The 72089-nt window shown below is 35.5% G+C and overlaps 1 protein-coding gene across 6 annotated transcripts; it reads right to left on the bottom strand.

Moving 5' to 3' along the window:
- Positions 1–24775: 24775 nt before the first annotated feature.
- LOC131072199 (probable protein phosphatase 2C 8) lies at positions 24776–52956 on the bottom strand. Of its 6 annotated transcripts, none has more exons than XM_058008295.2 (7): positions 51095–52956; positions 50153–50497; positions 49845–49950; positions 48394–48941; positions 47854–48244; positions 47581–47670; positions 24776–25416 (listed from the first exon to the last, which is right to left on the bottom strand). In XM_058008295.2, the coding sequence occupies exons 1-4, from the start codon at positions 52094–52096 to the stop codon at positions 48631–48633; spliced, it is 1764 nt and encodes a 587-aa protein (XP_057864278.2). In that variant the 5' UTR covers positions 52097–52956; the 3' UTR covers positions 24776–25416; positions 47581–47670; positions 47854–48244; positions 48394–48630. The 6 variants fall into 6 exon arrangements, with proteins under 6 accessions (XP_057864278.2, XP_057864269.2, XP_057864260.2 ...); XM_058008286.2 differs by having other exon boundaries at positions 47581–47667; XM_058008277.2 differs by lacking the exon at positions 47581–47670.
- Positions 52957–72089: the final 19133 nt, after the last annotated feature.

The raw sequence follows: 72089 nt of genomic DNA, 5'->3' as shown, positions 1-72089 counted from the left end.
TTCTTATTTATGTGTAGGCTTGGAATGGTGAGAAAGCTATTACCTTGCGGCAGGCTTCAATTGTGGACCAACCGTAAGTTTCCTTTTATTCTCATTCATTCTCATTCATCTTATTTTATCACTTCGTATTCCCCAATATTCCACTTATTTCATTTTCCGCATTGTTTATTTAGTAGTTTAGTTATTCTTTAAGACTTTTCATACAGCATTTGTACCTCATCTGTATAGGACAACAACCTGTCGCACTGGTGTCCCAAGCCTACGCACTCGTCCTCAGGACAAAGGCTTAGCAGATTGCCCAAGAGTCTCAGTTTGTAGTCTATTAGCTTAATCTGTCATTTTCATCCCCTGGCTCACCCTTAGCACTAGTATAAGAAAGGTACTAGAGGGTCAATTTGTTCTCTTGGGTTTATCACCCTTGAGGTAGTAAATTTCCTCCACTACATCTAGTAGTAAAGCATTTTCAAATTTTACATCAAGAAACAATTTTCGGGGTGTGGAGTCATATAAATTCTCCTAGCTTTCTGAAACCCTTATCACAAGATTCCAATAGAACATTGTGTGATTCCCTTTGTTTATACATCAAAATACAATGAACCACTAAGATATTTACGATTACCTTTGTGTATACAATGAAATACAATGAACCACTAAGATATCCAAGGAGTCGAAATTTGACTAAAGACACCTTTAGGTAGTCAATTTTTGTTTTAAGATTTACTTCCTTTGATGAAAGGTGAGACACCTGGTATTTCATTTAAATCGAGACATGTAAACAAAACTCATCAATAGATAGTACTTATTCTATTACTTAGGCATAAAGGCCCTAAGGGAATCATGCAAGATAATGATATAACTCTTTTCAGTTTGATATTTAGTAGATCCTTTCCTATTTTATTACGTAGTTAGTGCTCAATGCTGATTGAATGCGATGGTGTGCCAACTCATTGCTTTGATTTTGGTGGTTGTTTCCATGTCTTGTGTGTTAATGGTTGGAGGCCATAACCGATGTATTATATTATGTAATTAATTTATAATATGAATGTTTTTAGTATCTATGATACCATGATTTGTATCATACCCCATACTTCATTGTGTTGATTGTTAGTTCAACCCTCTCTAAGTTCAAAGGGGTGTGTCTGAGGGTTCCACATGATTGGGTGACCTTGTTCTAACATTTGGGCTAACAAGACTTGCAAATATGCTTAAAGAGCAAGCTAAGTTCTTTATTGCTTGTGAGAGAGTAGACCTTCTTATACCTTTATTATGAAATGTACAATAAAGATGTTTGTCATTGATTGACTCAACTTGTATTAGAATCATACTGGAACTAATAATCTAAGGTAAATCATCCACTCCTTGGATAGAGTTGCCTTTGAAGTCTTTCAATTATGTTTATGCTATATTAAATATTATGTTGAAACAAAATCTTATGTGATGCGCATTCTGATATGTTGTGTAGACTTATTTTACTTTCCATGCTTTGATGATGATGATATCATGTTGTACATAAGAAACATGAGTTATGTTTCGCCTAATTCCTAGGCAACTATGCCCATTTAGGGGTCCATGTTCAACCAATACAAAATCCATAGTTGATCAAAATTTTGAGTTAAGTATTCTCCTCTCAGCACAAAAAACAAGGAAGTTATGCATTGTTAATCACAAAAATAAAGCTTTTGGTTTTTAGACTTGTTAATTCTCAATGTTGCAATTGCAAATTAGAATTTAAAGATTGGAGCTGTCTGAACACTTTGCACATTCCAAAATGTAATTTGGATTCTAATCCAAATCTCTTATTGGTCAAAATTTAGCCCTAGTTTGGGTTTTGACATGGTGTCAAATGCATTTGAAATCACAAAATCTAAGATGCATCTTGTTGTCTAACCACCAAAGTCTAAGGAAAGATTTGATGAACTAAAACTTGGCAATAAATAAGAAGTGCAAATTGGACCCGAACTCTAAAGTGTACAATGCAAATCAAATCTTAAGTCTAAATCAACGATCTTAGAGTTAGCATGTATTTATGTCCTAGTTTATTATTTGGAGCCTAGAGCTCAAAGTGTCGATTTGCCAAGGCTAGATGTCGCGGACGTGTTTTGTAGTTTGCATTCTACAACATGAACTCCAATGTTTGAGGTGTTGCAAAATGCAACACACTCAAGAAAGCTCAAAGTCTTAGCCATGTTAAATTAGACCATGCAATCCAAATTTACAATTTAGACCCTAAAGCCTGACAAAGTGTGAGATTTCCCTATTTGTCCCATTTTCCAAGATGTCATAGGAGTGTCTTGGTAGGCAAATTGTGGAGGTTTGTAAGTTGGCTTGATAACATGACTCCCCACCATGTTTCAATATTTGACTAATGATGGTATTTGTCCCATTGTGTTTTTAATGTTTCATTTGTTTCACCTAATGGTGTGCATTGGTGTGTATGTCAAGGGTATCATTGCATGGTTCAATAATATAGTGTGCACGAAGGAGTGCATTATGACTTGTTGCATGTTGATCTTGTATCACAAAAAAAAGCTCATGTTTTTAGCTATTAATGATTTGTACATAAGATTGGGGCATTATACCATACCTTATGTTTTATCTAGATGTACCTAAAGTCCATGGATTTTGCATAAGTAAGGTAAAATGTCTAGTTAATTGTGCAGTCTTGTCTCTAAGAGAGATATCACAATGATGTTTACTTAAAAACGACAAAAATACAACATCATTGTGAAATCTAAGTTTTATTTTGGTATAAATACAACACAAAAATTAATTAGGGCTTGGTGCTTCTACATGTGTTCCCCCATTTACTTGCTAACATTGGTTCCATTGTCAAGGCCTTGGTTAAGTTGTATGGAAGAAAACTAAGGACAAAATCCAAAATTCAAAATTCCAATAGAAACAACAAAATTAGAAGGGATGAAATTTTTCTCATAATTTGTGACACTATCTCCTTGTTTTTTATTAAAAAAAGCAATAAAACAAGGGTGTTAGCCCTATTTACAAACAACCCATAGGTCAGTAAAGAAACAAACTCGGGTCAAGCAGTCATTAACAGCAAGACAAAATTGCTATAAAGGGCAAACAAGACTAGTAATAACCCAAAAGGACTCAACTCAAGAATGAGGAGAAACACCCAAGACTCAATCCAGAGGAGGTTTTGTTTGGGGGAAAGACTTCCCTTTCCACCTACAACAAACAATAGTCCAGGCAATACTTTCATTCGAAACATCAAAAGAATGATCAAGTTGGGTGGTCCCCACAACCAAACAATTTGCAACAAGAGCATACTACTGTTGTAGAACAACAACATGAGCAGACCATTATTGAAAGAAAGCAACAGCAGGAGACGTAGCCTCAAGGCTAGAAGGGGCTCCACTAGAAGCAACTAGGGGGCCAGCAAAGGCCACATTGGCAGTCAGAGGCGCAATCTCAACCCGAAGGGGTTCCTCCTCCGCATTTGAGGAGACATCATCGTCAGAATCAAAAGTCATGATAGTCAAATGATCAACAGTAGTGTCCTTCCACCAAGTAGTAGCACCTTTATGGCGAGAGAGAAAATAATTCAAAGGTAGATGACCCATTTAGAAGCATCTCTGACAATGAAAGGGGAGGTCCTCATAGTCCAAAGATTGAGTCCATGGCCCATCCCAACCATGAGAACCACATCCCCCGAGAGTGGCATAGAGATGTCAATGTCGACTAGAATTTGAGCAAAGGTAGAATGACCCATGGAGGATGTGGCATCATCCACCTTCAATAATTTGCCAATAGTGTAACCAGTGGCCTCATAACAAGAAAGCTCCTAGAAATGAAGGGGGAGGCTGGGAAGACGCACCCAAATCAAACGCACATTGAGTGGTTCAGTGAGAGGGTTAAAAGAAGGTTTCCATAGCTTGATCGAGAGACAGTTGAATCCCCAAGCCCACAGCATACCCAGCACCAAGTCACAATCATTGGGAGAAGCAAAGGAAGCAACGAAAAAACCCCTAGCAGAGGTAAAGCTCAATGCTGCCAGCAACCATAGGCTTCTAAGAATCACTCACCCAATGATGGAGGTCAAGAAGAGGAGGCCATAACCCCTAGAACACCAAGAAAAACAAGAGGAAGTACAAAATGGAATCATCAATCAATCTTTTAGTATTCAAAAAGAATACTACAGAAGTTGTGAAGCACATTTCTTCCCAAAGTCGTTATAGAAGAGGAAGGACATTAAAGAAAACAAATTTAAACTACTAGATTTTGTGTCACCTTGAGGAAGGACACATTACATTGTTAAAAGGTGTACCCTAAACATAACAAAGATTGGGAAAAGTGAAGAAATATTGGCCAACTTTTACATTTCATAAATTCCAACAGAAACTACGAATAAAAGGAGTTAGTACATAGGAGAGGAGAACCAGTTAAAGATTATGATAAAAGATTCAAGTATCCTGCAAGTCAAAAGAACCACTTAGCTTGCTTCCTTTCTTTCTTTTGGAGCCAGCAGTCAAGATCCTGTTTCCCGGAGTGAAAAACAAAAAGTAGAATGGTTCATTTTGGGATTACAAAAAGATATCAGAGCAACATTAGATGGAAGAATATTTGACACATATCTAGATGTGGTGACAATGGATTATCACATTGAAGCACAACAATGGAGAAAGGAGGATAAAGGAGAAACGGAAAACATAGAAAAGTTACAATTGGCAATTGAACAAATTACTTTGCTCCAAGACATCATGGCTAAAGAGGAGGCCAATAAACCAAAACAAAACATTTGGTGCGAATATTATTCAAGAGAGGGCCACCTAAAAAATGATTGTCTGAAGACACCTAGAGAGAAAAAGGCAACAACAATCAAAGTAGAACTCCAAACAATACAACCAAAGTTGAATTCATTATATTGGGTAGTATGTTAAAAAAGGAATAGCCATGAGATAAAAAAAATTGTCCATCTCAAGCATTTCATATCAAAAATGCAAAAGATCATTCGGACCCTAGATGTAGATTTGAATATGGTCTATGTTAAGGGACTTGCGAAGCAACCCAACTCATGATGCAGGGTACAGACAACCCCCGTGGAAGAATAATAGGAACACCACTGCATTACAAAACACCCCTCCACAAAAATATCAAGAGTACAATAGACAATTTAATAACAAAGGAGGTAGAGGATGCAGAAGAGGTAACCACAATATAGATGATGCTACTTGCTACAAATGTGGTAAGACTGGCTAGTATGGCACAAAAAATTGGTCTGAAAAGAGAAAGACTTGTGCATTCTGTAGTAGTGAAAAACATAAATTATATAATTGTGAGAGGGCACAACAGTAATTCCATAATACCCCACCACAATCTAGGAGTGATGAACTGCAAAAGACAAACAAGGGAGCAAGGATCATTAGGAGAATCCCTCTGCAAGGTGCTAGAGGATGTTAGAGAATAGATATTTGGCCATTGAACACATCTAATGGGAAACATTCTAGAGAAGATTATCAACAAGAGATAAGACCCTAGAAAAAAGAGGACAAAATAATTAGAAGGATAAAGTTGTGATACTAATCAGCTAAAGGACTGATACCAAGAGATAAGAAAAAAATAAACAAATAAGTCAAGAATTAGCTCCAAAAGAATATGACTATGGGTAATTCCAACCTATAGGGCATCAACACATGATAAGGTGGTAAAGAATGCTAAGCAAACTATTATACAACAAAGAATGAAGAAATAGCCTACTTTTACAAAAGAAGAGGTGCTCATGAAGAAGAAATTGACTTATATCACCTAACAAAAAAATTTATTAGTCAAATTGAAGTAGGCAAATATTGGAATAAACATACTCCTAAGCAATTGCAAATCCACAGAATAACAAAAGGCAAGGATTAGAAGATCGGGGCTCTACTAATAACTACACATTTGAACAATCACAAAGTCAAACATGTTGTGGATTTTAGTGTAGAGATAAATAGCATACTAGAAACTATTTGGGAGAGAGTGGTAAGACCTAAATTGGTAAAAACCCCATTCAATATCAACTTAGCATATGGATCAGGCATGCAAACAATGGGGACATGGAAGAATGTTGAAGTTAATATCTAAGGCCTGAAACAAACAACGGATTTTGAAAAGGTGGAGATAAAAGAGCCTTCTAATGCATTCCGGACATAACTAGGTCTAAAATGGTTTGTAAATGCAAATGGCATTGTAGAATCCAAGAAAGAGGAGATTTCATTTGCAAATGATAATAAGATGATACACATTCCTCTTTGTGATAATGAGGATAGCTCATATATATGAAAAATTGTCCAAGAATGAAACAATGAAGAAAATTCAAGATTAATCTATTCAATCTCTAAATTGCCTATCTTAGAAGAAGACCCAAATAATGGAGAGATTGAATACAAAAGTTGCAATACTAATACAAACAGTGATGAGGTACTAGATGCATGGATGTAAGAAGAACAAGAATTAACATCATGGAATGTATATGAATTTCTGAAAGCCTTCATGATACTTAATCAATCTATAAATGCTCCACATATTACTAAAAAAGAAGGTAGGTACCGCAGAAAACATAAACCAATAGGAAATCTCAAATACTTCAATATTTGAGAGTTTAAAACAATAAAAGCAATCTTGCACAAAGTACTCATGTACTCCTACGGTATAGAAGCAAGGAAAAAACAGTAAAACCACACATTATCAAACTTAAAGAGGAATAAGGGAACAACACAAAGATGGCCATGACGAACTCTGCCATATCTAAAATTAGGTGATTACTTCTAAAAGAAATTGATAATGAGAGTTAGGACTGAGTTTGAAGATCTATTTCCTCGACCTAACTTAAACCCAAAACACATCAAACAAGGTATTAGAAAAACAATGTACGGTGAACCTATAGGTTAACATCTCTTAATATGTTAAATTGTTTCTATTATAACTGTATCATAATAAATTAGATTGTTTGTATTATAATTGTATCATAGTACATTGATCTAACATAGTAAAACAAAGTCGTAAAAAAGTTAATAGGCAAATAGATGCAAGAAGATGAGAAAACGGCTACACCATTAATGCATTCACTAGCTCAACGTCTACAACATTTATTGCATTCACTAGCTCAACGTCTACAAATATAGCAAGGAGTCATCACAAAAGGCTACTTCGTTCTCCTGCATAAACATGCTACATCTACACTCTTATATGCTTCCACTGCGAAACCCTAGCAACAATATTACCGTCATAAACATTCTCGGTTGTCACACAACAATGGTCACTCTCACACTCGTAGACATTTCCCAGGAGCCCCGGCCCAAGTACAAGAAATCCCCTACAAAGCAATGGAGACAGACCTAGAGGGAGCATTCTCTAAAGTTCCCATAGACGTAATCTATACAGAAGATGTACACTAACTAAAATAGATCATACCAAGTTTGAGGCCCTAAGATTGACTCTTGCAACCAAGAATGCAAAGCTACTTTCTGTAGCACAAACGCATAGTAGAGAAGACGCTAGACATCTAGAAGGAGTTCCTAGACTTCACACAAAAGGAGGCACGGGTTCAGATCATCCTAAGCTAGATCCACGATGGGTATTTGTATTTGGGCCAGCCATAAAGGATAACAAAGGAAGCCATTCAAGCTATCGCTAGCCTGTACGTGCAAGGGGAAGGTCCACCAAAGAAGACAATCAAAAACTCTAAAGTGACCAACTTGACAGGAGTCACATATGAAGGTCTTATCCTAGATGCAACCGAAATTACAAACCTTGTAGTGAGGTATGCCACCATAGGCACAGCTTATGAACTATATTACACTGACAGAAAGGACTCTACAACCACAACTTCAATTCGTGCAGCATACCAGATGGTGGTCAAGGGCAAGGATATATTTGCGAGGTATTGCGAAAAACACTCCTAAAAAATGTGGAGTGCACAAAGCAGTCACACTATCCATTCCAATAAAGCACTCTTATCATATGTTTAACATTCTACTTCACAAATGAGCTATCAATATTTGTAAGGATAATTTGGGATGCAACCAGACTGGTAACTGCACAAATTCAAGTTCATCTGAAACATTTTGAAGATACCAACTCCTACGCAGTACATACTAGGGTTTCTTTCAATCCCTCCAATAGATGCTACAATATGGGGAATGTATCTCTTATGATATTGTCCACAAATACATCAGCAATATTGTCTTCCCGCTTGACAAAGAATTCACATTAATGGAGGCAATTGAACCTCAAGCATCCTCTACCCCCAAGTTGCCATATGAAGACACATATGTGAAGATTGAGTCATTGTAACCCTGATTACCCTTCTTAAAGATCCGCAAGAAGTGGCCAAGAAGAAATCTAAGAAGCACGTGGACAAGAACAAGGAAAACCTCAAGGAAAAATGGGGTAGCCCTAAGAAGGAACCAGAGGAACAAAGCACATCCACTTTGTGAAGGATCAAGAGACTACATGTGGGAGCCTCACCAACAAAATCTACTCAATTTCAAAGAAGCTCAAAAAGGGCTAAAAGGAAATTGCCAACCATGCAACCGCAAAGGAAGCCATGAGTGGGAGAGGCCTCAAAGGCTCTCCTGCATATGAGTGTAGAGAAGGCACACAAGGAAATATCTCTCGTAGAATAAGAGAGTGAGGAAGAGGAACCATCAGGTAAAGCACAAATGCAACCAATAATGAATGAAAACCAATTGTACAATGGGTTCTTTTGAAAAGAGGTTTTGGAGAAAACTTTTGAACTTTATAAAGACATGACACAACCTAATAAGGTAATCATTGAAAGGGCACTAGTCGGATAAATGGTGGCTTCCAACACCATGTTGGAAGATCTGATGGATACTCTTAGCTCAATTAGTTGTTGTACAAGAAGAGAAGCTGAAAAAGGCATCCCCATTACGGATGTAGTTCCATCGACCACTCTAGACCAAAAGAAGATAATGCAAATACAAACCAAGGAGATGCAGTCAAAAAAAAGATAAGATAAACTGATGGTTTGAAAACTGAAGATCAACAAACAAATTCAATAAAAGATCACAAAAGCCATCGCAAAAGTGTACAAGGCAATTTGAGAGGAAGAAGCAAAATATGAAAAGGTAAAATCTTCAAAATCCGACATCACAAACCATCGAGTCCCCTCCCCTCCGCACACCTTTGATAGATCTTTTCCTCTACCTCTTTCCCTATGCAATCCACCAAGGATTTTTTGGCCAAACAAAAGCAAATCCAACTACTAGCATCACTGCAACTGCTCCAATTATCACTACTTGGCTCCCAAGTAGACCTCAGCAATATATCTCCTATCTAAAAATTTCAATTAGGTAACCTATTACACCAAACAAGGGAATAAATTTTAAAGCAATATGTAGATAGTTCAGAGCAATTAGAAGGCATTGTGAAGGATATCCAGAATAAATGCCCTTACCTACAAGGGAATTCTTCCTAACCCCTTTGTGGCACAAAGTACGCTATTGGTAGATGGGGTATTGCAGGGACACAACTACAGAAGACCACCAAGCAACAAAATATACTTGCAGAACTACCAAAAACAAAAATAGATGAAGGAAGAAGTGTGCCACTATCCACTCCACTTTGGAAGCCCACATCAACACAAAAGGAGATATCAATGCTCTATATTAATTTTGTCTTCAATGGCCATTGTCACAACACAAATAAGACTCAGCTGGATCAAATTGAGTTGCATATCCTTCATGTGGCAACTTCTTATGATGCCTTACAAGATTCTGATGGGTGAATCAGGTGTGGATGGAAGCATTACATGTGCAATTTCAACAGTTGCAAGATCAAAGAGAAGAGACAAGGCATAAGTTCCAACAATTGCGAGAAGTGGTCAGCTTGCGGCTAGCACACACCATCGGGCTTCTCAAGGATGCACAAAAGCTAGCACGACAAATTCAAATCCCCACCACTATTCCAAAAGCATAATGTCTTTTGATACATATAATGTGCAGGACCAACTATTGCAGCAAGTCGAGGCACAATGAGATACTAATCTCAAGGAGATCTACAAAGCTATTCTTCCAATACAGTAGGAGTAGGGTTGTCTTGAGGACAAGACAATATTTTGAAAGGTAGGTGTGATGTTAGCAAGAAAAAGGCAGAGCCAAAGTAGTCACGTAGATCCTACTGCAAACCCCACTGCAAGGAGGTTGTGGATCTCCTAGTTGAGAAAAAATCATCCATGATAGTATTCGAAAGTAGGAGAAACGTCCCACCAACTAGATATTTGTGTACAAGAAAAGATACCATGTAATAGAGAGGAGGTAGGCAGGCAACAAGAAAGAATAGAAGGAAAATATAAGGATATACAGAAGATAGACATATATTGTAAGAAGGGTAAATCCCTGAACTTATGTACATGGATGACAAATAATAAGAATATCTGGAGTTACATCTATTATGCATTATGATTGATGACGATATGCTTTGTTTATGTCCAAACTAACTCCTTACCCCTCTCATATTATTGAGTCCGAGGTATAAATACAACACAGAAATTACTTTAGGCACAATACTTCGATCTATGTTAGCCCAGTTTCTTGCTAACATACATAACAACCCAGCAACTCCAAATCCAATGTCAAATACTTATAACATAACCAATTTCTAATAAATGTAAAAAATATATAATTATGAAGCTGTAGTGTTTGCTTCTCGACCAATATTTTAACAGTACAATTGAAAAAAAAAAAAAAAAAACGAGGAGGAGGTAGCTCGTTGTTCATAACATTATGCTACATTTTGTAAAACTAGCTTATTTCAATACTAACTGACATTATCATATCATTTTGGCTTGTTAATCTAGAGAATTACCACATATATGTGGGTTGCTATGCCTCACCTTAACCCCGCTGATCTGATGTGTTCATTGGCACTATGGAAATATATATCCTTACTTGGAACATCTTTGTAGGTAGATAAGTGATATTGAACATGGCTGCAATTGCCCCTAATATTACAAATTAAGAAGTTTAATTGACACAACAGGGATTTCTGTCCAGAGGATTCTATTAAAGAACAACAAAATCCAAATAAATAAATTTACGTTGGTAGCATTTTTTTCATTTTTTTAGGGATCTGAATTTATTGCTTTCTCTTAGGCGGCACCGTCTACCAGTACGATCACCTTTTTCCATTTTATTTTAAATTTATAAAATAATATTCTTTTTATTAATTTTTATTTTATATGAAAATATGGTTACATTTTTTATTTTAAACAATAAATTAATATTCTTTTAATTAATTCTAATCATATTAAAATATTATTATAGGTATTTTTTATTTTAAACAAAAAGTTAATATATTTACTTTATTTTTAAATAAAGTAACATATTTATTTTATTTTATTTAATCATATTTGTTTTATTCGTTTAAAATATGAAATATAAATTATAAAATGTAATTTAAAATACAATTTAATATTAAATATTAATATTAAATTTAATTTAAAATATAAAGTTAAATGTAAATATTAAATATAGTGTTAATATGAAATGCAAAAAATAATATAGAACTTGAAACTTAGAATAAAATAAAAATAAAATAAAGATTATAAATTTTGATGTAAAATTTGAAATGAAAAAGTTTAGTATAAAATAGAAAACATATAATTCAATGCTCAATATTAAATCAAAAAATATAAATTTAAAGTTTAAGAAAATTGGGGATAAGCCATGGGCTCAACCGCTGGATTATGAGCGCCTCCCCTTTCACTGTTGAAGGTGCTTCTCAATGGAACACTTAGCTTCAGATTACTCTCTCTGCTACTTGGTGGAAGGACGCTACTGAATATCACTTGACAGTTAATGCTTCTGACTCTGTCTTGGTTGAATCCTCTCAAGATGAGGTGCCCCTTACTGTTGATGATGCCTTTGCTGAGGTTACTACTCTTGTAGACTCTTCCGTCCCCTTGGCTCCTACACCCATTGCTCCTAATCCTCAGCTTCGCTCTTCTCCTGGCAATTATGTTCTTCTTCAGCAGTAGTCTGTTGTGTTTTTGTAGCATCAGTCTGCTGGTGTATTGTTGCAGCAGTCTAGCAGAGACACGTGTCTCTACGGGGTCTCCCCCGCCTGATTTGTCCTTGAATATTCCTAATGATAGTGTTGCCTGAACGGTTGTTTGTCGTGGGCGGAAAGGAAAATCTACTCTTGTGCCCCAACCCCCCCTTCGTCAAGGTGTGGATTCTCCCCACTCTTGAGTTGGGTTGGTTTGTTGATGGTTTGATAGGTGGGTTTGTTTGCCCTATCTAACTTTGTTTGTTTGGGGTTTACACCCTTGCTTGGTCCGTTTATTTCAGTTAGCCGTTTAGCTTTGTAAAGGGTCAGCGCCCGTTTTATCGCTACTTTATTTATCAAAAACATATAATTTTTTAAAATGACAAATAGTTTAAATATATATAAAAAAGTTCAACAAACATAAATTTAATTTAATATAAATATAATGTAATTTAATTTAAGTGTCGATCATGATCCTCCATTACAATATCATCAAGTCTTGTAAATTACACAATTTAGTTAATAAATTAATTTGAAAAGTAATCATTGAAAATTGTTGGAAAATAATTTTATATTTTTATTACCATCTCAACTTGCCTTACATCCACTGTTCTTGGTATCTGGTTAAGATCAATAGAATATGGTACATTTTTTATCATTAAATATAATTGTATTTACATTAAAGTTTATAGCTTCTACAAAAAGATCTTCTTACACTTATTATAATCAGTTTCCCTCCTAGATATTGAATGTATTAATAACATTTACAAACATACACTATGATTATGAATGTAAGTAGACATCAAAAAATAAAGTCATTTCTATTCGTGAAGTCATCTTAGTAGGACATAGAATAATGCAAACGTTGAATAAATTAACAATTAATAATACAATAATATAACAATTCCTAAGGTGGCTGGGGCGGATTCCATGGGAAAATTCAGTCCAATAAGTCTATGTAACTCCTTTTATAAGATCATTTCTAAAGTTATGACTTCCAAACTTTTGGTTGTCCTCCCCTTTATCATCTCAGAGGAGAAAAAAGGATTTGTCCCTGGTAAGCAGATTTTGGATTCTATCATCCTTGTGCATGAGAATATTCATTCTCTTAATACTGCCAATAAAGAAGGCTTTCTGATAAAGTTGGATCTGGCTAAAGCAAATGACAGAGTGGAATGGCAAGCTCTTTTCAGAATTATGGAGGCCTTTTGATTTGATGAGAAGATAATCAAAATTACCAGAGATTTGATCTCCACCCCAATGTTTTCAATTCTCATCAATGGGTCTCCATCTAGTTCTTTAAATCTTCTAGGGGGCTCAGACAAGGAGATCCCATATCTCATATCCTATTTACCATCTTGGCGGAGAGCATGAGCAGACTGATCCAAAAAATGAAAGTGAATAAAACTATCAAAGGTCTTCAACCTTCCTTTGCTAATGTGTCTTGTACCCACCAACAATTTGTTGATGATACAATTTTAATGGGATATTCCTCTGTTAGGGAGGCTATTGTCTTTAAAGGTGCTCTTAGCTCATATTCATTAGCGACAAGCCAGCAAGTCAATTGGGACAAGTCTGCTATCTATTTCATGAATACTCCTATCATAAGACAACAGAGAATTGCTAATATCATTGGGTGCAAGGTGGAAATGCTCCCCTCCACTTATTTGGGTCTCCCTTTGGGATTAGTTCCCCCAAACTCATTCTGGAATTTGTTAATTGACAAACTCAACAAAAAACTGGCTGGTTGGAAAGGATTCATGTTATCTCAAGCAGGAAAGTTGCATCTCGTTCAAACTACTCTTCAGAACCTCCATGTCTATGCTCTCAGTCTATTTGGTATTCTGGCTAAATTTGTTGAAGCTTTAGAGAGGATTCAGAAAAGATTTATTTGATCAGGGGTAGAAGAAAAAAAAATGATTGCCTTGGTTGCCTGGGACAAAGTGTGTAAGCCAAAGAGCAAGGGAGGTCTAGGTATTAAAGCTCTCAAAACTTTTAATAAAGTTATGCTTGCTAAACAAATATGGAGGGCTTATGGCATTAAGAAAGATTGGAACCGGGTTTGGTTTGATAAATATATTCATGATCAACCTCTCTAGTCTCTCCTCTACTCTGAAGAAATCCCTATTGGGTCTTTCATATGGAATAGTATTATCAAATCCACAAAAATTGTCAAAGCTGGAGTTGGATGGGTCTTTGGCAAAGGTGACAAAATTAGGTTCTGGGAGGATCCTTGGATTAAAGATGAACCTCTCTTTAGTCAAGACTGCAGTCAATTCATTAATGAATGTAAAAGAAGGTTTGGGTCTATGGTTTGTAACTACTGGAAGGAGAATTGATGGGTAAGGCTTGGTGCTATTTATGTTGGGTTTTCACTGCTTCAGCAGGATGTGTTGTCATTTTCTATTAATAAAGATTTTGATGATGTGTTCCTCTGGAAGAGTAATCCTAGGGGCAACTTCATTGTTGCCTCGGCCTATAAAAACACATTTACCCAGATCAGCAACCCAATATGGGGTAAAGTTTGGAATAAAATTCTTATTCCTAAAGTTAACATGTTTTTTTGGCTTGCTATTCATAATAGGATTCTTAATATTGATAACTTGGCCCGAAGAGGTTTTATGTTTCCTAATATGTGTGAGCTATGTCAGAAAGAGGAAGAATCAGTAGATCATCTGTTCATCCATTGCTCCTTCACTTGGGAAATCTGGAGTAAGTTTTGGGTGAAATGGAAAGTTGATTGGGTTATGCACAACAGTCTCAAGGAAACTATTTGGCAATGGACCTTTCCCACCAAATTTCCTCTTATCAAGAACCTCTGGTCCTTGATCCTTCCCATGACTTGTTGGTATATCTGGAAAGAGAGAAATAACAGAATCTTTAGGGAAGCTAAGTGTATGTCTCAGGTGGTCTTTGAAAAAATTTGCAGGGCTATAAAAGAAAACATAAATATTCCTTACAGAAACAACAAGCAATGGTTTTTTGCTGACATGAATGATATTGAGAAAGACATCCCTACTGAATGGAATTTGATTCACAAAGTTTGCAAATCTGACAATAAGACTAGGAGAGAAAATGTTGTTTGGAGATTTCCCGATTATGACTGGGTCAAGGTGAATTTTGATGGGGCTGCTAAAGGCAACCCTGGGAAGTCCGGAGGGGGAGGAGTCATCAGAAATTATCAAGGTGTCTACATTGTTGCTATTGCTTCTCCCTTAGGAGTTCAAAATAATCATGTTGTTGAAGCTCAGGCTATGCTGAAATGCCTCCAGCTTGCTCAGGGTTTCAAATTTAAAAAAATATGGTTGGAAGGTGACTCCCTCAATATCATTCAGGCTCTTAAAGGTACTGAGTTCTTCCTCTTGGAATATAACTAATACTATTGAAAGTGCTAAAAAGTTATTAAATGACTATGATAGTATTCTCATAACCCATACTCTAAGGGAAGGCAATAAGGTTGCTGACCTTTTAGCTAATGAGGGGGTCTATTTAGAGGTAGATTCTAAATATATTGGAGAAGCCCAATGTAAAAGGGATGTTCGGGAGCAATTATCATTTGATCGTATTAATGGTTCAAGTTAAAATCATGATTACCTCTTGGGGTCCGGAAATCAAAGACAGAGATTGGGGGTATGTGAAATGTTAGTTAATGATTATTTTTAGGCATCGTTTTTATGATCAATGGTGTGACGAGACTTATAATAATAAGTGGTGGATCTCTGCGGCCATTATTATTTACTTTTTTAAAATCATGGAAGGTACTCTATTTTGTGAACCCAGTATTTTGCTCAAGAGCCTGTGTTTAAGTCTTGGTCTACAATTTGTGAGATATACTATTGAAGACTTCGACCTGCTTTTCAACATGGGAGGTAACCTAAACCGAAATGAGCCCTCTAGTTGTGGGAACTAGAAAAGTGAGCAGAAAGTGTGGCGAAGGCTCCATAGACATGGATTCATAGACTACATGGAAAAGTTGCATGGAAGCAAAAAATCGGTGTCTCAAGGCTTTGCTAAGGGTTGGAACAACAACAAAGTTACTTTGTTTGGGGAGACCTGGAAGATTGATGAGGATTTGGTTGCGGAGGTCACGGGATTACAGAAGGAGGGCACAAAGTTCTACAGAGACTGAAAGTTTGTCACTGAAGCAATTAAAAATTTCTCAAAAACTGATGATGAGAAGGCTCGGCTTGCCAAGAAAGACAACGTTTCTTACTACCTCCCTCATCAGGTAAAGTCTTTTTGGCAGAAGATGCTAAGGGTTTTGATGGAATTCCTGACTGTTGATGGTAGATTTACTAAAGTTTACAATTATCATTTTGCTATACTTAATCATTTCCACCATGGGGCTAAGATTTCTCTGCCCTTTTATTTAGCATCCTCCCTGAATGAGAGCTTTGATGACCATGCCAAAAAGCCCAAATCTTACCCCATAGCCCATCAGGGGCTTATTCTGCTCATTTACGAACACTTGAAGCAAAAAGCTAGGGTTAGCAAGGATGATAATCTAGTGACAAATGCTCATATTTCAGAGAGTCGTAATGACTCTGAGTCTGAAGATGATTTGTCTAATGCTCCTATCCATAAAAAAGGGAGGGTTGGCATTGATAAAGTGGACACGGATGTGGTTGATGGTATGGAGGAGGAACAGGGGAAGGAGGCTGATATTGAAGTGGAGAGTGAGAAGAAAGAGCATGCTGAAGAAGAGGAGGAAGGGAAAAGAGATGCTTATACTGAAAACCCTGATTTTAACCCTATGGTATCGGATAGCAGGAATGTTGCCCAGAATTCCATGGAGGAAGCTAACCCTAAATCTATGAGCTCTGAGCAGGGAAGGGATACGGTGAACACCATTTTGAATGCTGCTCGAAATTGCACGTTGGAGTCTTTAAATTTTCAAAAGTGGGTTATTGAAAATATTACCAGCATACAGAGAAAACAGAGAGACCTGGAGTATAAGATTCACAATTTGATCAAGGATACTAATTTGGGGAAAAAGAGTGCAGAGGTGGAAACCAGCGAAGCAGAGGATGAAATTGAAATGCAGGACTGGTCGGAAAAAGATCTTATAAAAGGTGATTTGAAACATCTGGAAGATGTGATTAGAATTGTCAAAGATAAGACCGAGGCTGATAATGAAATCATCATCAATCGGGTTGCTAAAACTGAAAAGGCGTTGAAGAATTTTATGAATCACAGTCTTGAGGTCTTGGGGATCTCCTCTCAAAATATGAATGCCTTGGTGGATTACTTGGAGAGGAAACAACAGAATAAGGATATGGTAATCATTGATGATATGTCGACCTCCAGCTCTACTCCACAAATCTTCAGGCGAAGGACCAGGCAGACGACCAGTGATTTGGAGACAATGACGAAAGACATTCAGCTGAAGCAGGAGAACAAAGATCTGAGAGAAGCCGCTAAGGCCATGATGTTGTTGGTTAAGAATGCAGAGGAGTCCATAAAAGTTTTTATTTGATATGTTATGCTAGATTTTGGCTACCAGTATCTCGTTGGCTCTGTGCTATCCTTTTTTCCTAGCTACTGATTTTTTTGCAGCTTTTTTGTCTAGGTCTTGTCTTCTCTAGTTTCTTTCATGCTTATCCTTCATATTGTAAGCGGGTTTCGGGTCCCTTAAAACCTGATTTTCCTTAATCAAAAATTATGAACCTCAATATAATGTCATTATGTTTAATTAGGCCAATGAGCCAATTTTGTACATATACTATGTAAGTCAAGAAGTACAATATGCAAATGATCTCTCTATCTTGAATCTCTAAGGTACTCGTTCCATGCTCCATTTGTTGAAGGGGAATGTAATTGAACTTACACATTAAAATAATTCCCCTCCTTTCCAACCATCAATCTAGCATTAATTACTTAATAGGCTATCAAAAGCTAAAATTGTATTAACTTGTATTCAGTGTTCATAATAGTTTTGATCATGATTCCCCATCACAATGCCATCCAAACCTATATATTTCACAATCTAGTTAATAAATTAATTTTTTTTAAAAACATTCAAAATTGTTAGAAATCATTTAATAACATTTTTTACCATCTCCAGCTTGCATTACATCCATTGTTGTTGGTGACTCATTAAGATCAATAGAAAATGATAAGTTCCTATGTTGTTCAACATGTTGATCATCTAAAGTTGGAACAACATCTACATATAATAAATCAACAAAGTTAATACATTAAGAAAATAATGATGGTATGATGAAAGAATAAGTATCCGGTAGAATACTGAGAGGGGGGGCGAATCAATATATTGAAAAACTGATACAAAGATCCCAAACTCAAACTCAATCAAACAAAGTAAACATATCTCAGTCAAGATCAATATTCATAAGAATACTTGACATCAACCGGTATAACTGTTATGACAACTTTAACAGTAAACAACTTCAATCTTGTAAGCATCAACAATGCTTAATCATAACTCAACATATTCAACTCTCAATGCTTCTACTAAACATGCCTTATCAGAAATTAACCACATCAATAAATAAGATCACAACCACAAAAGCATTCACCACTTGACACAAATGTTTATACATGGAAAACCCAAATAGGTAAAAACCACGGTGAGATGGGACTCACAAGGATAGCTACCTAAACTCTTCTGAAGTTTGCCTTGTTAGGAGCCAAGTCTGTTAAAGCTTTACAATAAGTCATGTTAAGAACTAATTCCGGTTAGGAATCACCAGGTTAAGGGATTTACAAATATGCCTTGATAAAAAGCACAATACCCTGTTAGGAGTAACCTCACTAGAGGATTTAAGAATCCAAGCTAATGGACCACCTTGTTAGAAGATTTAATGAGTAACCAAGCTTGTTAGAGCTTACCCGGTCAAGGGATTTCACTTCTGTTGTAATTGTTAGAAAACAACAGGTTTTCTTGATCTGTCTGAGTAGCACTATATCTGTTTGATCAGATCCTTCTAAGCTTCAATCTGCCTTCACTCAAAGTGCAGATCCATTCACTGGTTGGGCAACTACACACTCAACAGTTTTCTATCAATCTTGTCAACACTCTTTACAAACAACTTCATCGACCTTAAATACAAATCAATTAGGTCGGTAACACAGCAAAAACCTAATTCTCATCATCGAGATTACAAACAAGTCAATACAATCTTGACCGTTAGAAATCATGACAATCTCTTCACATTCTTCAAGAAAATTCCAACCGCTTCATCAGACCTTGTAACTCATCACGCGTTGTGCATTAGATGCAATCCACTTTGCTTCTTCCCTAGACAAAAAACAAACACGCCAAAACAATTTGAATTTATCCTCATACAATGATCACACGTGTCTCCATCATTACCGCTCATCATTACTGCTCATCATTACCGCTCATCATTACCGCTCATCATTAGATCTTAAACCAACAAAATTGATCGGTTAGGGTTTACCGGTTATATTGCATAGAAAAGGTTTAACTTTATACATCGGTTTATTGGTTCAACTCACAAACTTAACATACCGGTTTACAACATCTTCCACAAAGCTCTTCCTACCAGTTACAAGCCAATATCAACAACAACAATATCAGCATATCATAAATACGATTATCGATTCAATTGACACCAATGACAACATATCATTAATGCAATCTCTATGCAAAATGCCAACAATCTCCCCCTTTGGCATTGATGGCAATACAAATATCAACGCCTCTGATGGTTGCTGAGATTGGTGAATAGGAATCCTAGTTTACATTGCCAAGTATTCACCTTGTTCTGTCTGTCTTCAGCATGTCGTTGATTCACCTAATCAAACACATAATTCTTATTCTTCTCCTCAATCACATAATTCTTCTCCCCCTTTGACAGCAATGCCAAAGTGAAACTAAAACATGTAATTCTGCTCTCACTGTGCATCAACATCATTCTACAACTTGATGCTCCCCCTGTGGAATATATCCACTTCTTTATCAATCCATGTAAAATTATGCAAGTGGTTCAGGGACTAATGCAATCAGCATCATGCTCAACTAACTTCATGAAGAGGGACAACCCCCAATTGACTTCTAAGATACTCGAAAGTGGTCTTAGGCAGAGGTTTGGTAAAGATATATGCAAGTTGCTCCTTGGTAGAAACATGCTCCAAGATAACATCTTTACTTTGAACTTTTTCTCTCAAGAAGTGATATTTCTATTCAATGTGCTTAATCCTTGCGTGCAAAACAGGATTTTTAGAAATGTTTATTGCACTTGTATTATCACACAAAATCTTTATTGGTTTTGAGATTTCCATCTTCAAACCTTCCAAAATGTGCCTCATCCCCATATCTTGTGTGCAATTCATATAAGTTGCTACATGCTCGACTTCAACAATAGATTGTGAAGTGCAACTCTGTTTTTTACTACTCCATGAAACTAGTCTTCCTCCTAGAAAGAATGCTCCATCGGTAGTACTCTTCTGGTCATCAATATTTCCTGTCCAATCAGCATCTATGTATGCTTTCAAATCAAAATTTCCACCATATGGATACCATAACCCATAGTCAACAGTACTTTTCAGATATCTAAAAATTCTCTTGGTTGCCATCAGATGTGCCTCCTTTGGATTCTTCTGAAATCTAGCAACAATACCAACTGCATGGGCAATATCGGGTCGACTGTGAACAACACAGTGTAATTTGCCAATCATTGACATGTATTCCTTTTCATCTACAGACTTAGATGCATCTTCCTTGGACAATTTACAACTTGTAACCATTGGGGTTCCAACTGGTTTACAGTCACTCATACCGAAAATATTCAAAACCTCTTTCACATACTTGGATTGAGTAATGAAAATACCATTCTTCATTTGATGTATCTGTAAGCCTATGAAATTTTTTATTTTCTCTACTAATGACATCTCAAATTCATTCTTCAAGAAAATTCCAACCGCTCCATGATCACCGCTTCATCGGACTTTGTAACTCATCACGTGTTGTGCATTAGATGCAATCCACTTTCCTTCTTCCCTAGACAAAAAACAAATGTGCCAAAACAATTTGAATTTATCCCCATACAATGATCACACGTGTCTCCATCATTACCACTTATCAAATAATAAACCATCAAACTTGATCGGTTAGGGTTTAACAACTGATAGGATTTACCGGTTCCATTACATAAAAAGGTTTAACCCTTTACACCGATTCACCGGTTCAACTCACAAACTTTACATAGCGGTTTACAACATCTTCCACAAAGCTCTTCTTACCGATTACTAGCCAATATCAAAAACAACAATATCAACAATAACATGAATACCATTACCCGTTCAATTTACATCAATGACAACATATCATTAATGCAATCTCTATGCAAAATGCCAACAAATAATACATGGTATAATTAATATAAATAATGCATTGAGTGAAATAGTACATAAGATACTTTATATAAATAATTTTAACTCTCTTAATTACCTGGAATGGTTTGTTGAAATTACTGAGTAGGGATAACACCGAGCATTGACAGTTGTGTTCCACAAACTGCATCTTCTATTTATTCGATGAAGTATGCAAAAAATTGTAGAAATAGCATTTTGCTAATCACATAAAGATGAAGTGATGTGCATTTAATAAATCAACATAGCTAATTTGAAATTCCTTAGCAGGGATAACATTGAGCATCGATGGTTGAGTTCCACAAATTGTGTTTTCTATTTATTTGATTGAGTAAACAAAAAAGATTAGAAGTAGTTATAAATAGCATTTTATTGATCATCTAAAGTTGAAATGATGTATGCATTTAATAAATCAACATGGATATTGCATTTAAGTGAAATAATACAAGTATACTTAACATATAATATTGACATTGTTTATTACCTAGAATGGTTTGTTGAAATTTTTGAGCAGAGATAACATCAAGCATTGATGGTTGACTTCCACAAATTGAACAATTTAATTGTTGGAAAATTACCATCTATAATTTGCATTTCATCTATTGTTGTTTGGTTTAGATCAAGGGAAAGTACATGTGAGGAGATATTGCAGAGTTACAGGTATATCTTGTAGGTGTAAGAGATGGTAATCCTATATGATGTCTACTGATAAATGCCAAAATCAGTGCTTGATAAATTCAAGCACTACAAGGTAATTTGTTTGCATAGAGTGCTTTCCTCAAAATATGTAGCTTGATAGCAGTCTATTCTTTGTATTTTTCTACTAGTTTTGTGTTTTCAAATTGTAAATCAAAGAATTAGTTACATAACTTTGTTCTTCGGAGTTCTAAGATAAAATAGATTCCTAACATTCTGTGATTACCATTACAAGTTGAAAGCTTCATGAATATTGAATTCCATGGCTCTAATATGCTATTCCCAAACACAAGAACAAGGCAGTAGGACCGCTTTTACATCTATTACAATCTTAACATTAGAAAAGGCTATTTCTCATTAAAAGTAGCTTGAGGCCAGTGACCAATATGATCAAAGTTTAAGCTTAAGTGTTTGTAGCTTTCAATTGGAAACTAAGTTATTTCTTGTATATTTGATAGATCACAGATGAAAATAATTGCCTCCAACAACACAGTAATTTTTTTTACTTAGCAAAAAAATTTACAATGAAGACAAATCTGTGAATGTAGCTATACTTACAACCTTAAAAGAAATTTCAAATATTAGTTTTTTGTTCTTTACAGATATAATTTATATAACAATATTGTTGTTTACAAATATAATTTATATAACAATTAAACCATATTTCAAAATCTGAAACAAACAAAAAAAAATGGCGATTATTATTATTTATATTGAAACTTATACTTTGAAACCAAAAAATTTGGTTTATTACTGTTGTTGGATGACTTCAAAGCCAATGTATCATGAAATAAAAAAACAAATCAGCACTATATTTTGAAGATGCAGAACATTGATCTTACGCTGGCGGAAAAGAAAGAAAATGAAAACCACTGCAGAAAAATTAGAATGCATGTAGTATTTTTCTCATTCTTCCCGCTTTTCTCTTATGAGTGGAATTTGATTTTGTTACGACCAGTAGTCGTAGTTGATACGAGTTAAGTTGGTGGACGAAAAGCAAAAAAGTGGAGTCATGGAGTTGGTAATATGTATGCGATGCATGGTATGGCGGTGCATCCTAGAGGCTGGGTAGACGGTGCCCTCTTAGGCTGCCTACACAAAAGACATCCAAAATGTCTTGACAATATTTCTGACATGTCTCTATAAGTAGTATAATCCATACCCACCATTTCGGAATTCTTCAAACAAAAGGAAGTGAGGAGAAAATGTTATTGTAAAACAAACCAGTAATGTTCAAGAGAATTTCAGCCGAAAAAAATTGCAAGATAAATAAGATCAGATATATGACAAGCTAGATATTGGAAACACTGAACAGTGGTGAGTTTTCAAAACGAAAACCATTACATTCTCCATAAAACCATTTACAAAATGCTTTTGAAACTTTCATTGCTCTCATTTCATAATGCATTGGGGTCCGCCTCTGACAAGATGCAAAAACAACAGTAAAGAAATCCATTTTTTATTTTAATCATGTATGCTGTATAAAGATGCCGAGTATGTCAACAAAGGTCACTCCAAAAAAGAAAGCTTAATATTTAAATGATTGAAAACTTTGTTTAGCAAGATTACAAAAGATTGAATGGTATAGAAGCATCCCCGTGTAGGTGAAAAAGAGAGCTTAATATTTAAATGATTGAAAACTTTGTTTAGCAAGATTACAAAAGATTGAATGGATAAAAGCATCCCCATGTAGGTGAAAAGAATCATAACTAGCATTTGAAAAATAAAAATGAATATAAGTGAATGCAACTTAATTTAAAGTGGCCAGTTGTGCAAAATGTTTTCGTAGTATAAAGTGTTTTTACAATGCACGAAAAGGATTAACTTGAGTGATCCATTACATTGAATACATTTGTTGATGACACATAAGTAAGCTTATTCATCCTTCTTTTTCTCCAAAATCTGAAGGTTAGGTTTCAATTAGTATTATGATTAGGATTAGTAATATTATTAGAGTTTTCTTTTTCTCCAAAATCTGAAGGTTAGGTTTCAATTAGTATTATGATTAGGATTAGTAATATGATTAGAGTTATTGTTATATTACAGTTAGGATGTAATTAAGGTTATGGTTTAATGTATGTTATACTAGAGTTAGGATGAAATTAAAGTTATGGTTCTAACTACAATCCTAACTATTATCACAATCCCAAACCTAACCCTAAACCTATCTCCAACCCTCAAACCTAATTCTAATCCTAAATCTAGTAACCCTGATTTAATTTCTAACCATAACCCTAAACTTAATCCTAAGAAAATCGTATCTCTAACCCTAATTGAGCCCTAATACTAACCCTAATCGAACGCTAATATTAACCCTAACCCTAACCAAAGCTTTATCTTTGAATGAAAAGCTTAATTTTAAGCAACCCTTCACTCTAACCTTAACCTAATCTTAACCCTAACCCTAACTAGATTAAAAGATAGTGGATATTTTTTAATTTTGATATATATTATTTAATATTTAAAATAGATTGAGAGTCGTAATTCAATTTATAAAAAATGGTATTCCACATATTAATATTAAAATAGTTTTATAAATTTTCTATCAATTTTTATTACAAAATATTTTTCAATTTTTCATATTTTTTTAATTTTTAATAATTCTTTTTTAAATTTATAATATTATTAAATGTAACATATAAATATAAAAAAATCGTAGACAACAAATAAAATATATATATTATTACTTCAAATATTGTAAATACGAACATTAAATAAATTTACTGAATAAAAAATAGATATTTTATTATTTATTTAAAAAAAACGTTAAGACATATACATATATATGCTTTAATGGGGGTAAAAGCATCCCGCCGTAGGTGCAAAGAATCATAATTATAAGCCTCAGGGTACCCACTCCCCATCCCACAAATCACGACTCTTATAAGTGGAACAATTCAAAAGATCACCAGAGCCATAGCCAATGACCTGGATTTTTGCATATGTTTGCTTGCGCAAGTTCTATATGCATATACAAATATGTATCTCAAAGGGAACTATCTATTTGTTTCTGTTTCTTCTTACTATAGTTACATATGCATATGTAAATATCTATCTCAAAAAGCACTATCATCTGCTTCTGTTCCATCTTAATTTCAAATCAATCAAACTACACTAATGTTATGTCCACTTCCCCATTCTACAGGCAATTTCATAGAACAGGGTATCTTCTATAATACCCTTGAAAGATGAGGTCTACAGCCACTTGGGCATTTTATAGTAACGTCACAAACGGTATCATTTCACAGAAGATCCCATAGGCAATCGCTAGCAAAAATGAGGCACTTATCTTCATGTAGACATGCTCTGTACATGTTGCTTCTGGTTCAGAAATCACATACTGTTCCAAGAATAGGTCTCCTGCAGCCAAAAGACTATCACTTAAAAACTGATCAAATGGAAATTAATCTGTGCTTCACATCTAAACACTAATTTACATCTTCTCCTAAACAATTATCCATAGTTTTACCACAGGCTTTGGTCAAGCTTTCATAAAAGATTTGCTCTTCACATAAAATTGGACCAGAATTCACCACAAAAATTTCCATTAGTCAAGCATTGTACTTTGTAACTTTGTCACACAATGCATTGACCAGCTTCATCAATAACAGAAAAAGAACTTAGAACTAAAGCCTTATTACAAATTGGTAAACTGCTTGAACTACATCTTGCTGACTACTGCAACAAAGCATTATCCTTATATGTAGAATGAAACAAAAAAGCTTGCAATTTTCCCATATCTGATAAAACCTATTAGAGAATCAATGGAAGGGCTACAGCTTAGACTTTTAGGACCATGATGGTTCAATGAACATCTTGTATACATCTAAACAGTAGGAACAGCTACAATTTAGGAAGCAAACTCCCAGCCACGGGAAAAGAGATGGAGCAGAAATTATGCAGCTACTGCATTAAATTTTTGTTGCCAGATGGCTCCAGATCTATCTTCCCTCCCAAAGTTTTTGCCAACTGGATAAAATTCCCATTTTAAAATTTCACCAAAAATTATGTGAGAATTCAAAAAGAGCGAGATATTTAAAACAAGCAACAATTAAAACAGTGTGTGAGGCCCCACTCGCAAAACCTATTAGCTTTCCATGTCTCCTTAGACAATTCATGAAGCGAAAAAAATAGTATACCATGTTTTAAAAAAACTAATTACAACTCTAGGTCAAAATTATTACACTGGTACAAAACTAGGGCCCAAGACATAGCAAGCAAGCCTCCAACGTGATATTAATTCCAAGAAATAACACAGAGCAGCAGCTTCAGTAGGGCCCATTTTATCCTCTCACTCAAACTACGATACAGTAAGCTTGAAAACCCCAATTAATGATACAAACATTTCATAGAACATTCACCTTTTTGAATGGTAAGATTAAAATCCCGATTAATGATACAAACATTTCATAAAACATTCACTTTTTTCAATGTAAGATTGAAATCCCGATTAATGCTACAAACAGTCACCCTTTGAATTAGTGTCTGGACATTGGTGTTACTGGGAAAATTGTGTATATGGGTCTGACATATTTCATATTATTTGGAAACACACAAAAAATTCAGATGCTTTCAAAATATGAACAGTGTGGTCCAGAACAGAGATCTAACCAGCTAAAGATGGGGGCACAAGATTTTGGGTGTATTTTGTGGGGATATTCCAGCCTCGATTAGAATCTGTGAACCCAAGTGGAGGTGCTGATGGTGGTGTGTGTAGAAAAACAAGTGCCCCGAAGGTATTCTATGCAATGGTGGGGAGTAGGTGTGATGGGAGAAAAGAGAGTAATGAAAATTACAGAAATTAGAAATTACTAATTAGAGAGAGGAGTTATAGGGAAAGGATCTGCAACATGAGAGAATGGTGAAGGGCTTCAGTGTGATGCCATAGCCTAAATGTTGCAGTGATGCAGATTCTCATTGGGCATGTGGGCTAGCACCCCTAGCATCCACCCATGATCAGGCAACCATGTATCCACTAGCATCCACCCATGATCAGGCAACCATGTATCCACAAGGGGGTTCGCCTGCAATGGTGTTGGGTGTGTTGGCTAGCACCCACCCATGATCAAGCAACCACACGTCCACAAGGGGGTTCACTGCAATGGTGCTCTCATAGGACAAAAACCTCAAGAAAGGCCATCACAAAAGGAAAAAAAACCTGAACTGTTACTAATGACATTAAAAGTGAAGTTTTTGTCCCACTAGAGCAACATTACAGGCAAATCCCCTCGGAACATGTGGCTGCCCAACTGTGGGTGGGTCCCAGCCTTGGGAACACACATAACAAGAGTCTGTACCACCTCAGCATTTAGGCCGAGGCTTCACAACCCACCATGCTCCACAAAGCTCAACATCTAGAACTCAGGGTTAATACCAAGTGAGGCTATTAATAAATGACACCTATTGACATTAAGGGTGAGGCTATCATCCCACCAGAGTACCACTGCAAGTGAGCCCCCTCATGGACACATGGCTGCCCAATCATAGGTGGGTACACGCCCAACAGGAATCAGCAGCTCTGCAGCCTTTAGGCTGCAACATCACATTTGGCTATGGCATCAAAGGGATAGTGAGAAAATGGGAGAAACTAAGGTTCAAGAGAGGCAATTGGAGGAGCAATGAGGATAAAAATAGAGTGGGAGGGATTCGAGGAGATCTATGGCTTTGTGGCACAATGGAGGCTTTCAATGTTCAATGTTCAGTCTTCTAGCTTGCTTCCTTCAACAAACATGGAGTCTCCTTTGACACGTACCTCCAACTACCATGTCCATCTTCATGAACCAAGTAGACATGAATTCGTTCCAATAACTGAAGTCTCTTGAAAATAAAGATGAGTCCAACTCCTCAGCAAGAGTATTGCAGTCGTCAAGGATGGTGGGGCAATAAAGGGCAGCCTTAACCTTGTAGCAAGACCACACAACAGCACTTCTGTGGACACAAGATGAGGTCTATCACTCATAAACAATCTGATCTTTTTGATGTCCTGGTATGACAACAATGTGGAGGAAAACCCTGCAAGTGTAAGCATACACACTAAAAACCCTGACAAGCTGATTTTTAAGGATGAGCAAAAACTATTATTTACTCACTAATATAAGACACAATACTCATCAAAAGACACAATTTTGTGATCTGGAATCAAAACCTATATGTTTACTCTTGCTGATTTTTAAAACAAAACAGTGACACCAACGCATAAAGGAGATTGCAAATTTTATTGATCTTTGAATAACATACTTAAATCAAGTTTCACATAAATTTTGATGGTCTCCCTTTACAAAACTCATATTCTAGGACTCCAAAACCTGTATAAACACCCAAGTGTTAACATGTTGACTGAATACAAACTAGTGACAGAAGCTCACAATCTACAATTCCATATCAATATCATCTCCACCCTGCAAAACCACAACCCCTCTCAATCTTCACTATACAGCACCAATCTCTGCAAAAACAACTTCACAGGTGATTACTTCCCAGTCTCCTCTCTTCTGGGTATTCCCCAGTTCTCTCATCCAAGCTCCTGAGGACCTGCGAAGATCTCCCCATCTCCTTCCTACACCTTATCACTCTCATGGAAGCTAACATTTTCCAATCTCAACAAAGAGAACTATGCATCTCTTTGAATGAGGAACAAAGAGTGTAAATCCCAAAGATGTAACTACTCCATGAGATGGAAAGATTCTCCAAGGGACGCAAGCAATAATCAAAGGATTCAAAAATGAAATTTAGAAAATAATAAAATATAAAACTCCAAACATAGCATTCATCTCCAAAAGGTATAAGCAATGAACAAGGGAATATTAGATGTAACTCACATAATTGTAACCCTCCCTACATGTGTTATACTTCGTTAAAGTCAACACCTTTAAGTCAGGGCACGCAAGATACTAATCAATTTGCAACTCCTCCACACAAGGGCACTCCATTCAAGGACTTTACAATGCAAATAAACGTCATTAGGTCAAACAAGCAAATTGAATAAGCAACATGCAAGTGCCAACATCTCAAGAACCCTAGAACCTCATTGTATTTGTACTCTTCAACTTCCATGGAATTGTTTTATGGGTTCATGTGTCATTATATTGTTTTTATGAAACAAGACACCATGATCATTTTGGATTTCTGTGCAAAACTCACATAAGGAAATTATGTCAAACATAGTCAAATGGGTGCACAATTCCCTGAGGTGGTAGATGACTTGAACACAGCAAAACACCGATTTTAAGGCAGATAAATTATCTCCAGTAATGGCATAGGTGTAAATATAACCGAAATGGTGGATAGTCAAATTAAGAGTTGCCTGAAATTTAAATCATATCCATGGAGGAAGAAACGTGGACAGAATAAGCTGCAAACAATAAAGACGGAAAAACAAATCAAATCGCATGATGGTCATTGAAAAGATAAGGCCAACATAGAATTTACGAGGAAAGGACTGTGCTGACAACATCTTACCCAAATTTAATACAAAATATATGATTGCTTCGAGATAAAGAAAAAAAAAATTTAAAATAGAATAAAAAGGGAAATCACTGTGCCACAACAACCTGATTTGTAAAGATTACGAAATGTGACAAAACTTATTGGGTTTGGGGTCTGCTGACTGTGCCACCCCAAAAAATTAAATAAAAAGGCATGCAAATGCTGCAATGTAAAGAGAAGGAAGCAGGGATAAAGACAAAAACAGTGCAGATGGAAGGGAGAAGAAATCCACACAGATAGACAGTGAGAAGAATAGACAGATAAAAGAGAGACAAAAGGTGGAAGTTGGGTTGCCACAGTCAGTCTAGAAAGAAATTTGTGATAGCAGCACCTGAGGTAATTTTCCTTGGAAGAAGCACAGTCAATTGTTGATCTGCATGTGAGAAACGGAAATCAAAGAAAAAATCTTCAGAAGCATGTAAGGTTTGTAAACCGTTACACATGTATGTGAATGTTTATGTTTTGTGTAGTTTGTCCTGTTGTTGCACCCATAGTGTGTGCGCATATTTCCTTGAATGAACAGAGACAGAACAAGGAGAAGTATGAAATTGCCTCAGAGTTGGTACTCTTGGAATGTTCTCAGATTTAATTGTTGCCTCAGAGTTAAAGACACTTGGGATGTTCTCCAAATTCAGGATTGCCTCTGCATGATACTTGAGAAGTTCCCAAGAAGAAAGAGACTTTCTCAATGCTTAAGTAGCAAATGAGATATTTGTTGAGACATGGACCAGCTAGGACTCGAACCTAGGACCTTCCATATGCTGCTGGAGTGCTCTACCACTGAGCTACTGGCCCCTCTTGGACCAGTCCATCGTCGGTCCAGGTGTGGCTTATTTCCAACACCAACACCCCCCCTTAAGCCACACCTCTCGTGTGCTTGGGGCTCCTAGCCTGGACTTGGCTCTGATACCATGTTAAAGTTTTGATCAGATTTATGGTATTTTAAATTTTTATTGTCACTTTAGATTTAATCCAATATTATATTTCTATATGTTTCAATTTACAGAATATAATTGTATTACTGATATTTTGATTAATCTCTGATTTTGAATTATTCACAGTAATATCTATACATATATTTCAGCATTTACTTTAATGCTGATCACACTATATATATCTGCAGAATATCGATTGCACTTTTAATAATATCAATCAATGATATTGACAGCACTTATATTGATCTTCACCTTCATATATCGACTGCACCTTATCGTAACAACTGTTGTATCCATGTCCCACCCAATGTGATAGTGTCAATATATCTCTGCTTTTGTGGACCGCATAGAGTCACGGCTCTATGTGGAACCGACATAGTTCCACATAGAGTCGTGACTCCTATGTGGAGCCATGTCAATCAATAGAGATCAATAATAAGTGACATTTAACCACAATTTGCAATCGGTATAATTAGTTAACCGATAACATGTAATGATAACAATATTAATAATAGCACATACGGATTGATATATATAAATGCAATCAGTGCAATGTATAATTAGTAATATGCTATTACTAATTATACATAGGATCGATAGCATGTATGATTCGATAGTTATATAGATGATTAAATCAATCACCATACAGTATATTGATCTATGATCAGAATGCAAGGATAGAAGAGAAAGATTAATCATGCAAATGTCTAAGGCCGTAAGGCCAGTTAGACATTTGAATAGTTAGGGTCATCCGACCGTTGCTACCTAACTTCAACAAACAACCGACCGTAAGGCCAGTTAAACATTTGAATGGTTAGGGTCATTCGCAAGTGACTGCTTAAATGCATCAGATGTATTCAGGTCCCAGGATGTTATCCAGGCGAAGGATGGCTATAATCTGTTCCTTCTTGTATATTCTGTATGAATCTGTTGCAGGTTATGTGGTAACAAAGTAAATTATTAATGTGTAAAAACTAAAAAGCCATGTGTTTGTGTCAGTATGGTTAACCATCATAATGAGAAATGAAAGAAGACAAAGTTGAGTAAGTTTGTTCCTTCTATTTTCTATGTTAATCTATTGTGGATTATGTGGAAACCTATAAAATTATTAATTTGTATAAAAAAGTGTGTTTATGTTTGTATGGTTCATCATATATATGAGAAGCGAAAGAAGACACGGCTGTGTGATAAATGGCATAGGTTAAGTAGAAGCAAATTTGAAATTATGACAAATTCACTAAAATCCACCTTGTTACCTCCCACAGAACTATGTACCCACTGTGAAGATGTCCAGAAGGAAATGCATTTGCATTTGCATTTCCTTTGCTTGGTGTGAGGATAGACCAGTAGACTATCATTTGTCGGAGCTTACAACAGATGCTTTCCTACACCTTGCCTTAAAGAGTTATTATTTTTTAGTAAAAAGGTTCTAGAATACATTGTCTATCAATTAGTATCTTAAGTATGTGATGTTTATTTGACTCAGACAAGCAGAGAAATCGCATTATATCTCTAGCCAAGAAGCTGAAGATATTATTGGAATAGGTTGCTAATGTGGTTAGAGAGATTACTTATGCTCAGATTGCTGATGACACCATCTTGTTGGGGGAAGCTACCAGGCTGAATGTCAGAAAGATAAAGAGCTGTCTTGACAATCTTTTGCTGACTTTAGAAGCTGCCACTAATGCCAACAAATGCAGATTTTACATCATTAAAGTCTCTCCTGCTGAGAGCTTAAGCTTTTCCCAAATTCTTTAATTTGTGCATGATGGCACTGGCCTCTTTTAAGTATTTGGTTGTTTCTATGAGCTTCAAACTAAAAAGTTCTGATTGCTAGCTATAACATTTAGAAAAAACTACAATTACATTCAAAGTTTCAAGAATGGGTAACTAAGTCTCACAGGCCAAATGGTTTTAAGTTCCAGCCTTCCCATCTAACAGATCATAATTTATCATGCCCCCATCTCCATTCAATGACTTCTTATGGCAAGTGATCAGCAAAACCACAAGAAAATATTTCATCTAGTAGGTAAGTATAAAGTCTCTAAAAGAAAAAACAGCAAAGAGGCATGTGAATCACATCTGCACTCATTATGAGCAATGCCCTGGGTGCTAAGCTTGTCTGGACTCAGCTCAATTCTCTTATGCCTCTTTGAAGCAGATCCTTGTTTACCAATACGATGATGGAAAAGATGGCATGTGTTTGCTCAATTTCATCCTTCAAAAGCATAGCACCTCTAAAATCCAGTCCTTAATTGTTAGAGGTGCTGATTTGATTTAAAAATAATACTTTATGGCATTATGCTATTGGGGAACTGGTCATAGCATCAGATGCTGGGAGGATCCAACTCAGAGCCACAAACCTCTATGCTCCCTCATGCCAAGTGGCCTCCTTTTGTCGAGGTTGCCAAGAGACCAGTACCAATAAGTCTATTTTTGAAAAAAAAAAGGAGATAGTGGGTACTTGGAGACACCATTTTTTTATATAACTTAATAATTTATAAATTTGCTACATTAAAACTGAAAATATCATAACACTGAACTTTCAAAACAAGAACACTGATAAAGTTTATTGTTTAACAATAACTTTAAAGTTTAAAGTTTAAACACACAAATATCATTGTGTTAAATAGTCAAAGAGTTCATACTACATATTTAATAGTAATTACTACATATTGAAATTTGAAATGTTGATTGTAGACACCTAAAAATGTCTCATTAATCATGTACTAATTATTCGTCTAAATTAGTTAAATAATTCTTTAATTATTTAATTAAGTTAATTAATCTTATTCTTCTAATTTCATATTTCCTCATCATCTTACTAATTATTCCAATTTCTATTTCTATCATCATTTAATCATTTTTTTCTAATGTTAATTAAATATTTATTTAATCATGATTATTAATGCTTAAATTTAAATAATCTTTATTATTTAAATAAATTCATTTTCAATTACTATCATCATTTAATCATTAACCTTTTTTCTAAATATTAATTAAATATTTATTATTTAATTAATTGTGATTTTCATCATTTAATTTAAATAATCTTTATTGTTTAATTAAAGTCCATTTCAAAATAGTTAAATAGTTTCTTTAAATTATTTAATTAACTAATTAATTCTTCTAATTTTATCTAATTTCATTCAATTTCTAATTCTTCCAATTTCATCTAATTTCAAATACATGTGCATGATTTCAAAAATCAAATTGAAAATCAAAGTCAAGTTCTAAATATATTCAAATTACAAATTGAATTTAAAATAAATTCAATATTTGAAATAAATCTCATGCAAAGGTTAAATTGAAAATCAAAGTCAAAGTGCAAGCACATGCTAAATTAATTAATTAAATTATTATCTTTTCAATCTCTATTTCTATCTTCCACTTTGTTTTTTTTTCCAAAAAGCTTTCAATCACTTAACTATTCCATCTATTTTAATTGGTCTTTTCAATTAATTGATTAATTACATCATTTCTTTAATTCTCTCCAATCATTATTTTTCTATCTTCTAGTTAGCTTTTTCTAAATAAAGCTTTCTTTGTCATTTCTTAATTATCCTCCAATCATTCTTTTTCATCTTTCAATCAGTTTTTTTCTCAATTAGTTAAATCATTTAATCTATTCTATTCCACCTCCAAATCAACAGTTCAACTATCAATCAGCATGTGAGCTCACCTGAGTTCCACCTCTTATTCATGTTGTTCCACCTTTCAATCAATTCTCTCCAATTATCTATAAATTGAGCATTCAATCTCCATTTTCAACAATCACAAACTTTGAATCTTTGTGTCATTTGCAAGTTGTCAACGCGATATCTGAGAGCCACCATACCACAAAGAAGAGAAGAGCAATGGAAGCTATATGCAGTCATGGAATAGGGAGAATTGATTGATAGATTTTACATTCATATTTCTTGTTTTGCATTATTCTATTGAGTTTTGTTTAAATTCTATTAGGGTAGGGATTAGTGATTTCCCTTGATTTCTAGTTGATTACATGATGAATTTTAGCATACGACATTTTTGTGAACCCGACGTGACCTAACAGCAATTTAACCGTCTTTGTTTTCTGTGTGATTTTGCAGATCGTACGGATTTTTTTCATTTTTTGCAGGTTTGTACCGATTGCATAACAGAGTCAAAATCACGCAATCGCATAGACAGGATCATGCAATCGAGCATATAGGGTCACGCATTCGTGCAGAACCCATCACGCAATCGTCTAGATACTATCACGCAATCGATCAGATTCTGTTACGCATTCGTTAGCTAGTTTATGCGTTCTGTTTTTCTGATTTTTCTCATTATCTGCATTTTGTTATGTTTGGATTCTATAATAAATTTGTTAAATCTGAATATGGTTTATATTTATTGCATGCTTTAATAATGACATCTTATGGTACGTAAGGTACAATTCAGAATTTCAGGTGCCAGGAGGACGAAGGAACAAGAAGACAAGCCACACGCTATCAGCAAATCCTAAAGGCAGAAAAGCAGATACGAGATCTAAAGGACCAACCAGCCATTGACAGATACAACAACCTAGTTCTCTAGTATAGAGTAAAATATGATTTTCTTAACATTGAGTGGATGATGAAAGATCTTGCTCGGGCATCACAATCTGTTTTGCAAGTTCCGGATCAGAATTAGCTTTGTTATTTTTATTTTTGTTGGGTATGTTTATGTATCACGCATTCGCCTAGATAGGATCACGCAGTCGCTCTGTCAGAATCACGCAATCGCTCTGTCAGAATCACGCAATCAATCATACAGAGTCACGCAATCGATCATACAGAGTCATGCAATCACTCAGATATCATTACGCATTCGTTTTGTTTTTTTTTATTGTTAATCTTCTGCTTTCTGTGAATTTTCTTGGGTTACTGATTATTTGTTTGCACCAATTTACAGAGAGGACCAGATTATTACTGAATCATAAACACTCATGCTATCACACTTCAGTTTTGGGCTTAAAATAAACCTAGTTAAAATGGACAAGCATATTATCACACTTCAGTTTTGGGCTTAAAATAAACCTGGTTAAAATTGACATGCATGCTTTCACATTTCAGTTTGGTGTTTTAAAATTGACATGAACATGCGTATCTCACACCTAAATTTGGGTTTTAAAATGAAAGTGAATTAGGCTTATCAATAGAATAACTCACATTTCAATTTTTTTGCTTAAGGGAAAGAACTTTTTATCGTGTTTGGGGTGGACAAACTATTGCATCAACTACCTTTCCACCCGCCTTCGGGGTCTTGGGAGAAAGGGAGAAGGTGATAACAACACCCAATCTTTCATTTTAGTACTGAGGGGTATCTTTGACTGGGGATTTCATCACCCCACAAAGGTATTTTGAATTAAGATGCGTTGGGGTTATCATCTCTCCCAACGTACTCTTAAGCGGGTTTTTCGAGCCGCTATATAAATATACTGGTCAAACGGCTAGAGTGTTGAGTGAATTAAATGTATGTGGGGGCCTTCCCTGCACCGATAAGCTTAACTAAAATCTTAAGTGGCTTGCTCTAAGAATCCGTCGTTGGATCGAAATCCAACTTAGTAGCCCAAATCCCACATTCAGTGATTCCGGAAGTGCGGATCGTACCCCATAGATACCCCTCATATACCTTGCATTATGAGACAGAAATCTCTCGATGATAAGATCCTCGGATCTTCGAGGTAAGAGAGATTGGTATGCCCAAGAGGTGTGCCATGGAGTGGAGCCAGTGCTGCCAGACTCTCTATCTGTTTGTTTTGTTTCGATATTTTGCTACGAGGGCCTCATTGAATGGTGTCCACCTTCCAACCTAAGATTGTATTATGTGCTTTTATGTGTATCGTTGTACCGGACCAGTATTGAGTCAGTATTTGGGCTATTTCAGGCCCTATCTTGCGTATCTCTGAATTCTCAAAGTTGGTCAAAACACAATTAAGTCAACTATACCTATCTTCAAACAACTGTTCTCAAATTTGGAAAACAAAAAACTTGTCCTACAAACAAAATTACTGGAAACAAAGTTTACCTTCAAACATCAGACGGGCCTACAAACTCAAAAATTTTACATACTTGTGACCATAGGCAGTCCTTGCATAGTCCTCATTTACGTCCTTATTATCATCCTCATATATGTCAAGTTACATAAGTCCTTGCATAGTCCTCATTTACGTTCTTATTGTCGTCCTCATATATGTCCTTAAAAGTTGCATAAGTCCTTGCATAGTCCTCATTTATATCTTTATTATCATCTTCATATATGTCCTTAAAAGTTGCATAAGTCCTTGCATAGTCCTCATTTAGGTCCTTATTATCGTCCTCATATATGTCCTTAAAAGTTGCATAAGTCCTTGCATAGTCCTCATTTACATCCTTATTATCATCCTAATATATGTCCTTAAAAGTTGCATAAGTCCTTGCATAGTCCTCATTTGCATCCTTATTATCGTCCTCATATACATCCTTAGAAGTTGCATAAGTCCATGCATAGTCCTCATTTGCGTCCTTATTATCATCCTCATTTATAGTCCTTGTCTAGACATCATATATGTATGTCTTAGTCCGTCGTCATTTGCATAATCAACCTAGAAAGTCATACCCCAAACATCCAAATCACAACCAGAGGATCAATCAAACTCAACCTCAACTCAAACAAGTTTGTCAAGTTCAACAAATCAAACATTGTCACATTCAGAGAAATGGAGAAAACATCTTACATGTTGTGATCCTAGGTCCAAACCAGTCAAGAAAACATCATGGATTGGCATTATACATTTTGTAGGGAAGGTGGAGAATTCATCCCTTCCATTCCTATTCCATCGCCATCCATAGAAACCTTAGCTCAATATATCAAGACTTTGCAACAACAAATGATAGACATGACTAGTCCTAACAACCATATGGGCTGGTTAGAAAAAATGATGAGAGAAGTTATGACCATGAGGGAATCAATATCAAGCCAACCTTCTTCTTCTTGTGAGACCATTCAAACATGTCAACCTTCATTCTTCAACAAAATCATTCCTACCTTAGTTCAACCAACATTAGAGTCATGTCAACCTTTTTTTCTTTCAACCCGCTAGATCAATCATACCAATCATATCAACCCAACAATCAAACCCCTTTCAACCAAAATCAAACCCCATTCAACCAAAGTCCAAATCAAAATTCACACCAACCCAACATTCAAACCTCTTTCAACCAAAATCAAACCCCTTTCAACCAAAGTCCAAATCAAAATTCACACCAACCCAACATTCAAACCTCTTTCAACCAAAATCAAACCCCTTTCAACCAAAGTCCAAATCAAAATTCATTCAACCCAAATCAATCTTTCACCCAATATCATACTCCTTTCAACCAAAATCAAATCCCTTTCAACCAAAGCCCAAATCAACCATATCTATCCACCATTTCATCATCCCCTGAAGTCACACAAGACCAATCCATGCCATCTCTATCCAATAACACAACCTCCCAAAGGCTATCCATCGTACAAATCCAATATGATTCAAGTCATGATTCAGAGGATCTCATTCAAAATTCGTCCTCATCAGACCAATGTGTTGAAACATTCCAAGAGTCTCCCATGCATATCCAAACTCCTTCCCCATGTCAAGAGGATGATCCTAAATCAAAAGAAATGAGTCCTGTAACAAATAAAGATCAAGAACAAACCCTTCCATCCTACCCAATTTTTTATCAAGATTGCACCGACCAAGAATCTTATGATGATCCCCTCGCTCTTTTCTATTCCATTCATAATGATACCCTTCCATCTCAAGAGAAAAGTGTCCTTTCAAGTCCCATCCAACATCCACCTCCTGAGCAAGATCAGGACATCCCTTCCATCCTTCTTAATAATCCCTTTCCAATTTAAGATCAAAGTATTCCTTCACCTTCATGTCCTAAGCAAGATCCCATTATTTCTCCAGATCCTGATCAAGATCCCTCCATCCCTTCATTTCCATGTCATAATCCTCCATTTCTCTCACAAGATTCCCTCTCAAATGAATTTACCATTTCTCCTAGTGATCCCAATCCCTCTACACAAGTTGTTCATGAACCCCTTGTCAATGAAATCACTAATCTAGATCATACTACACAGAACAACTTGTCAACAATTGTATGTGAGCCATTATCACATGTCAATGTGGTGACAGAAACAAGCATGACATCCGCTAATGAATTCAACACCCAAATTGTTCCATCATCTTCTTCAAGCACAAAAATAACACCAGCTAATGAGATCAACACCTAGTTGACTTCATCATCCTCTTCAAGTATATCAATAGAAACATGCATAGCACCTGCTCATGTCACAACTTTGAAACCAAAATCAATTTGTCTCATACACCCACACTTGATAGACTGGGCGCAAGAGAATCTACCACAGTTGGATTGCTTTAAAAATGATAAGGCTATAGCTGAATTCATGGGTGCCAGAACCAAATTTCTCTCTAATGATCCACAAAATCTAAAAACTAAGGAAATCAACATTGGAGATATTGAACATGTACACTTAGTTGAGTCCTTATATCCTATTGAAAAAGACATCTTTATCCGACTCTTCAAACAAAGACCAATGAACTACCTACACAAAACTTCCTGATCCTATGAACAACATGCACCTTAAACGATATTATATCTAAGGGCTGGTTTAGTTTAGGTTATACTGTCCGCATTGCATCTCATTTTATTCAAAGCACTGCATCACATATAGTTTCTTTTTCAAATTCATCGCATTCGCAAAAATCCCTGCAGCAGCATATAGCAGCATCAATAAAACAAGGCAACTGTCCAAGTTTATCATTTGTTTGCATTCAAGAGAAACAAGGGTCATCTCCTTTTCTTAGATATTCAAACATGAAGTTTTGAGATCCTAAGGTCATTCATTTTCAACATTACCCTGTGACGACGCTTTACTTATGGTTGGGTAGTGATTTCACTATTTGAGACTTGTTAACCCAAAATATATCAATTGATATATCTCAAACACATTAACAAAATCTCTAATTCATTCTAGACACCTAGTTGATCGTATGACTAGTGAAAAAACTAAAATTCTACTTCAACGCCGCTATAATTGTCACACTAAAGTAGGTTTCATTACTTACAAGTCAAGGCAAGAAAATAAAAAAAGAAAAAGTGTTATGCCAAATATCCACCTCAAGGCAAAAGAGCAATGATATATAACCGAAATATCACGCACACAAAGTGTGACAAAACGCTTGACTATAGGAACATGCGAGTAACTCCGTCAATGCTATGAACGTCTGTTGGCAATGGAACAATATTTGAGAGATTACAGTCTATAACCTCGTCGGAGCTCTAAAAGCTTGTTGGCAGCGAGGCTCTATTCGGGATGCTTTTGAAGTTAGGATAATCCACGTAGCAAAGTCATATAGGATGCTAAGGATCTTTAGTGAACACAAGAGCAGGAATTAACTCATTTACACACACATGGGCAAAAGAAGATCAAAGTTTCAAGAACCAATGGGGAAGTTTTTTGCGTCTCCATTTGTAAATTCTAGTCACTAAGTGTGTTAATTTGGATGTTCCAAGGGACCTGAAGGATCGATTGACCACTTATCTACTAAATGTTTTGTACCTCCAATTCAATTGGTGTATTACGAAATGCTAAACAAACACGGTCATCATTTGTCGAATAGGAAAGGCATCTTTATCATGCATATTGCATTAACATAAGTCATGTCAAAAATTCATTGTCTCCACATGCATTCTGCAGATCATCATGTCATATAGGTGTGCACACTGGGGGCATAGCTGAAAAAATCAAAACAAAATCAAATGTCCAAAAAAAACCCTTAAAAATCGACAAATAAAAAACTGAAAATCAATGCAAGAAAGCATGGACCATCCATCGAATCAAATCAACAACAGAGAATCTCTCAAAGTCTACAATCAAACTGATCACATGTCTTGTTAATCAATTTATCGATCAAACTCTATCAAACATCAACATGTCTTATACAGGGAAGGGTACAATCGAAACCAAATAGATCGAACTTACACAAGGTATTCACTCTCTCACACCAAACATTCCTATCAATCATCAAACAATCGAAACAATGACATAGACCAATATGGCTATAGGATTTTGTCCAAGTTAATCTTATCTTTATCAATTGATGACAGGTCAGGAATCATCAAATCCAAAACATTGAAAAGCAAAAAATACCAAAAATATCCATATAATAACTGAAAAAATCCTAAAAATCGTAAAAAGTCCTCAAAAAATCATAAAAAGTCCTGAAATTCAAATCCAAAAACAGTGAAAAAATATAAAATCCAAAAACATTGAGAAAATATAAAATCCAAAAACATTGAAAAAAAAAAACATTCAAATATCAATCGACAAAAATTCAAAAATCAATCAAAAAACTTGCAATAAAATGTCTCGCAAGAAACAAATACCCTAGCATATATCCAGCATACACTTCGCACGAAGTTAACAAAGGATACGACTATCCAGTCAAACATTTGCAATCAACTGATCAAACTGTCTTATCAATTGTATCATATCCACATCAAGTGATCATTATCTTGTCTTAAATAGAAGAGGGTACACTCGAAATCAAACAGGTCAGTCTAAAATGGGGTCTGCAACTTTCTGAGATCAAACATTATCAACCATCACATCAAGCAACTGAGAACGATGGCACAAGATCGTATAGCTGCTAAATTTTGTCTGGGTCAGTCTTTATCTTTTATCATTTGGCAACTGATCGTGTTCCTATGCTACTCAAGGATGTCCACAAATGACTAGAGGAGCCATGATGGGCATTATCTTTTTCTTTGTTTGTTGTTTGTGGTGTGAACCGATGAAATTCTAGGGAAATTGCTCTAGTGGGTGTCTCTGATAGGAGCATTCAACTTGTGAATGCCACACATACCTCGACCCCTAGTGTATTTCCCAAAATGGAGGGTTTCACTCCTTGTATGCTACATGTTTGTTTCCTCAATGAGATATCTTTACATCTTGGTTCCTTATACCCTGATGTGCTAAGCTCCATTGTTCAATAATAAGGCTCAATGATGAATATATATTGCACAATAAATAATGACACAGGTTCATGAATCAATCATTCTCATTTCATCTCATTTGCTTATTGCTAGTTTGTTGATTATTTTCTCATCATCTCTTTCTAAATCATTTTCTATCATCTAACATTATTCTATTTCATTCTAAGGTTCATTCTCTCATATTCTATCTCAATATCATCTTCACATCACCTATCTCTATCTCTAATCAACTAACTATTCTTCTATCTCACATTCTTCTTTTTTCGAGAGATCATTCATACTTTTAATGCATAAACAATCTCTCGAGGGGGCATATTTACACCCTAAGCGTTACCAGGGCATACTGGAGCAAAAAAAAAATCGTTTTCTTTGAAACAACGTCATTTCAACATTATCTCAAAGAAGGGCAAATGTAGACACCTAAAAATGTCTCATTAATCATGTACTAATTATTCGTCTAAATTAGTTAAATAATTCTTTAATTATTTAATTAAGTTAATTAATCTTATTATTCTAATTTCATATTTTCTCATCATCTTACTAATTATTCCAATTTCTATTTCTATCATCATTTAATCATTTAAACCATTTTCTAATGTTAATTATATATTATTATTTAATTAATTATGATTATAAATCCTTAAATTTAAATAATCTTTATTATTTAAATAAACTCATTTTCAATTTCTATCATCATTTAATCATTAACCATTTTTCTAAATATTAATTAAATATTTATTATTTAATTAATTGTAATTTTCATCCTTTAATTTAAATAATCTTTATTATTTAATTAAAATCCATTTCTAAATAATTAAATAGTTTCTTTGAATTATTTAATTAACTAATTAATTCTTCCAATTTCATTAATTCTTCTAATTTTATTTAATTTCATTTAATTTCTAATTCTTCCAATTTCATCTAATTTCAAATACATGTGCATGATTTCAAATATCAAATTGAAAATCAAAGTCAAGTTCTAAATATATTCAAATAACAAATTGAATTTAAAATAAATTCAATATTTAAATTAAATCTCATGCAAAGATTAAATTGAAAATCAAAATCAAAGTGCAAGCACGTGCTAAAATAATTAATTCAATCAATTAATTAATTAAATTATTATCTTTTCAATCTCTATTTCTATCTTCCACTTTGCTTTTTTTCCAAAAAGCTTTCAATCACTTAACTATTCCATCTATTTTAATTGATCTTTTCAATTAATTGATTAATTACATAATTTCTTTAATTCTCTCCAATCATTCTTTTTCTATCTTCTAGTTAACTTTTTCTAAATAAAGTTTTCTTTGTTTTTTCTTAATTATCCTCCAATCATTCTTTTTCATCTTTTAATCAATTTTTTTCTCAATTAATTAACTCATTTAATCTATTCAATATATTTTGTTCCACCTCCAAATTAGCAATTCAACTATCAATCAGCATGTGAGCTCACCTGAGTTCCACCTCTTAATCATTATGTTCCACCTTTCAATCAATTCTCTCCAATTATCTATAAATTGAGCATTCAATCTCCATTTTCAGCAATCACGAACTTTGAATCTTTGTGTCATTTGCAAGTTGTCAACGCGATATCTGAGAGACACCATACCACAAAGAAGAGAAAAGCAATGGAAGCTATATGCAATCATGGAATAGGGAGAATTGATTGATAGATTTTACACTCATGTTTCTTGTTTTGCATTATTCTATTGAGTTTTGTTTAAATTCTATTAGGATAGGGATTCATGATTTCCCTTGATTTCTAGTTGATTACATGATGAATTTTAGCATACGACATTGATAACCTAACAGGCTCATACGCAAACCAAAAAAAAAAAATCAGAAAATTAGAAATCTATCGTCTACACTTCTATGTCATCCATGACTAGCTCCTTAGCTATGATGCTCTCCAAATAATAATGCTCATCACTTCCAAGCTCGGGTTCCTTTGTTGGTAGTAAAATTAGGGGTAAATCATGAGGCCATCTACTTCAACCACTTCATCCACCATGGCTGCAACTTCTCCAATAGGTGACATTTGGTTGTATTTTGCTCAAGGAACCTCCTTGTACCCAAGCACTACATGAGAATGAAAGAAAAGTGAGTTATGAATGTACACTAGGTTCTCTACTTTCTTTGACCCTGATCATTTAGTGGATGTACACTAGGTTCTTCTTTAGTGAGTGAATAAAACAATAGATACTCCAATATCTCTCACAAGTTGAAGAGTTGGCTACTTGTGAGAGTAGTCTTATTGCAAATGATTGCAATTCAAAGGTTTCACCTCCATGGTTCTACTACCACTCTATAAGGTCTTTCTTTGTATGCATATCATATGAAGCTTCCATGAAAGAAAAATCACCATGCCTACATGAAAACTTATTCCATTGAACTCTCAAAATTGAAGCATCCTCACCTCAACCATAAATCTTTTTTTATTACAGCCAAAAATCCCTTCATTTAACTTTCTATCCTCATATGGAGCCCTCTTATTGATCACTTATATATCAAAACCATTTAGGATTTAAGGCATAGGCAACACAATGAAGGGTGTGTTGAGTTTGTTCCATCTTCCATGTATCTTTTTTTCTATCAAGGCATGTAGAGAAAAATCTCTTGCATCTATTATTTTCTTAACTCTTTCACACATGGAATCCATTTTTTCATTAATTTCTCCCAAAAATAGTTTGTCTCAATCTGCAAATTTGATCACCTCACATATGGGAATAATAAAGTCCACAATAAATTTAACATGAGCCCAAAAAAATGGTCACCAAGGACCCTACCTCTCACCTCAACTACAATATATGATCTAGATTGTCTCCAAGCTGCCCATGCATCACTAAGTACTATGGACAAAGCTCCTTTGACTTTACAAAGATGCTCAAGAAGAATAAAATAAGAAGCAAATTGTGTATCAACGGGTTTCAAAAGTTCCACCTTGGCAAATTTTTGATAGTTGCCTTGTGTGTGGTGATGGTTACATATGAACATATTATTATGCCCTTTTCAATGAGATTTGAAAACCACTAGAACTTGCCAATATCTTTTAGTGCATTATTCAACGAGTGCACACAACATGGTGTCCAAAAAATATGCATGTACTTTTTGCAACAACAAACCTGCTACTTTACAACCAAAAGCAGAATCTATAACCACTTGGACTACATGTTTGCCCACCCCCCCTCCTTAATGTCATCACATAGAAGGTTATGAAGAAACCCTGCATATTTTTCTTGCCCTAAACAATCTATTGCCTTCAAAAAATAATGCCCTTTGCTACATGTTGCCATGATATTAAGTAGTAGATGATTTCTAGCATTTGTCCACCCATCCATCACAATACTACATCCTTCTATAGACCACACTCTTTTCATTGGTGCAGTTTGTTGCTCTAATCAATTTTTTTCTTTATCAATTAGTGTTGTGCGAAACTTTTCATACCTAGGTAGTTTATACCCAAGTGGTCCATTATTGATAGCATGGACCATCTCTCTGTAGGTGGTTTATACCCAACTAGTCCATTATCGATAGCATGGACCATCTCTCTACAAAAAGGTGAGCGAACAACATTAAATGGTATTCCATTTGCATAATAGAAGTGTACAATCGCTCCATCAACCACATCTTAACCTTGCACATCAAATAATCTTCTAATGGGTATAAGTTGCCAATGTGTGGTCTCTTGCAAGAATATTCTACAACTACATCTTTTGTTGTCACATGAACACCTCTAGAAGACACATCCACCTCTTACTCTCTATTTTGATTTTTAGTTGCAACAATTACCCCTGTCAATGAAACATGAGAGCTCAAATTAGATACTTTCCCATCAACCCTTTCTTGATCCCTAGCAGTGTCATAGTGTTTTATCTCATTTAGACAAGGACCAATGCTTTTTCCAATGATATATGAAAGAAATGAGCCCTCACCCTCATGTAAGTACTTTGCCATGACGTTTCAAAAAGCTTACATGTGATGGTAATTGTTCCACCTGACCCCTTCAACCTTCCAACATGATCACAATACTTCCATAGTGAGTACAAGACCCTTTGTTGCATATTAAAATGATATTAAGTAGTGGACGATTTCTAGCATTTGCCCAGCCATCCATTACAATACTACATCCTTCTATAGACCACACTCTTTTCATTGGTGCAATCTGTTGCTCTAATCAATTTTTTTCTTAATTAATTAGAATTGTGCAAAACTTTTCATACCTAAGTGGTTTATATCCAAGTGGTCCATTATTGATAGCATGGACCATCTCTCTACAAAAAGGTGAGCGAAAAACATAAAATGGTATTCCATTTGCATTAAAGAAGTGTACAATCACTACATCAACCACGTCTTGACCTTGCACATCAAATAATCTTCCAATGGGATTTAAGTTGCCAATGTGTGGTCTCTTGCAAGAATATTCTACTACTACATATTTTGTTGTCACATGAACACCTCTAGAAGACACATCAATCTCTGAAAGTGCCATCTAGTACTAAACCCAATTTCCTGAGAAAAAGGAACCTTTTAGGTTTTCATTAACACCAATCCAACTGTCTGTCCCACTCCAGAAATTCATTTTAATTATCTTAGGCTATTTTTTGACAGTGCCTCAAAAGCTAATCATGGCATAGCTGCAGCTGCTGGTATGCTTTGGTCTGGTCCTAAACTATAATATTTAGATTTCTGCATGAATCTTAGAACACCACCAACAACGTTGCTGAATTTATGGGCTGCAAGTTCAGTCTTCTTGAAGCAGCCAAGAAAAATTTCAAGAGCCTTACCATTTATGGAGATTCAAAATTGATAATCCAATGCCTTTCAGACAGCATGTGATGAGATCTGTCCAGCTTCATCTTTTGCAGAGTCCCACAGGATGTTGCCAACATTCTGTATGTGCTGCAGGGCAGGGCATTGCCCAGAAATGTTGCAGGACATTTTGTATGTGCTATATGACACTGCTCAGAAATGTTGCAGGACATTCTGTATGTGCTGCAGGACATAAAACCAGAAATGTTGCAGGAAATTTTGTGTGCTGCAGAATAGCACCCACAAATGTTGCAGAACATTTTTTATATGTTGCAGAACATTTTTTATATGTTGCAAGACATTAACTAGAATGCTGCTACACATTGGACAAAGTGCTAGAGGGCATTCTGTAGATTGTTGAGAAATAAGTCGCGCAAAAAATAAAAAAATTAAAATTAAGTAATGAATTGAAATTTAATTGAAAAAATTAAAATAACATATGTGCTTAAGGAAATTAAATGACAATGTGAGTCGGATTTTATAGTTGCTATAGTAAACCCACATCAACAACTAAAAAGATTTTCATCCAAGCAGAAAAATTGGATGAAGATGATAAATATTTCAATTTAATCGGTTATGACTTACATTAGCTGATAGAATTTCAATTTAATCAGTTATGACTTATGACTTATATTAGCTGATAGAATACAAGAAACTCCTAAGATATATAAGATAAGAATGAAATTATTCGTGTCCTCAAATAATCTACACCGAAAGTGGTTGGCTGACCACATAAATGAAACTCCCAAGCTAAAGTAAGAAAAAAAATTGTATACATGTCTACAATAATCAGAAATTGGTTCAACTAACATGAACAGTTCATTTAGTTATAAATAACTAAGTGTTGGCAAATAATGGCCTACGATAAAAGATGTAAGAGAACAGTACGCACTAGACAATCAAAAATGGCTTTTATCACATTTTGATTGTTTTCCATATAATTGACTGGTATTCACTATAGAGGCTCAAATTACGGAGCAATCTGAGGTGCAGATTTATTCCAAAAAGCTTGGAGTGCATATACACTATTTGAACCTCTTTAGGGAATTTTGATTGGAATAGCCAGTGACATCAGGAATTGCTTATGTAGATTATTAATGAATATGAAGTAAACATTTCATGAATAACCAAATACAGTTAGATATTACACACCTAAGATTAGATCTCTAGTGGCATTAAAACCATAATAAAAATGTCTTATCTGTCATATTTAATCATGCATATATAAATCTAAGATGCCTGACCTGCTAGCTTGTTGGAATATATCTTCTGGCCGTTGCACCAGAAAGGCTTAGTTGTGGTACCCTACTTGACTGGGGTGGGCAAAATAACTGCTTTAAGTGCATAAAAACATGAAATCCAGCAACATAGCAGATAAGTTCTTTCCAATCCACAAAAACATATAACATGCAATTTAGCAAAGCATTTTTTAAAGAGATTGGGGGATAGTAATTTGGAAGCGTGTCCTTATTCTTAAACAGAAAAAAAGTTATTTGTTAGGGTATGGATGAGTGTACCTGCTATCCACCGAGGTCATCATAGACACCAAAAAAATGGAGAGTAGGCAGAGAAGTTGCAATTCAGTAATACCATTTTGCAACAATGCTGTGGGATCGGGAGAAAAAAGAAAAAGGGGGCAGGTGCAACAGCATCTTCTATTTCACATCTACTATTGATTGGCAAGTCCCATGGGGGAGGGGGCACAGGCCCTTCAACAGTAAACTTATACTCACTGTTGGCCTCAGCAAAGCTATGCCCTTTGAAGGCCTGCTTTGCAGGACAACTTCCTGCTGTTTAGGCTCCTCACCATTAACGCTAACACTAGTTGCAGTTACAGGACCACCAGCTTCAACACCTTTACAGGCCCTGATTCATAAGCCTCATTTCATAAAGCATTAAGGTCTGCTTCTGACCAGATACAGATACAACAACAGCAAAGAAAAAAAAAATTAATCAAGGATGCTGCACTAAAGATTCAAAGTATGTCAACAAAAGTGTTTATACATAATATTTAAATGATGATTTGTTAAGCAATATTAAAAAGCTTGAGCACGCACCTTTTGACTAGATGGTTGGCTCATTCATTAATGAACATGAACAGGGAAAGAGCATCTCTCCAGCTGGTGAATAGAATCACAATTATGCACAACTTCACCATCTCCATTTCCCCTCCTATGAATCACAACTCTTAACAATGGAACAATTCAACAGATCACCAGGGCTATAGCCAATGACCTGCATTTGTTTGCATGAGTTGTATACGTATATGTAAATATGTATCTCTAAGGGAACCATCATCTGTTTCTGCTTCTTTGTTCTTTCAAATCAATCACAACTACACTAATGTTATCTCCACTTCCCCGTCCTAAAGCCAATTTTGTAAGGAAAGCAGCCGCAGTACCAACAGGAGTATCCTCTGTAATACCCTTTGAACGGTGAGGTCTGTAGCCAGCCAGACATTTTCTAGCAACTTCGCAGACAGTATCATTTGACAGAACATCCCATAAACCATCACTAGCAAGAATGAGGCACTCATCTTCATGTGTCCGCTCTGTACATGTTACTTCAGGTTCCGAAATCACATACCGTTTCAAGAATCGGTCTCCTGCAGACAAAAAGACTTTATCACTTCAACTGCAATCCAATGAAAACTAATCTGTGGCTTACCTCTAAATAGTAAATACTAATTTACATTTTTTCCTACACGATTATCCATTATTTTACAACAAGGTTTGGCAAGCTTTTGTAACAGATTTGCTCTTTACTCAAAGTTGGACCTATAATTCACCACACTAGTTCTACGAGTCATAACATTGAACTTTTGTAATCTGTCACACCATAAACTGACCAGATAATCAATAACAAAAGAAGAACTTAGAATAAAGCTTCACTGCAAACTGGAAAAATTGCTTGAACTACATCTGGCTGAGTAAGGCAACATAAGAGAACCTTAATATGTTGAATGAAAGGAAAATCCTTGCATTTTTCCCATAAAGCCTATTAGACCATCAATGGAAGGGCTAAAGCTTCTATTTTTATGACCCTGATAGTTCTATGAACATCTTGCATACAGCCTATAGCATATTTTAGAATCTTCACCTAAAAAGTAGGAGCAGCTACAATTTAGGAAGAAAAAATTCGGCCACAGGTAAAGAGACGAAGCTGAAGTTATGCAGAAACTGCATAAACTTTTATTAAGTTCACGATTCCACATAAAATCTTACATCCCCATTTTTTTGAAAATCCGATGTAAATTACATTTTATGATTTCACCTAAAATTATGAGAGAGTTATTAAAAAAAAACATTGAGATGTTTAAAATAGCCAGCAATTGAAACAATTTGTGAGACCACTGGCTAAACAACAGCTCCTAGCATTTCTAAGAAAGGAAGCACTATTAGTTTTCTAGATGCTCTTAAACAAGTCATGAAACAAAAAAATTAATACGCTATAAATCATAAACAGACAACAGCTACATCTGGATCAAAAATTGGTCATTGATACAAACCTAGAGCCCTAGACATTGCAAGAAAGCCTGCAACACGATATCCATTCCAAAAAATAACACGTCCGCCAGCGGCTTCAATACGGCCCATTTCATCCTCTTGTTCAGGCTACAATATGGCAAATTGTGAAAGAACAAGGTAAAACACCAGTTAATGATACACACATTATCATAGAACATGCATCTTTGGAATTAGCACCACATAGACTCTCAACTTCTCAAAAACATAAAAATAAAAATATAAGAGAACCAGGAAAAGTCAAAGAAAATCCTAAATAATCATTACAAATATTCACCGGTTTGATCAATACCTTATGGTCATTAGAAAGGGCGATTGCTTTGCCTCCCCTGGATAATACTGCCCTAGAATCCCCACAATTTGCAATAACAACTTCAGATGGGCTCACAACAGCTATGACAGCCGTAGAACCCACATTTTCTGGTGCAACTGGATCTTGGCAGCAATTGCCACACGTTTGTACATCCCCAATACTGCAGCCTCCATTTGGACACATACCTCCAACTGCCATATCCATTTTCATGAAGCAAGCAGACATGACTTTACTCCAAGAACTTAAATCTCCGGAAAATGAAGATGCATCCCTCAACTCCTTAGCAAGCGCCTCATGAAAATGATTTTTACAATATGATGAAGCCTGCTCGTAAAAGTGCATAGCCAAAATCAATGAGGTTTCCATGCAAAATTCCAAGTAACAGTGTCGAGAAAAAAGAAAAAAAATAAGTATTTGCAAAATTGGATGCAGGAAACTACTGGAGCTTATGCAGACATGTTAAAGTAAAAAATATATGTATTTCTTATGAAAATTTAAGTAATCACCATAGTGTGAAAAATAGATACCCAACGTTACATCAGCAATAAGGTTCCTAGACAAAAGTCAAGGTAATCACCCTGGTGAAAACATCTCAGAAGAATGCAAAGTCAGCTGTAAAATAGGTTCTGGAAACCAACATCATCCGTTTCATAAACAAACTATTTGTAAAAAGGTTAGTCATATTTAGCATCAATAGCTATACTTAGTTATGTCTCGATTGGAATTTACTCCAAAGAAGATGATGGTTCATTTCTTCCAAGATAAAGGAGGAAAAATAAGATTTTCAGAATCACTACTAAAAGAATCCTGAAGAAATAATCTGATGCATCTAAATCACATGAGCATCGATGGAATTAGTCATGTCCTCGAATGACCTATACCAAAAGCAAATTATTTGTTACAGGATAAGAATGATTGTACCTGCGATCCGCCATGGCCATCATAGACACCAAAAAAGTGGAGAGGTGTAGGTGCAGGAGCTGCAAATCCAGTAAGACTGTTTTGCAACAGCGCCATGGACTTGGGCAGACAAAAGAATGAGGGTACAGCTGCAACGGCATCTTCCATTTCACGTCTTCTACCAATGATTGAAATTGTTCCGTGGGGGGGGCACGAATCCTTCAACAGCAAGCTTACACTCTCGCTGTTGGCCCTGGGCAAAGCTACGCTCTTTGAAGGCCTGCTTTGCGGAACAATTTCCTGCTCTTTAGTCTCCTCAGCAGCAACGTTAACACTAACATTAGCTGCAGTTGCAGTTGCAGTTTCAGGAGAAGCGACACTAACACCTTTACAGGCCCCGTTACTTTCGTCGCCATCAAAAGGACCAACGCTTGTTTGCTTTTCACTCTCTGACATATTGACTGTCATCTCCCCTTTGGAATCTTGCGGCTTGGGCTCTGAATCCGATGTAGCAACACTAGTGTCATCACCAGCAAGAGGACCAACCGTTGCTTGCGTTTTACTCTCAGGCATGTCGATTGGCATCTGCCCTTTGGAATCTTTAACCATAGGTTCTGCGTCCGATGTAACAACACTAGTATCATTAGTAGTGCTGCTGTTGGTGCTGATGTAAAATTTGCTGATATTGCAAGTGCAAAACAAGCCGCCTTTCCAGGGAGTTGGCGTAGAGACTGACCTCACAAGCCTCCTTGAGGGGTAGAGAGACTTAGAGTGGAGTTCAATTTCTATGGCATATGCAGGGTCTGCGGTGGATAGCACCTCCCCGCCGAAACAAATACTACACAAGTGAGATGTATTCCTGATGCGAGACTGCTTCTTCACACCGTCGGAAAAACTGCCGCTGGTGGAGAGCAACTTCAATCGCCTTATCTCTGACAGGTGTCGTCGCGACGGCATCCCCGCCTCGCTCTCTTCTAGAAAGCTTCGAGGAGATGGAGAAACACATGCATTCAACGCCTCCATAACCCAACTTTGTCTGTTATCTACTCAAATCCCCAACGCCCAATTCTCAGGATCACCAATAAATGTCACACCTTGGCTTTTCGTGCATCAAAATTTATTCACGAAAGCCGCCACCGTTCATCAGGTTTCCACCCCAGGTAGCTTAAAACTAAGCTGCAAAATGAACAAAATATAAAACCTAAACCTGTATATCGAGCCCCATCATGGATCCCCCTGGAGACACTTCTCACAAACCGAATTCTTTCATCATACTGACGATTTCGATTCACAAACCGCTTCAATTCCCAAAACGAACTTCCGATGGAATCCCAGTGGTCACTGTTTCGGACCCAGAAACAACCCAACACGGAAAATCTTCAGATCTAGCACTTAAGCCACATCATGGGTTCCTGCAGCTCAATCATACTTGCCGAAAGAATTTGCACAATGGATTAAACTTTAAATTAAAATAAAATTGTCCTCGATCGAATAGAGACAGATTTGACCACAGAAACAACTTTTCTATTGTTTGAAATCATTGAAAGACTTTCAAACCTTCTTCACAGTATCAGGAGGGCAAGAAAACACTTCCATCGCTCCAACACAAAACATCACATCACCACCGAAGAGATTCTTCTGTTCTTTCAGGTTGCAGAAAAAATAGTCGTGTAAGGAAACGGAAGACAGTTTAATAGGCCAATGGGTTACCTCAGATACCGCAGAAGAAATGAAACAATCTGCTAAGTCTTCCCCTGCCCACAGGTAGCAGTTTGCAATCTTTCTGTGGTTGGTATTATTTGGTTTGGCAATGTGCGTGTCCTCTTGTCAGGATGTCCGTCTACCGCCCAATTCTATGGCTGTCTTGGATTCTCCAAATGATTCTTTCATTCATCATGTGTGTATAATTTAAAGAAGGATGGGAAATGAGAAAATGTCCATTTTGGAGTAATTGGTGGTCCACATAAAATGACATTTCATCATATTAAAGTTAAAAGAGGTCTTGTGGACACATTATTAATTTGTAATAATATTTCTATTCAATATTAAAGTAATTTGAAAGTGAACAATCTGAACAATCTGAACTCTCTTATTTGAAGAAATAGGACATTGAGTTCGATCGCATAGACTATTTGATCTTATATACACCATTAAAGTCTTTTATTTTATTTCATGCATGCATTTAAGGAGACCAACTCTTGTTGATGATGATTGATGTAGTATGGGTTGGAAGTGTAAGGATAAATGTCAATGGTAGAGGTACGATTGAGAAGTAATGCAATGCATGTAGCCATTAGTTTCTCCTAGTTCCCTAAAAATGCTCTCGGCCTTGACAACCCATCTCGACCTTGACAACCCAAACATCACCAAGGATTGGCATGTAGGTGATCATCAATATTTTACTCTTCCATATTTATCTTGCAATGATATCTCACTTTATTGGTTGCACAATCACATCCTAAAATTGTATTTCTCTATTCAATCTTATTAGAGCTATGTGTCATTTTTAGGGTTGTCTCTTTTTATTGAGATTTTATACGAAGCAACACGTGTGTTGCATACTTGAAATTTGGTTGCAAAATGTTTTTTTTATCAAATTGTCACAAGTATGAGTATCATAATGTGTTCTTTATGGAAATAATTAGGTTATATAAGTATTTATATTTTTGTCCTTTTTGAATAAGTGGATTATAATATGGTGAATAAGTAAATATTTAAAATAAGAGTTGTCTTTTGTCTAAGCAAGTGATTTCATCCATAAAAGGCACCTGAAGGTCAAACCTAATCACGTGCCTAGAGGATTGAACCTTGGTGGATGGCATATATCAAGGAACATATTATCATTTTTTTAAACAAGTGAATTACAACATTGTGAATAAACATAATCTAAACCAAAAGCCATCCTTCATCTAAGTAGGGGATCTTGTACATCATGGTCATTAAAAGGTCAAAACAAGCCTACTCGTGCCTTTGGGGGGATTTGAACCTCTATGGGTGGTGTAATCAAAGAACATGTGATCATCCTCAACAATTGTACACAACCAATTAAGCTACAACCATTAAAATTTGTAACATGTTTTGTGAAAAAGAACATAGCAAGAAAGGCATAGGTACATGTTTTTAATTGAAAGTCTATAGTAGAATACATTCATTTAGCTTGACTAAAAGGTGTCATTATTTTTTCTTACTAGTTTTTGGCCAATACTACCCCTAGTTTGATTTACAATAAATATCTAGAAAGATTTGGAAAGATGAGTTTTTAAATACATTATACATTGTTTTATGTTTCTTAATTAACAAACGAATGCAATATAATTGTCATCGTTCATCATAATTATATGGAAGTGAGATCACTTTGAGTTCATGTGTCAAGATAAAAATGTTTCCTAAACTAAATATTGAAAGGGTAAACAAGCTATCATTGTCAAAAAGAGAGAGAGTAAAATCTCTTTTGCATAAGTCTAAGGTAAACAAATAAAGAAACAAGTAACATCACAAATAATCTCCCTTAGAGTAGGAAGTTGTGGAAATATGCATATAATAGTATATATATATAGAGAAAGGTGAGAAGAAACATAAACATTCACATTGATAAGAGGGTAAGAAGACGTGTGTATGTAATAACTATAAAAATATATAATATAGCATTAATCAGAGATAATAATAATAACATGATAAAAGCATTGATAATATTGTTTAATTAACAATGGTATTTAATATAATCTCATTTTTTCATGTAAATGATGATTTTATTTGAGCCTCATCTTTTTTTTTTCTAAAGATACCATAATTGACCAAAAACATGATGTACAAGATAAAACAAAATTAGTTCTATGTAAGCATAATCTCAAGTAGAAAGTTGTGGAAATATGCATATAATAATATATATTTAGTAAGGAACGAAGAAACATAAACATCATGTTATTAAGAGGGTAAGAAGAAATATATGTAGATACATGGAATAGTTATAAAAATATATATTTGTATCATTATATTTTTTTGTATTTTTGTAATACTAGTCAAAGATAATAATAAAATCATGAAAACGCTGATAATATTATCTGATTAAGAACTATCTTTAATCTAATCTATTTTTTTTTATATAAGTGGGGGTTTTATTTTAGGCCCCATATTTTAAGAAAACAAAAAGACATTAACTAACCAAAAATATGATGTATAAGATAAAACAAAAATATTATGTCACCATATTCCATATGTAGAAATATGCATATAATAATATATACTTGGGAAGGCTAAAAGAAACATAAGCACTCACATTACTAAAGGGTTATATATATATATATATATATATATATATATATATATATATATATATATATATATATATATATATATATATATATATATATATATATATATATATATAATAAAAATGTATATTATATCATTATATATATTTTTAATATAACTAATATAGGTCAGAGATAATAATAAGATCATGAAAGTATTAATAATATTATTTCATTGAGAGTGGTATTTAAACTATCTCTTGTTCTTTACATAAGTGGGATTTTTATTTGAGCCTCCATCATTTGAGAAAACAAAAAGAAACATTAAACAACCAAAACATGAAGTACAAGATAAACCAAATTTACTACAATTTTGTTCTTGTTCTAATTATTTATATTACCATAGATATTTTGATATTGTTTGGATATAAAAAGTGATATAGTTTTGTGTGACTTATTGACACAATCTGTGACACCTTAAATATCTACTCCCTCCACAACTTTTTGTTTTTGTAGCATCCTAAAATTTTACCCTTTGCAATTTTGACCGCATTTGGGGCCCTCACATTAGTGCTTGCATCTCCATGCTTGATTGGGGCCTATTTATGCCCCTGCCATGCAATAAAGCCTTATTTTCACATTTCCATCTTGTTGGACCCTTAACCCTGGCCCAATTATGGGGTAGGACCAGGGCGTGGTGCCTTGGTCCTCCCTAATTGGGGTCCTTTTAAACCCTAGGTCCTATCTTGAATTTGAGTGGGAAACCTTTCCTTGTGTCGACCTATGTCAAAAAATTAACATAATTGACAACGAGGCGAGTATGTAAGGAGGTCTTCCCCTCTCATTTTGAATAGGTGGCAAAATTGGGAGAACTACATTCAAGCAATCAAGCATTCAAGTGTTGAAGTATTCATCATCAAGCATTCCTAGATGTCTTCAAGGTTGCATATACTTCATCTATCCATTGTGGAGCGACATTACATTTATCATTTGCAAGCATGTGTACATGTTAGGGTTGTGTCATGTTCATGCCATTTTCATACAACATATGTGATTACATTTAAGAAGCAAAGCATCATCATCATTCATTGCAGATCTGAGGTATACCTTTCCATTATTTTATTTCAAGTATTTGCAATATTTCATTCAAGGTTGATTCCAAACTGGTTTTTTACTTAGGCAAACCCCTATTCCCAACCTATTTCCCTTTCTTTTTGTGTGCAGGAAACAAGTGCATAGTTGTACTTCTCAGAATAAGCTTCAGACACAAAGATAGAACAACCCTTTTCGACGTGTGGAAAATTCGGAGGACCGTGTTGCCGCGTCACAGTCCCTGCTTTTTTGGGGCATTTTGTAGGGTAGGTTTGAATCAGCTTATATTACTCAAATCTAGGTGCACGACAAAATCCCGAACCTGTAGCTCATTATTTTTCTCAGTTTTGTCTTCAATTTCAGCACTTTACCCTAAATCAGCATTTCAACTTACAAAAGAGGAAGTCACAATTAAATTTAATCCATTTAGCATTCAGTCCTTGTCTGATTTGTGGCTGAATCTAGTGGATTCCCTTCCCTCTTTTGAATGTAATGTTGCCCAAGTGGAAATTGATTTAGTGGTTTTCTCCCTTCTATGTTGCAAATCGCTAGATCAAATTTTTCACATTACAGTTTTAATTCCTCATCCCCCCCCGCAATCAATATCCTAATTCCACATTACATTTTTTAGTGATGGACAATGAACTTGGATATTTGTGGCCAATGGTATAAGTGAAGAGAACTACTTCAACTCATTTATTAAAAATGTTGGTGTAAATATTTATTCATCATGGATATTATTACACCTTACTTAAGTTTACTTAGGATAATGCATTTCATAGTAGTTTGGGTATGAGACACTTGGGTATTTGTGCCACATTGAAATAGTGTGTAGGAGAATTTCCACCTTTTATGGTGTGATCTTGTTACTACTCTATCATATCCACTTATTGTGGAGTGATAATTCCACCTTTGGTGGGTGATCCACCTCATGTGCAATATTATATTGTTTCTCCTACCTACCACATCTATTTCCTACCTACCCTTGTTTCTTATCGAGTCACATGTCATGTTTGTGTGCTCACCTATCCATATAGCCTTGCCTATATATGCAAGCTCATATTCATTGTATGAACAACTATTTTTATCTATTGATGAGAATACAGTTTATTCTTGTCCTATATTTTGTCTCTCTATTTTGTACTTTTCATTGAGCTCTTGATCTTGGCAAAATATCACATGGTATCAGAGCCATTAGAGCGTCATTGATTCATCTTTGAGAGGCATTATTGTGGCGTCAAGAGGCAGATCTGAGGAGCAACATCTTTTGGAGGCGTCCTAGACCAAATCTGACCTCACCATCACGTCTAGGTGATCGTTTCCATGAATTTTGACTATAAATTCACCTATATTGGGTGAAAGTCAAATTTGGGGCTTGGAGAAAAAAATTTAGCCAATTTGGCTATATACGGTATGGATTTTTTAATTTTTTTTTTAATTTTAAAAAATCATTTTCTATGAAATATTCTATTTCAATATTATTATTCGTAGTTTTTATTTATGAAAATTTTAATTGGGGCATTTAAAAAGGTTTTTTAAAATCAATTTTTATTATAAACTCGGAGGGGGGGGGGGGGGGGACATTACCCCACCTGGCCCAATCGTACCCTGTAGTACCTTTTTGCAGGGCCTATACACAATCTGTCGCCGGCATTGTTTCTCCCAGCGGTCACTTTGCTTCCCGCTGGTTGTACCTTCGGTCGTCGTTGTTTCTCCCACCGGCATGTCATACACTCACACCGGGGACTCCTCCATTTTCCTCGGCCTCTCGGGTCATGGCTCCAATGCCCTCCGTCGATCCGTGTCGACCTTTCTCTCACCGTCAAGCACTGTCGGCAGTCTGAGCTCTAGTCGCCTCCACCTCAATGACCCCTTCTTCCAGCGGTCTGAGCTCGTGGTCACTGACGGCTACTTTTTTTTCAACACCGCCTTGCTCCTTCCGTCAGCCCCTGAATCTTGGTCGTCTCTTTCGCTGATTTTATAGAGTGCCACGTGGCCTGCCACATAGTCGTCGAGTCAGCGACCTCCATCCACGCAAGCCCCGCGCCCAGTCAACACTATCGAGTTAGTGCCCCGTCACGTAGCCTGACAAAGACACGCAACAAATCCGTACACACAGTCAGCGTACGGTGCTGACTTCACTGCCAGCTGTCTGGTCCACGTCATTTATGTATTGCTCAGTCAGTGATCCAATCATCAATGTCCGTATGGACACGTCATTTTTTCTATCAATCAGATTGTGACACGTCAGTAGTTCGTATCGTACAGACGCACAATCAGCAGGGGAGTGAAGTTTTCTACGACGGTCATACGGACGTCAAATTTAACCTCGTGTTTTGCTGACATCATCATTTTTTTGAAAATTTATTAGCCCCCTCCCGTTGAGCTTTTCAGTTTTACAATTCAACTTTGGAAGGCCATATCGTGCTCATTTTTGCTCCTTTTTTGGTGCATTTTTTTTTTAAATGGGCTAATTTTTTGTGTACTTTCTCGTGGTGGAATTATTTTTTGATTTTGATGGTAGATTTTTTAGAAATCTCATTTTTTAGTGACTGTACGTGTCTAATCCCCATTTCTGCAACTTCCGGGACTCCGTTTGGGCTCATACAAACTCCTTTTCAAGTGTCATTTTTTTTAAAGTGCATAATTTTTCGTCTACTTTCATAATATGCTATTAGTTTGCAGTGATTTTGAGTAGAAATTGTACTTTCAGCATATGGTCATTTTTGGCCAATTTGGCACTTGTATTGCATAGATGTATCTTTCTGGTCTTTTGCATTGTAATTCTTAGCCTATTGGGGCAATTGTAAAACAAAATCAGAAGTCCACCTTGCCATTGTTTGCAAGTGGCCTATTGTACATGCACTACATATAAAGTGCCAAACTCATCATTTTATTTTTATTTTTTTTGGGGGGGGGTACTGTGATTGAGTGAATTTGGGGGGGGTGTCTCTTGTGCTTTTGTGATCTTGTGTTCTTCCTTTTTCTACTATAGGTTCTCCTAAGTTTCCTCTCTTAACTCCTCATAATTATGCTACTTGGAAAATTGATGCATGGAGTAAACTTATGGAAAAAGGACTAACTCGTTATATTAATGAAACTATTATTGCTCCCATTGATCCTAAGGCTGGTCCTATTGCTCACTTGGATTGGCTCACTAAAAATATCATGGCAATTTGTACCTTAAGAAAGTATGTATCAAAGGATCTCATTTTTCATATTAAGAAATGTACTCTAATCAAGGATGCTTGGCAAAAGTTTCAAGACTTGTATGGTCAAGTTGATGAGATTAGGGGATATCAGAAAGATAGTGATCTCACCATATTAGATCTCAAGAACTTTGATACTATACAAGATTATGTCACTAAGGCAAAAGAGTTGAGGGCACAACTCAAATATTGTGGCATTGATAAGAAGGATACTCAATTGATCTTCAATTTGATGGGCAAGCTTCCACAAGAATATGCAACATTTGTTTCTAGTTTCCAAACCCATAGGATGGTAATGGGTTCAAGCTACACAATTCCTACATTTGATGCTTTCATCAAAATGTTGATGATGGAACAAACTAAGTTGATAAGGATGGGCATTCTTAAGGCTTCTAAGTCTCAAGCATTAGTGGAAAATCAAGGGAACAAAGGAAATAAAGGAAAGGACAACTCAAAAAAGAAGAAATGGCAATCAAAGCCTAAGGACAAAGCACCACCTTCTCCACAACAAGGAGATTCATCCTCTTCCAAGAAGGACAATTCACCAAAGAAGGAGAGACACACTTTTGCCTATTGTAAAAAGGTTGGTCATGAGGAGCGTCGTTGCCATTCTAAGAAGATTGATGAGCTCACACACATCCCCAAAAAGCACAACATTGATTTGCCTAATGCCTACAAGAAGGAGGATTCATCAACTTCCACTTCCTCGCATTCAAAGGGGAAAGGGCAAGCATTCATGGCTTCTACAAGTGGGAAGACTCACTCTTTTGGGACAAGAAAAGGAAAATCTCTTTGTGCTACTACAAGTCGTGATTCAGGGAGATGGCTTCTAGATTCAGGGGCTTCTCATCATATGGCATCTTCGCAGTCTATGTTTTCTACATTTGAGCCTTGCACCACGCCGTAAATTTTGATGGGCAATCATACACACATGGATGTGAATGGGAAAGGAACTATTGCCATTGGGGATAACTCCTTCAATGATGTGTTGTGTGTACCCCATTTGACAAACAATCTCCTTTCCATCTATCAAATCACACATGGCGCAACAAAGAAAATTGTGGGGTTCACACCTGAGTCAATTTTCATTAGAGACTTGGAGACTAGAGCTATCATTGCGACTGGGGTGGTTGATCATGCATCTTGGTTATACTCCTTTTCAAATTTTGTTGATGAGGATGATTTTACATATGATGATTCTACATGTGATGGTCACACTTCTTATGATGATTTGTATTTTGAGGAGAACTTTGGGTACTTGAACTCGGGGATTCTCACATGTGACCCCGTTCTTGAGCCTTGTGTTTCATCTCCTCCTATTGATATCACATCACCTATTGCACCTGGTGATGAAACTAGTGCGACAATTTTGCCTTCTTGTGATTCAGTGCAGCAGGATATATCTTGTCTTCCAACTTCAGTTTCATGGGGTGATTACTTGATAGACATTGCGGGTTTGTTTGTGGAGTCCTACATTGTAGATTTGGGAGACATCATTGATGATATTCATCTTCTCTTTTATGAAGATGATCCTTCTTCAATTGTTGTGAGGGTACACTCTGACCCTCCTGTTCATTCTCTACATGATCATTTTTTCGAGGTTGACATGATTGTGGATTCTTATGTACAGTGATTGGAGGAGGTCTCTTTATGTTTAGAGGAGACATGTGAGTCTTTGAATATTATTCTACATTCATCTCCACTAGATCTTGGAGTGTCTTTTTCAGTAGTGTGGAGCAGTTTACCATCGTTGGAGGGGGTATCTTTCAGCATCGACATGGGGACATTTGAGCAGCTTTCAGAGACTTCATTCATCATGAGTTTTTTTCCTACATCTTCCCTTCATGATTGGGGAGACTTCATGGATACACCTTTGGTTTTGTTTCTTCCTAAGGGGAGGAATGTTGTTCGACGTTCATGGAGCAGTTTCTTCATTCATTCTCGCGCTTCTATCATTGGTGCATATTCTAGATTGAGGGGGGGCTACCTAGCTTCTCTTCTTCTCTCATATGGGGGGGACTTTTTCCTCACATGGGGTTTTGTTCCTCACATGCTTCTATGAGAGTTCTCTTGTATTGTTTTCATCTCTCTTTTGGGGGGGGGGATTTTTTTCCCATTGGGTTTTTCTCTCTTTCCCCGCTTTGTGAGAGATATCATTGCATTGGTTTGCATGCATTTGCATATGTACATGGGTACCTAACATGGCCTAGTAGTCGGGACCCATCTTGCATTGCTTAGTTGCATTGTAGACTTAAGTGCATTCCCCTAAGTTACACTTAAGGGGGGGGCGGGGGGGTGTTGGTGTAAATATTTATTTATCATGGATATTATTACACCTTACTTAGGTTTACTTAGGATAATGCATTTCATAGTAGTTTGGGTATGAGACACTTGGGTGTTTGTGCCACATTGGGATAGTGTGTGTAGGAGAATTTCCACCTTTTATGGTGTGATCTTGTTACTACTCTATCATATCCACTTATTGTGGAGTGATAATTCCACCTTCGGTGGGTGATCCACCTCGTGTGGAATATTATATTGTTTCTCCTACCTACCACACTTATTTCCTACCTACCCTTATTTCTTATTGAGCCACATGTCATGTTTGTATGCTCACCTATCCATATAGCCTTGCCTATATATGCAAGCTCATATTCATTGTATGAGCAACTATTTTTATCTATTAATGAGAATACAGTTTATTCTTGTCCTATATTTTGTCTCTCCATTTTGTACTTTTCATTGAACTCTTGATCTTGGCAAAATATCACAAAAAAAATAGTTGCAGTGATAATAAAAATATGACCATTGAAGGTGAAAAGATTTATCTTACCAATGAGATCGAGGTCACATGTAAAAAAAGGTCTTGTAGTTATAATTGACTAAAGATATTGAAATGGTGCATGGATTAAGTCCTAATGTGTCTGGCATGCTAAACATTTCTTGATATATTGACAAGCATTATTTTCAATGATGGGCCAACAATATCTTGTTCTTAGTAGTTTATTGGCCAAGAGTATGTCATTTGTGTGTGCTATACAAGTACCATTACATATGAACCTCTAAAAACATTAGGTTTGCTTCATATGGATTGAGACACCTTAACAAGGTTCCATCATATCCCCTCTAATAGAGTGTGCCACCAAGAAGGGTTAAATAGGTTTTGTGTTCAATGAATGATTTACATCGATTGGATGGGAGGTTAGGTGGGAGGATTTTACTATTAAGACATGTGTTAAGAGATATTACACCAAGAACTGGCATTGTTTATTTTATTTTTTCATTGAAATAATAGAACCAATTGTTGCCTTTGCATATGTATATTTATTAGTTTCCCAAGAAACTTGTTCAAAATGTATACTAACAAAGTATTGTTTAAAATTGATGACCATTTTTTTATAGGGAATACATTTCTCATATATGAAAGATATTATATATTAGCTTATTTGATAATGATCTAGGAGTCACCAAAGCCCATTAGACATGCAATGTTCCATTGTACAGCTAACTTAAGACTTGAGATGAGGGCTTCACACTTAGTAATTTTACTGGTACAAGGAAAACCTAGTCTAGATGTTTTAAGGATGAAGTCACCTTGTAATATAATGAATACACTACCCACCCCTAAGCCATGAGTGATGAAAGAACCATCAATGTAAGCTTACGTTCAAGTGACTTTTAAGCAATAATTCAAACTCATCTAGAAATTCAATATGAAATTCTCGCATATCTAGTAAAGGTGTTTATGCTAGCTAATTTGTAATTATTATTCTATGATAGCCTTTTTACTAACCTAATTGATATCAAACATTGAACAACATAATTTACATTTGTCATTATTCATGTAAGAGCCATTTTGGTTAATAGATATTTGAGTGGACCAATTTTGGAAATGAGTTGATTTGTGTTGTATAATGTCATAATTTTGTAGAAGCGAAGATAGCAACTAAGCTCGCCTTCTCAAGTGGAGTATAGTTGAATTTATACTCTACCAAAACACTATTGATATAATAAATTAATCATCACTAACAAGTTACTCAACTACTATTGTTAATCATGTTTATTTTCTAATTCAAGATATATTCCTCAAGCATTCTATGAAAATTATGACATATTTAAAGCTCTAAACTTGATGATTGATGGATTGATAAATATTTACATGTCTAGATAATTATTATTGAAATATGATAGTATGTTATGATGAGTTGTGGTACAATTGTAGCATATAAGTATATTTCAGGGACTAATCTCTCATGCAAATAACAAAAAGCCAAAGGACTATTATTAGTTTGCAACTACAAGCACAACCACATGTAGTTGAAGGATCACATGCCTACAAGAAAGGAGATAGGACACCTATAGCCAAGGAAACTTGCATCTGTTAGAACCTAAAACATGCTAATATAATTCTAGCCAACAACAATAAGTTTTGTCATAAAGAATGGTTGTGCCATTTGTTTACACATGTTAGCAATTCTAGTTTATTGATCATGGTTAGAAGGATTGTACTAGGATTCTATCTCTACAACTTTATATTTTATGTTATAAAGATGAAATAATCATCTTCCTGTCTTTTGGGAATGAGTCAATGTTTATAAAGCGGGTTATTAGAAGTCCAATTTGTTAAGAATTGTTATGACCAGCTTATTAAAGAAATAATTTATAAATTAGAGGATTAGAAGTAGAAATGTATTCGTGATTTTCTATCATTTTATATTATCTTTTCTACATTATAATCGATATGAATTTTATAGCATTTATTGTTGATTTGAATGGGATTGAAGAATAAAACAAATTGAGTAATATTTATATGAATTATAGAGTATAGCAACCCAAGAAAGGACCCACTTGAGGTAATGTTGCAACTCTGATATTAGTACCAATGATCAATTATTTCAACATCTTAAGTTTAGATTAATGATTAATTTCTAAGTAATTTGTATTTGTCACCTGTAACAATAATTATTCAGCATTATCTACAAAACTTGTAGCACTAGTAATAGACCATAGCAATAGTGCTAGGATAATTATTATAAAATTTCTAAAGTATTTTAGTATGAATTTATTTTTAATCCAACAAGTTCAAATCTTATATTCAATCACCTAGGAAATTCCCCAAAATCCTTAAGTTGTAAATATAGTAACAACATCATCCAAGAAAATATGTCATTGGTCTAAAATTTTGAGTGTAATAAGAACTTATAGTTTATAATCACTTGATAAAGGAAATTTCAATCCATTGAGTTGAGTTTATGTCCTAGCTACACTAGATTAATTAGTCAATGAGGGAGGGAGCTATATATTTTTTGGCACTATTATTTTGGATGGTGCCAAGATATAAGAGTTTATGGGTCTTTAAATTCTATTTCCTATTTTCTTAGCATACAACTTTCATTTATGCCACATAGGACCATTAGAAATCACTTCAAGTACTAAATTATCTACTAGCATTGTGTAGGGAGGTGGACATCTACTCGTGCTCATTGCATGTGAAGAAGAAGAGACCATCTAGGGAGATTTCTTTTAGTTAACAACCATCACAAAGATATACTTGTACCAATGGAAAAAAACTCCAGTGGGGAAAACAAGTGAACCCTTGATTTTTAAGGCACAACATCCTAAAGCTACTTTAGTAATTACTTAAATCCAAAGATTAAAAAAAAAAAAAACATTCTCGAGATATCCCCTAAGCCTTAACCACAACTTACACACTACAATAGGATATGTATAAAAAGAAGAGCCACGCGAAACCACAACTTTTCACTTCCCCATCTCTGACTAGGCAAGACACGCTACTATGAATAATATTTCCCTCTTTGCTCTTCCAAATTTTCATGGCTTCATTATAAAAGACCCTAATATGTTTTTATTCAAGAGTTTCATTTCTTTTGTAGAATTTATGATTATATCACCAATGCATGCTAATTGAAACTATTCCAATCCACACCTAAGGACTCTACCTTGAGGTGGTTTATGTATTTAGGTTTTAGGTTAGATGTAGTGACTAATTGTTGAACCATTAAATAAAGACTTCTTAATAAATACAAGGAGAATAATGGAGGGGGGAAATGAGAGGATGTGACATCTTTTGGATGACTCAAAATGAAGAAGATCCTTTGGAAGATTATGTAGAGATATTTCTATTTTGCTTATAAAGTCTCTACATAATAGGTTGCCCTTGGATTCCCTTCAAATTATATTCTAAAGAGAGTTTATGAAGACTACTTGGATGCTCTAGATTTAATTTGAGGGGGAGATATCTCCTAGGTTACATGGGAAGAATTTTGCAAGATTTGCAAAAATTACTCATGGTCCACATGAAGAAGGCACGAAGCTTGTGAGTAGTAACTATGAAGACACTTGAAGGGGTGTCTCTATGATGGAGCTTAAAAACTTACTAGAGGATATGAAGTAAAATATAATCATACAAATGGTGACATGGGTGGATACCCCACGTAAAAAGATGAAGCAAAGGTAGTGAACTAGCAAAATATTGTCCTCATTGTTGCTACAAGAAGTTGGATTGAAAATAAAAGGGTGGAAAGTATTAAAGAAACTTGAGTATCGTCATTGGCACAATGAAAACCATGGAATCAAAATTGAGGTATCCCTCAAGACCACTTATCTTATAATTCTCCATTTTCAAATTATCTTACAAAATATTTCTCCATAGTATATTCAACCCACTCAAGATTGGTAAAATTACATGACATTCAAATGGACATATCCACATGAATTATGGCCTCAACAACCATAAAAACCACAAGTACACATCTAGTATTGGCAGCTACCCTAATCTACAACAACAACAATGGTGGGGGGAATCAACCTTGGTCTAATATTGACATAGTTACTTGTAGCAATACATACCTTGCCACAAGAACAAGTCATCCTGCCAAATCCTACTACTTTTGTTCCTAATCCACCTAGAGAAACAAAATTTATATCCCAGCCTACATCAAATCCTAACAATAAGCATGCTCTTTAGACTTACTCTAATGATACCCTTTAGTGTCCAACTTATGCAGTTGACATTAGTAATGTGTAGCTTCGCTAAAGAAAGATGCTCTCCACCCTTACATATTTGTTAATAATGGGTCTAGACGTATAAAAATGACCACTTTCCTAAGTGAATATTTAATATTCATTTTAACCTCAATACTCTATTTAATTAAATTATGTTTAGTTAAATTAATCTCATTTATCTATCAAATTAAATGTATTACTCAATTTATTTAATTAAGTTCACCTAAGCCTTTCATAGCCTTTAATTAAATAAATCACTTTATTTAATTAATTCCTCTTTCTCCCCCTTTTAATTAAATTTACATTTAATTAAATTGTTCATTGCAAATGAATAAATCTAATTAATTTATTTTAATCCCCCACTTGTATTTATGCAAGTTGCATCTATTTTGAAATAAAGTAATTTATTTTAAATTACCCTCCATCCACTTGCATTCTCCTACATCTCCCACTTGCCTCCCTAAACCCCCTTCTGGATTATTCTAATCACTTCTAATTTAGCCTAATCCATCTCCTAAATATTGTCACATCCCTAAGCAAAGGGAAGTCACTTCTCAAACCCTCAAAGTCTTTGAAAGCCATTAAAGGCTTTATGTCTTCAACAAGTTAACCTTGAAAGTCTTCCAAACCATTAATGGTTAACTCAATCCTCTTGCATGATTAGAGACTTTCTCTCTAACTCAACCTTCATCTGACCCAAGGGTCTCATCAAGCATTCATTGCTTTGACCATGGTTATTCCTTTGACCCTTGCACAAGAGTTTATCCTTTGGGTAAAAGCTTTGTCCAATGGATAACCTTAACCTAACCTTAACCCTTACTTCCTAAGGTAACCATGAGGTCTTCTCAAGCATTTAATGTTTCTTACATCTCCTTTCAAGCAATCTTGTGTTGACAATTGTCACCATTTCATTTGTGAGAATTGTAAACAAGGATTGATGACTTTCAATCCTAGCCCTTGTTAAGATTATCCAATCTTGACCATCCATTGCCCTATTTTTCCTATTAATAGAGCTCTCATTCTTTCATTTTCATATCCAAGTCTTTAGTATCAAACTTATAGACATTTTACTAAGCATCTAAATTTCATACATCTAATACTTTTAAATCTAGCATTTAGCCTCTCTTTGAATAGAAATCATCTTAATAAGAATGTTAAGAAGCATTTCTATTATCATAGCATTCTCATATTAGACTAGTATATCATGTTAGGATAGACTTTTACTAATCTTTTATCTTATCATCATATCCATGCTAGTTTAAATCATCTTAGATTTAATATCATGCATAACTAGGAATGCATTCATATTAAGTTGATCAAGTATCCCTCATTCTTGGAGTTGTCATTCCTGAAGTCACTTTGCTTAGTGATCTGAGATAAAAGGCATTGACTTGAGGGATCCAGTGAGATAGAGAATAATGGAACATCCCTCAGGGAGTTGAGCTATTCAATATAGCTCCATAACTTGCACCAAGAGTCCCATTGGTGTGTGGAACCTTTTTTAGACCAAAATTTTCATTTCATTGCACCACTTTTCCCGCACACATTTATGGTGCCCACCATGGGGCATAACCCCATAAAAAATATCATTTTTTATGCAGGAGTGATATTGCAGGTACGTGAAAAAGCTGAATTAGCGCATTGGAGTCTTTCTTTAGCACATAAAAACCATTTTTTAGCACATGTTGCTCACTATTTAGCACATTAGACCCTAACCTTAGCACATTGAGTAGTTAGACTAGCGCATAATAGTTATGTTGGCAATGGTAAAATCACAGTGCATTAGAACATCAGTCTAGCGCATCCAGGGACCAGCTTAGCGCATAGGGTTTGTTTTGTAGCACATCTGTGCATTTTTGTATCGCATTAGTGCAACAGTGTTAGCAGGGAAAGCAAAAAAAATTGTAACCGAGGAAGATTATTTTAGGCTTGTGTAAGCCCACACTAACATTTCATCATAAACTGTGTGCAGGTTCTAATCTTTTTTGTGCAGAGGAAGGAGTTAGTTTAGAAGCTTTAAATTTCTTTTTTACTTTCTTTCATAAGAAGTTGGTTAAAAAGAATTCACTCTCCCTTTTTATGCAAAGTTAAAATAAACCTCACATTTCATTTTGGAGTACATAAAATGAACATCAGATTTCTTTTTGGTGCCTAAAAGAAAATTCATCTTTCTTTATTGCAAGATAAAAAGAACAACAAATTCATATTTGCTTTCTTGTGAGACTAGAGGAAAATCACTTCATTTTGGAAGCTATAAAAAGAACAAAACAAACTTACTTTCTGCAAAGCTTAAAATGAACCTCACCTTCCTTTGGTGTCTAAAAGGATCCATTTTATTTTTGCAAAGGTAAAATAACTTCATCTTCAAATTTAGGCAAAGAAAAGAGGGGAGATCTTCCCCTATCGACTTTGAATTTTTGTTGTTCAAATCGCAATTTACTTTGTTGACCAGGTTTTATTCAAATTTTATACACACTTTGCTATGAAAGGTTAAAAAGAACCCCATGTTTATTGGAGCAAAATCTCCAAATAGAGGTTAACAAATCACTGCTTTGAAAGGTTAAAAAGAACAACTGTTTTCCTTGTCTCGAAAGTGGAAGGTATATGCTCTCCCCTTAACTGGATGATCAAAAAGCCATACCACTCTTATGCTTTATTCATTTCAAGAATTTACAACCTTTAGCAGGCCCGCCCTCCCGATTTGTTCTTAGAGCATCATTTAAATGGTCGGTGAGAGGGGAATGACCTAAGTGGGAAATGACTTTATCACCAAGTGTTCCAACCCACTATAATCAAAAGTGGAGGTTGACGAAAGTCCCTTCAACAGTTTTGCTCAGCGATTAGCCTTCCCCCAGTATCTTTACGATACGTAAAGCCTTTGTTCTAAAGGTTGGGAAGCCTCCGAGAGAGTTTATCACTAAAGGCTGAACAGGAAGCCTGATTAAAAACTTTAGAAATAGAAACTTTGAGTTGAGTTAGTATCCAAATATCTTCAATATTTTAGTGCAAGGGTGGGGAAGAATCCACCCCCAAGATAGCTACTCAATTGTGAAGCAATTCACTTTGGGTTAATTTCTAGCAAAAGGCAAAAAAACGGGCGCCCCCTAGGGGGTGACACAATTGTTTGAGCTGACGGAGTATCGAGACTAGTGGGCTATGGTATTGTTGATGACCCTTGAATAAAGAATCTATCTGAATTTGTTTTGCTTGTATCCAAACTTGTGAAGACATTAGGGATTTGAACACATCCTCGCAAAAACATACACTATATGTTTAGCATAGGAAAAATTGGTTATCACTTTCATGTCGTGTTTTCAAGTTATGTTTTCAAAAAATCATTCATAAAAAACATACAAGTATTGAAAAATTCCAAAAAAACCAGAAACAGAGCAATTCGAGCAGTTTAGCGCATAGGAGAAACTTCCTAGTGCATCTAGAACATTCTCTAGTGCATACCAGCCGAATCTTAGCATTTTTATCAATCAAAATAGTGCATAACAGTTGTCATACTAGTAAACATTTCAATTTAGCACTTTTAGTCTAAACTATAGCGCGTATTCAGGACATAATAGCGCGTAATCTTCCCAATCAAAACAAGTTTCAAAACTCTAAGTTAGTGCATAACATAGGCAGCTTAGCGCATAAGGAACTTTGTGTAGCGCATATGGATCATACCTTAGCACATACGGTCTCTGACTTAGCGCATGGTTAAAACTCAGAAAACCAGAGAGCAAATTAGACCTTTCTAGAAAAATTCATCAAACTTCTTGAGTACCCTTTTAGGTCCTATATCGAACTCAGTTATCAGAATTAGAGTCCACTCATCAGAGCAAATATTTCCAAAATCAAGAAAGGATCCTTATAACAAATTTGTCAAATCTTAAACTAGCTAGAGATAAAGACTTCATCCAATCAAAATCAGGTAGTACCATCACATTGATCAAAGGGTCTGCCATCTAAATGGATTATGTCAAACCAAACAACATACCGAGTTTAAACCTTAAGTTGTCAAATCGAGTTTCCATATCAGGAGACTCTTATCCATATCATTTGACACACTTTGTCGTGGGGGCGAATCTAAACCTCTACTTGATGAAGTAAGCTTGAGTTTTTCAAACAAAGTATCTCAATCCAAACATTGAAGGAAACCATTGATCATTCGTGTATGACCACTCCTCATATTTTGAGAAGAACAAGTCTTCATCACAAAACTGAGTTGAAGAAGAGACAACCTAGTTCTAAAAAACTTGTCAAACAAAATAAGTTTCTCTATATTAATCGCCAACTTTTTAAATCACGTCGCACATTCTTGCGCCATATGCAATTATATCTTCAAGGCAAATCAAATGAGTTTGACAAAGAACCCTTAAGAAGCAGAGCTTACATTCAGAAAGCGACATTTAATCAATGCTTGAATCGTGGAGGAAAGATTAATCCTGCTTTATTCCCACAATTTTGCATCACTTATAACGTAGCTCGACTTGAACCACCAACCCCTAAATGAGAAGAAGAATATTTTATCCCATTTGTCACAGAAAGCTTTTATTAGATGCCCGATGTCACTCACTCTCAATGAAACAAGCAAAGCGAACCACAACCAGAGTCAAGTATGGGTCGTAGATTATCAAACCCTTTTGATTATACTGATATGGGAGATACAAAGATCACTGAGGAACTTCTCCAAGAATGTCAAGAAAACCCCTCATTCCAAAAGCTCATGGAGAGACTCATAGAAGCTGACAAAGAAAAATATATGCTCATGTTAACAAGCAAAGGAGTTAGACTTCCTGAAGACTTTGATACTGAAAACTTAAGGAAGGTCAACGAACAAATCTTTAGGACAAGGACTTGAAATTACGCCTATCAAGAACAACAAAGAGAAGAAGAAATGCATGACCCTGAAAACATACCTGAACAACATAACATACCTAAACAACATAACATACCTAAACATCATAACATACCAGAACACAATCATGCCCGAACTAGGGATAATGAAAGGGATGAAGCTTTCCCTCGGCAAACAAATGCACCCATGTTCGCTCTTACACAACAAATTCAAATGCTGCAAAGACAAATGGATGGCATGCAACAAGGGACCACCGTATGATACTTCTTAAATGAAATTTGTCCTTACCCCTTTGATAGGAGACTAAACATGATACCTTTTCCCCCAAATTCATATATACCAAAATACGATAAATACGATGATAAAAGTGATCCCCATTATCATGTTCGAGAATTTTGTACCATAAGCCTTGAATTTGCTCATGTTGACACTTACTTAACGAGGCTTTTCCCAAGAAGTTTGGGAGGGCAAACAATGGAGTGGTTGTCTAAACTTACACCTCCCATAAGATCCTTTGATGAGTTGTTAAACAAATTTATTACACACTTTACTTCTATAATATTCAACATGCTATCATCATGTTGGATGTA

The sequence above is a fragment of the Cryptomeria japonica genome, chromosome 11, assembly GCF_030272615.1.
Source record: "Cryptomeria japonica chromosome 11, Sugi_1.0, whole genome shotgun sequence".
Taxonomy (NCBI): Eukaryota; Viridiplantae; Streptophyta; class Pinopsida; order Cupressales; family Cupressaceae; genus Cryptomeria; species Cryptomeria japonica.
The sequence above is the reverse complement of the archived record's forward strand: the minus strand, read 5'-3'. Positions and strand labels throughout refer to the sequence as shown.

Excerpts from the sequence above, each read along its gene's own strand:
- LOC131072199 (XM_058008295.2), bottom strand. The coding sequence starts at position 52,096 with ATGGAGGCGTTGAATGCATGTGTTTCTCCATCTCCTCGAAGCTTTCTA. Across the intron at positions 49,951-50,152 it reads CCCTTTCTAATGACCATAAG|CCTGAACAAGAGGATGAAAT; the intron begins GTATTGATCAAA and ends GCCATATTGTAG. Across the intron at positions 48,942-49,844 it reads TGCAATGTCTAGGGCTCTAG|GAGACCGATTCTTGAAACGG; the intron begins GTTTGTATCAAT and ends TTTTGTCTGCAG.